Source organism: Schistocerca gregaria, chromosome 1 (assembly GCF_023897955.1).
Source record: "Schistocerca gregaria isolate iqSchGreg1 chromosome 1, iqSchGreg1.2, whole genome shotgun sequence".
In the NCBI taxonomy this organism is placed as follows: domain Eukaryota; kingdom Metazoa; phylum Arthropoda; class Insecta; order Orthoptera; family Acrididae; genus Schistocerca; species Schistocerca gregaria.
In genome coordinates this window covers 92,862,943-92,935,031 of record NC_064920.1, presented here as the reverse complement: position 1 = coordinate 92,935,031, position 72,089 = coordinate 92,862,943, and positions in this window count along the sequence as shown.

The window sequence follows — 72,089 nt, the reverse complement described above, 5'->3', positions numbered from 1 at the left end:
GATACAGGAGCTGCAGTTTCACTGATCAATCAAGACACTTACAAACTGCTGCGCACCCCTCCGTAGCGTGCCGCAAATGTTAAATTAAGTAGTTATTCAGGACAAAAGGTCCCTGCGTTAGGACAGTGCAGCCTTCTTGCAACATAAAAAGGACAAACAAAACTTGTGTCATTTTACGTCCTTCGTTCTTCTTCTGGAGTGAACTTGTTTGGTTTCGATTTGTTTCAGTTGTTTAACTTGTCTATCGTAAATCAGGTCCTATCGGTGAACCAGACTGTGTCTTCAGGCAGTGTTTCTCGTCTATGTGAAGAATTTGCAGACATTTTTGCACCGGGCCTCGGTTGCGATAAGAACTGTAAAGCACATTTGGAACTGAAACTAAACGCCAAACCGAAATTTTTTCTGAGCGCGCAATGTTCCCCACGCATTGCGTCATGAGGTCGCAAAAACATTACATGATTTGGAATCACAAGGTGAAATTGAACGTCTGCAGGCTTCTCTCTGGGCTTCACCCTTAGTAATATTGCCAAAACTTTCCGGAAAGTTGATACTTGGTGTGGGCTTCAAGGCAACAGTGAATCCGCAACTAGTGATTGCAACTTTTCCTTTTCCCCACCCGGAAGATCTTTTTGACAAACTGTGCCCGGGTAAATATTTTTCGAAGTTGGAACTAGCAGATGCGTACTTGCAAATACCGGTGGACGAAGAATCCCAGCGCGTTTTGGCGGTTAACACGCATATTGGGTTGTATAATTCAAAGGACTGCCATTCGGGTGTGCATCCGCCCCTTCATTGTTTCAGCAATATCTACAAACTGTTTGTGCGTCGGTCCCTACTGCAGCAAATTATCTGGACGATATTCTGATTTCCGGAAAGACGGACGAAGAACATTTGACCAATCTCCGAACATTATTTCAGGTCTTGGGACAAAATGGTCTTCGCTTGCGATGGAAAAATGTGTGTTTTTTGCTCGGGACTTGTCATACTTGGGACATGTACTCAAAGCCCAAGGCATACATCCCAGTCCCACGCACCCTCGTGCCATACAAATCTTGCCTTTGCCGCAGAATTTGAAGCAGCTACAGAGTGTGCTGGGAAAAATAAATTACTATAACAAATATGTTCCGCATGCCTCTTCCATTTCAGCTCCGCTTCATCGCTTACGCCGTAAAGGTGTTCCGTTCGTCTGGGCGACGGAATGCGAACGTGCCTTTCGCCAGTTGAAATCGGCGTTGCTTTCTAATACTTGCCTTACGCCATTCGATCCCCAGACGTCCTCTTGTTGATAGTGGATGCATCGGATTTCGGGATCGGTGCTGTGCTTGCGCACGTACATGGATCGCACGATCGCCCTTTTGCCTTTGCGCCCAAATTGCTCTAGTCTGCTCAAAGAAATTATTCACAGATCGAGAAAGAAGCACTGGTTCTCGTATTTGGTGTTACAAAGTTTCATGATTTCTTGTATGGTCGTCACTTTACCATCATCACAGACCTCAAATCTTTGACATCGCTTTTTCATCCGACTAAGCCTGTTCCTCCACGTACAGCGCAGAAATTCATTCGCTGGTCTATTTTCCACTCGCAGTACCGCTACGATATCTTGTATCGGTCCACTGCTAAGCACGGAAACGCCGATGCGTTGTCCCGCTTGCCTGTTGCTGAGGATAGGGCATTCGATTCCTCCGAACTTGCTTGCATGTTCATTGATGCTGAAACCGATGACGTGGTCGAAACGTTTCCGATTGATTTTCGTCGTGTAGCTACAGCCACAGCAACCGACCCTCTCCTTGCTCCGGTTCTGCGTTTTGTTGCTACGCAATGGCCCTTGACAAAGTCACGGATCTGGGACCCGTTAATTCGCCGATTTTTTGTTCACAAGGAGAGACGTTTTGTACAACGTGGTGTTTTTCTGTTGCGTTCTGATAATGATCAGTCCAGGGTCTTGGTACCACGTTCGTTACAGTCCTCTGTCTTACAACTTCTCCACCAAGGACATTGGGGTATAGTGGGAACGAAACAACTTGTTCGTGAGCACTGTACTTGGTTCGGAATCGATGCCGCGATTATGAATATGTGCTCTTCTTGCATGGTGTGTGCTCAACAACAATCAGCACCACCGCGGAAATTCTTTGCATGGCCAAAAGCCACATCCCCTTGGCAACGCTTACACATCGATTTTGCTGGTCCATTCTGGAATGTTCGAGGGTTGGTTGCGGTAGATTCATTCAGAAATTTTCCTTTTGTTGTCCGGATGTCTTCCACGACGTCATTTGCCACTATCCAAGCGTTATCCGCTATCTTTTGCATTGAAGGTCTTCCACAGACTATTGTTTCCCACAATGGCCCACAGTTCATATCCGCAGAATTTCAGCCATTCTGAAAGGCCAGTGGTATTGAACATCTGACGTCCGCGCCGTTTTCGCCACAGTCAAACGGGGCCGCTGAACGATTGGTTAGGACTTTCAAGTTCCTGTGCAGCGGCAGACAGCTGCTTTTGCTCCAAGCGACGTTGTCTACTATCGCCACTATCGAGGTTCATGGCGTTGGCACGAAGAGCGCATTCTTCGCGATATGTATCTGGTTTTGGGGGCCTCTGGTGAGGTGCGTCGGCATCTCAATCAGCTCCACCTCTGTCGTCGCACGGGATCTGCCGCTCGCCGTCTGCTTTAGGCGACGGTGCCGTCCGGTCAGGTCCCCGGGGACCCATCTACTGGCTCGCCTCAGCCCCAGGCGTTACCGACGCTGCCTTCCATTTTGCCCCATGGCAACGCGCCGCCGCCACCGCCGCCGCCGCCGCCGCCGCCTGTGCTCCCGCCGGCGACGCTCGCAGTGGACGCGTCGCTGCAACCGCCGGGCGCCTCGTTGGGCCACGCGCCGCCGATCGCTTCCCGTGACTAGTTGACCTCCGACATGTAACTCTTGCCCGCTCCGTACCGTATGTCGTCTTCGCCCGTCGGGTGCCCCGGCCCGATGGAGGTCGACCCTTCGGCCCCTCCTGTCTCCCTAAGGGCGCATACACCGCATGTTTGCGTGCACCTTGGAACAGGTTTTCAGGCGTTTCCTAGCTCACCGAGGTCCGAGGGGCAGGGTGTGGGTGGCAGAGCCTCGCCTGTTGTTAGGCTCCCCACCTCGTCGCATACGTCAACATGCGGTCCTCCCTACGGCGGGCGGAAGCCCTATTCCGCCGATTTGCGGGGGAGGAATGTGGTGTCATCGCCAGACACCACACTTGCTAGGTGGTAGCCTTTAAATCGGCCGCGGTCCGTTAGCATACGACGGACCCGCGAGTCGCCACTGTTAGTGATTGCATACCGAGCGCCGCCACACGGCAGGTCTAGAGAGACTTCCTGTCACTCGCCCCAGTTGCACAGCCGACTTTGCTAGCGATGGTTCACTGACTTCTACGCTCTCATTTGCCGAGACGATAGTTAGCATAGCCTTCAGCTACGTTATTTGCTACGCCGGTATCTGTACTATTGATATTGTGAATCATGTACCATAAAGAGCGACGTTCTCCATTAATGGATTACAGTTAAGTATTCCACCAGCTACATCCGTTTTTGTCAGTTCTAATTCCCTTGTCATGTTCCAGATCTCACGCCAGCCTGCGTGAGCTAAAACGCGTCATTTCGGCCTCCTTCAGTTATACGGGTTGGCTCTCCTGCCAACCACAACACTGACCACCTATAGTTCCACTGCTTCTGTGTAGAGCGCACTTTAAAGTGTAACAGATGTACGAGTTAACTGGAATTTTCTTCATGAAAAACCCTGAAAGAGATGATTTAGCATCCCTTATTTACACTTTTTTTTTTCGTCACTTTAGTTTCGTTACTTCCGAATCTGCATGTTATAATCCAAATAGCAACTAGTGATATTCTGAAAATTGACCTTATGACCACGTGTTATCAAGTCACATTCCTATTGCGCCATTCGCTCCCGCTCACAGAGTTGCTGTAATTGGATCTCAGAGTTTGGGACGAGCTGGTGGAATACCATTGACCACTCCGCACAATCCTTAGGTTGAACATAGAGCAGATATTTTTTTGTTGTTGACTCCTCCGGACTCACACAGTTGACGTCTATGGACTTTTGCCGGTACATAGGATATTCCCACAGTTCAGGAGTTTGATTGGTCATTAAATTGTTCATCTGCCAGCCTCAGCCCCAAGTATGATGCAGGCATAAAACGGGATCCTCCTTTTACGACAGACTACGAATGTAAAAAGATTTCATTGCCGCAGTGAGTCTTCCAAGCCCTAAACCATAAAAGGAGAATAACCACCAAGCAAGCAAAGCGCACAATTTAAATTGTAGGTTTCTGTATATATTCTCCTGCACTGGACCTGTAGAACTATTCATAATAAAGGAACTGCTTAAGTGAATCGCCAACAAGCCAATATTACTGGACAAACACAGGCTTTTTCAAGTCAGTTTCGACAGTAATATATATAAAAATCTTCAGGAGGGACACGAGAAAGGGATCTATACATTCATTCTCCGGATATCTGTAGAGTTTTTCAGCTGGAGTACACGACTGGACTCACTTTAAATTAATTAATGGCGTCTATCATATCAACCAGCATGTATTCTGAAAAAGTTATTCATGTAAAACTCAAATATCACTTTTCTCCAATGACATCCTAAGGCCATTATGAGGACCAGCGTGTCGATGCGGTGTCTACTGCCTTCAGAAAGGAGCTCAAAAGCACAACAGCTGGTGCTTGTTCGTAACGAAAGTACGACTCCACAGTTATGAAACGAACCTTGTCTTTGAACTCGGTTATTTATTGGTAAGAAGGAAGCAACATGGTTTCTTTGATATTTATGTTCGGGAGCGGCCGAGAAAAATGTGCTGCTGATCTTGTAGTTTATAATGCAATTAATTATGTAATGAAGTAATTGTAATCTCGGAATGTTTTCGTGCCTGACATTTATCTATAACGAAGCACTGTTCGAGTCGATCGGAGGCCAATCGGGGCACATTAAAGGAAAACATCGAAGCAACCCAACGGCACACTGTTAAGTTTCTTACCGCTTCGATAAAATTGCGACTACTATGGACATGTTCTGTAAACTCAACTGGAAATTCCTGCAGACAAGACGACGATATTATAGTGAATCACAGTGTAAAAAATATTGTCAACTAGCATTATGGGCTGAAGGCAAAAAAAGTCTACTGCCGCAAGCGTGCATTTTGCGTAAGAGCCGCAAACACAAGACAAGAGAAATCAGTGATCGTATGGAAAAAGAGACAGTCGTTTTTTCCTCGCTCTTTCTGTGAGTGGAACAGGAAAGAGAATGACTAGTAATAGTGCAAGAGACCTTATGCAATGCACCATATGGCAGCTCACGCAACATTTATGTACATGCAGATGTAGAATGAAAGACTATCAGGAAACGCTGCATGAAAATCCAATTAGTTCACAATGAGGTATCCGATATTGAGTATCTAGGAATGTACTACAGATTAAACTGTTTAACACACCTAATGAAGCATTTTGAACTGTCATTCTATTAGATACTAAAAGGGGAGGTAGCTTATGGCAAATATTCCATAGTTGTATGCAGACTGTAGACATGGAAGTAGGTGTACACAGATCCTTCAGCAGTATTTAAGTCCTGTGTTCTGCCATCAGTGGAAAGTGATGTACGTACTTTAACATCTCCTTGGCTTTTGCGTGTCTTTTCAAATTTCTTGAGTCACGATTTACTGAATTTAAAACTTAAAAATAGTTTTATAATTCTCTTGAGAGTCGGATAGGGACCTTTCTTTGAAGGAAAGACGGAACATAAGGATTTAATATCCACTCGACATTTACTTCATTAGAGACGGAGCAAAAACTCTCAATGATTCAAGGGTGGGGAAGGAAATCGACCATGCCCTTTCAAAGGAACCATCCTGGCTACTGCCTGGAGTGATTTACGGAAATCACGGAAAACCTGCATCTGGATGGCCAGAAGCGGATTTGATACATCGTCATCCAGAGTGCAAGTCGAGTTTTCAAACCAATACGCCATCTCTCTCGACCCTTCTTTAACATGACAAACTTTTTAAATATTTGTGTGAAGTTGAATGTTATGACATCTTCTGTACTTCTATATTCTAACTTAATCTGATAGTTTTCTTAGTACCTTTCTTTCATTGATTTCCAACTCCTCCATCACCATTTTCATATTGAGATCTAAGTGGATTACCACAGAATAGTATCTAAGAGTAGAGCTTAAGGGCAATGATTTTATCTTCGGTTAAGTGGTACACTACTCTCATTGTGGCAGCTCATGACTGAACTGATTACTTTTCCTGTACAATTTGTTTCATCACTTCTGCTAAATACTTGAATTTATTGGTTCAATTAATTTGGCCACCTTCTATTATCATGTACTTAGTAAATTTCTCAATTTCTGACATAAACGGGGTCTTCTAGAACGACATCTGTAAAACGTTTATGATAAATTTTTCACAGCTGTGGATCTTGAGGAGAATAAACGTCGTCTACTTAAGAGATCGATGAGTTCTTCAGTATTTATCCACCTAGAAAGCATAACAGATAAAAAGTAATATTATTGAAGGTAATGTAACGTAATTATGCAGACGAAAAGATTCTGTGCTATGCACATTACATGAAAATATGTTTACTTCCCACACTCAAAAATTAGTCAGTTGTCACTCTTAAGTAACGGTGCCAAAAAGTCCTTCTTAATTCTCGCTGAAGAACAACAAATTTAATGTGTATTGCTTAATGGAGAGAAAATTCTAATTAGATTAATGGATAAATAGTTTATCATGGCTCATCTTTATGACGTATTCAGACCGGTAGGAGAAACATTCGTGCACGGTATCTACAGATTTCAGCATATTGGAATGCTAGCAGATACTGGGACATTCTGCAAACTAATTCTTCCACTGCCATGGAGACAATGTACCAAGAGTTTTCGACTAATAGTACGTGCCAATCATCTCAGGTTATAACAGTAGTCGTGGAATAGTCAACGGGAGATGAAAAGAAAGAAGAGGCTCTCTTCACATGTGCATAGCGAATCGTATTCCTCTGCATAGCTACTGTAGCCTACGTCCATCTTAATCTACTTACTGTAATAAAACATCGTTGTATATCTTCAATTTGGCCCCTCTCCCTCCAGCCCAACACATGTACAACCTCTCATGTTCAATGATATTTTGATGCCTCGGGAAGAGTCCAGTCAACAGACGCGTTAATTTAGCCAGCTTATACCATGTATTTTCTTCCATTACATTAAGTCAGGACCGCACCATTACTTAATATATCTATCTATTCATTTGCATACAAGACCCGCTCAAACAAATACCTTCAGAAAAGAATATTTAAATTTATATTGGACGTTAAGATCTTTTTAACAAAGCTTCACCTGATTTGGCCATTCCGCATTATATATCATCCGTTTTACATCATCAGTAAGTTTTCTGCCCAAATAAGGAAACTCATCACTTAACTTTACTGCCTCATTTTCCAACAATTTCTTCACCATCGCTCAGTTTAATTTGAGCTACCTGAATACATATCAAAGTGCCACATTAAAAAGACATACAGAGGCCAGAATTTTGTGGTAACTTCTTAGTTGCCGAATATATGATGAAATAATGTGCCTGGTTAACGTAAAATCATGTTACGATATTATCATCAAAAACTAGGCAAAATCCAACTGCTGAAAACAAGGAATCGGCTGTGTGGTAAGACTAGCAATAACAGTACTCGGCAAAATTACTTGTCGATAAGAGATAACGTGAAGATGACTAAGACAGCTTGAAGTAGATCATACATCAGGGTAGCTCAGCGTGGATATTCAATTAAACTCATGAGAGGACATTTTGGAGATAATGGTTTATGAATGTCGAATTGCAACGCTTGCAGCAATTAACATTGGTATTACTGTGAAATCTCTTTTACCTTGTTAATATCGTACTATTGTCGTGAAATGAGTAATTGTATGATTTTAGATTCCGAGGCAGCGTCGAATTTTCAGGATCCTTCAATGTTTATCAAAAAGTGAGATATATGTTAGTATTTACTGGGGCTCAAAAACATATTACCATTAGACAGTTACATTTCGTATTAGTTGCATGACAACTAAAATTATTGAAATTTGTACAAACTGTATTATATACTCTACATAATTTGTTAATGCAAACAAGTAGGTGAAGTTCGGTTCAGAGGTGAGTTCGAACTAGGAAGTTATTATCTCCTACTAGCCAATGGTTCAGGTGACGGTGAGACAGCTGTTAAAATGCACAATTATAAGTGCTGACTGCATGAACGCCATGTTAATAACAATCAGTGTTTTTTTTACGAATGAGACTTTCACTCTGCAGTGGAGCGTTCGCTGATACGAAACTTCCTGGCAGATTAAAACTGTGTGCCGGATCGAGATTCGAACTCGGGACCGTTGCCTTCACGTTTCATATGAGCGTACAGTCCGCTGCAGAGTGAAAATCTCATTCTGGAAACATCCCCAAGGCTGTGGCTAAGCCATGTATCCACAACATTCTTTCTTTCAGGAGTGCTAGTCCTGCAAGGTTCGCAGGAGAGCTTCTGTAACGGTTGGAAGATAGGAGACGAGGTACTGGCGGAAGTAAAGCTGTGAGGAGGTGGCATGAGTCGTGTTGTGGTAGCTCAGGTGGTAGAGCACTTGCCCGGGAAAGTTAAAGGTCCGGAATTCGAATCCTGGTTTGGCACACAATTTTAATCTGCCAGTGAGTTTCAGTGTTTCTTTAACTTTTATAAATTTTGAAGATATAAGCAACTAATTGGTAGTGGAATGAATGGGTAAATCTTTGGAGGAAATTTGCTAGCAAATACTGAGTAATATCATGTTAATGATACCAGACAAGGCTGATACAATAGTAGGAAATAAGTCATCGAAAGAAATTCATTAAACATGGTGAATGATTCAACTGACCTGAACGATGCCTCATCTTATGACATATTTAGTTACATCTGTATTGGGTGGTAATGCAGCAGATGACATTGAAAAAGGTTCCACAACACTAAATAATTTGCTGCAGTATTTCGTGACAATGGTTACTGATCCATTTAACTTACATTCCCAGAATCATTATAACTTGGGGACAATATACCGTCCTAAAAATAAGTTAATTCGTTGTGAAGTAATACATTGCTTAACGTTCGGGATGAAAGCGGTTCACGTCTCTTTGAGCTCATCCACACGTGGGTTTTCTGCTGTTCTCTATGTCGAGTAAGGAAAATGCCAGAATGGGTCCTTTATAAAGGAGATCCCACTTCGAAAACTTCTTCCGTCTGTGACGAACTCGTCGCTTACAGGACGCTCCAGAATCTTCCTTCTACTTAAAAATTTATTTACTAACTGAAACCTATTAAAAGAAGATTAAGCATTAACTTTCCGTGAATGACGAGTCTATTAGAGATGGAGCAGGATCTCAAACTGGGAAGTGTTGGGGAAGGAATATGGTTGTGTGTTCTACAAAAAAACTAAACTGATATTTGGTATAAGGCATTTAGAAAATTAAAGAAACAATTAATTTCAGTGGCTACTTTCGTACATAAACTCTGTCCTTCTGAATGCAATTCCAGTGTCTCTAATCAGCAAATTTGACTCTCTTTCTCTCTATCTGGATTCATTGTTTAACTTTCCTCTCATCTAATGTGCACAGGCAGGTAAAATATTTTCGTGATATTTATTAAACTGCACTATAAACTGTAGCCTCAAGATGCGTATCTGTACTTCGTAGCCAATGTTATTGCTTTACGAAACAGATAAAAGTGTTTCAAGAGTCTAATGTAAAGTAGACGTGTAAACGTGTACTTGTATCCTAGAGATAATTATTCGTGCTAGGTTAAAGCTGATTGAAATGGGGGATTAGAGTTTCTCCAGTAACATCGCCGTTAATTTGTTGCAGAAGTGTTAAAACCGACGCAGGGCAAGTATATGCTTGAATATAGGTTAAATTACACTGATTTCCGTGGTAATAAAAGCATCCTACAGTTATTACAAGCACGTGAATAAAAATAGGTTAAATTTCATTTAAATATGTGCTGCAGTGGCAGCTGTTCAGCCAAGCCTCAAATATTTTTAATACTTTGCTGTTCAGAATTACACGTTAAAGACCACTCTTTAGTGATAGATGTAATAAACTGTGATGAGTAATAGTGTCACTATCACATCCTGGAAACAGGAAAGCAATCAGTTTTACTCACGTAGGACGTATCGCTAAACCGAACTGCTTCAAAGTTTAGTAAAAAACTTGAGATTTTGTGTGGGTTTCCTATGGTGGTCCAGCCTCGTTCTTTAAGACGTTCTTAAAGACCAGTTCTCTAAGACCAGTCACTTACAGGGAACAGAGGAAGTTTCCTTTTTGTCGACAATCTGACATTGGCAAGTCAAGGGAAATCATCGAAAGACTTTTAAACCGCCCTGACAAAATCACTGAGACAGTTGAGTGTTTTGTTCCTTTAAGAACCAAATGGGTGCGTTTTGGCTTAAGCTGAATAACGGGCGTTGCAAAAGTAGCGTCGCATGGCGAGGGATATAATCAGTAAATACACCTCGTAAAAACATCTGGAGCCAATATTGATTGTACTCTGAAGAACAAGCAGTGTGGGAGGAATACTAGAATGAATGAGGAAGCCATAAATAACATTCGACACAAGATCACTAGAAGCCCGTGGACCTGTCGACCACAAACACTGAGAATGACGGCGCCAGGAAAATGTTGGTGCTCTAGACTACGTGGGCTCATTCTGGTATAAATCCATCCAAGCAAAGAAAGTTGACAAGGAAGCAAACGAAATGTGTAGGCTTATTACGGCATGCTTGAAACCTACGACACTTGTAAAACTGCACCAGCTTGCAGGAATTGTGCCACCACACATTCGTTGGTAAGTGGCTGCCAGCGCGAAGAGTACATATCAGTCTCATCAGGATTCCCATCCTTTAGATTGGTCCATTCCAGCAGCTCCAAAGGTGAGGCCTACAAGAAATTTGATCAACATTACTTCAGTTCTGAAAACAGCAGAAGCTACAGCAGAGGAACTACTGCGAATTTCTACACTTGAGAATATCTGTACGTGACCTCTCCTTTCGGAAAATCTCCGACTTCGGCTTTAACTGAACTTGTTCATGTGGCTGTGTCGCTGATCCCGGCGCAGCTTCGAGTCCTCTCTCGGGCACGGGTGTGTGTGTTTGTTAGGTTAAGTAGTGTGTAAGCTTAGGGACTGAGGAACTTAGCAGTTAAGTGCCATAAGATTTCACACACATCGGTTATGTGGAGATCACAGAAATAGGTTGTATAAGTAAGATCCAGGGGAAGCTCCATAACTGGCACCACGGAGCACACACACATCGGTTATGTGGAGATCACAGAACTAGGTTGTATAAGTAAGATCCAGGGGAAACTCCATAACTGGCACCACGGAGCACCTACTAGATCGTCAACAGTGTGCAGCCGCTTTGCACAAAAGAAGACTGTCTGCTTGTGACTCCCAACGTGAATAAAGGTGCTACATTTTGCTCAGTTATAGGAAAACTTGAATATTCTTACTTTATTTTAATTTTAATAGTAATACAGATGTATAATAAATTTGTATTTTATTTGTTTCTGATAAAAATGATCACAAATAGTAATAACAAATAATAATAATTAATATTAAAAAAATAATCCACACAAATTATAAAAGTACAGATCCTATGTATGTATGAATGTATGTATGTGTGTGGGTGTACTTGTGTGCATCTTGTGTGGGGGGGTTGGGAAGGGCTAGAACCTTCCATCTATCAAAAGAACGGGTTTGGAATTGGTAATGAGAGCACTTACAGACTTGCAACACATTTCACCCGTAATTTCTAGCCCTTACATTTCTCGCTGATGAACGTCAAAAATAATGAAAAGAAAAAAATTATCGCTTGTTTCATTTTCACTATTTTTACAGTAAAATTGCGTAACGCTTTAATTATCTTCTTTACTGCCAACTGTATTGATGAAAAATTTTGTAGACACGTATACCTCTGAATACACCAGAAAAATTACATGACTGTAAGACAAACAGTTCAATAGATATGACGTCTTGAACACTGAGATGGATGAAAGACCAGCACATCAGGCAGTATGTTGGCATTCATTACTTCCTTGCTAATAACTGTATTCGTAACACTTTTCGCAGACACTATCCACGTAATCCTCTCAATGTACTCCCAAAATGTATCACTGTACGACACATAGTTGGAGAGACATTACGTCAGATCCTAAGATGCGTAAAAACTGCCGTGTCATGCATGTCGTTTGAAGTTATTGCGTCTTTACTAATAACTCTATTCGCAACACATTTCACAGACAGGATCCACGTAAGCCGCTGACTTTACCTAAAAAATTTTAACATTGCACGACACATAGTTTAGGAGATATGGAGTAAAATACTGAGATGTGTGGAAAACAGACGCATCATGAAAGACATTTTACTTTACTTTCCTTAACTACTAACACTATTCATGTCCTAAAGCTAGTTTTGTTCTATTGTGGTTGTGAACGTAGTTTGATAACTGCTGTAGGAGGGGACTTCTGTAAGTTACACATCATTATGGCAGGGCAGGAATCTTTTATTTTACGCAACAGTAGATGAAGACGAAATGGGAGATACGATACTGTGTGGAGAGATTGACAGAGCACTGAAAGACCTGAGTCGAAACAAGGCCCCCGTAGTAGACAACATTCCATTGGAACTACTGACGGCCTTGGGAGAGCCAGTCGTGACAAAACTCTACCATTGGCTGAGCAAGATGTTTGAAACAGGCGAAATACCGTCAGACTTCAAGAAGAATATAATAATTCCAATCCCAAAGAAAGCAGGTGTTGACAGATGCGAAAATTACCGAACAGTCAGTTTAATAAGCCACAGCTGCAATATACTAACACGAATTCTTTACAGACGAATAGAAAAACTAGTAGAAGCCGACCTCGGGGAAGATCAGTTTGGATTCCGTAGAAATGCTGGAACACGTGAGGCAAAACTGACCCTACGACTTATCTTAGAAGAAAGATTAAGGAAAGGCAAACCTACGTTTCTAGCATTTGTAGCCTTAGAGAAAGCTTTTGACAATGTTGACTGGAATACTCTAAAGGTGGCAGGGGTAAAATACAGGGAGCGAAAGGCTATTTACAATTTGTACAGAAATCAGATGGCAGTTATAAGAGTCGAGGGGCATGAAAGGGAAGCAGTGGTTGGGAAGGGAGTGAGACCGGGTTGCAGTCTCTCCTCGATGTTATTCAATCTGTATATTGAGCAAGCAGTAAAGGAAACAAAACAAAAATTCGGAGTAGGTATTAAAATCCACGGAGAAGGAATAAAAACTTTGAGGTTCGCCGATGACATTGTAATTCTGTCGGGGACAGCAAAGGACTTGGAAGAGCAGTTCAATGGAATGGACAGTGTCTTGAAAGGAGGGTATAAGATGAACATCAACAAAAGCAAAACGAGGATAATGGAATGTAGTCGAATTAAGTCGGGTGATGCTGAGGGAATTAGATTACGAAATGAGACACTTAAAGTTATAAAGGAAATTTGCTATTTGGGGAGCAAAATAACTGATAGAGGATATAAAATGTAGACTGGCAATGGCAAGGAAAGCGTTTCTGAAGAAGAGAAATTTGTTAACATCGAGTATAGATTTAAGTGTCAGGAAGACTTTTCTGAAAGTATTTGTATGGATCGTAGCCATGTATGGCAGTGAAACATGGACGATAAATAGTTTGGACAAGAAGAGAATAGAAAGCTTTCGAAATGTGGTGCTACAGAAGAATGCTGAAGATTAGATGTGTAGATCAATAACTAATGAGGAAGTATTGAATAGGATCGTGGAGAAGAGAAGTTTGTGGCACAACTTGACCAGAAGAAGGGATCGGTTGGTAGGACATGTTCTGAGGCATCAAGGGATCACCTATTTAGTATCGGAGGGCAGCATGGGGGGTAAAAATCGTAGAGGGAGACCAAGAGACTAAGCAGATTCAGAAGGATGTAGGTTGCAGTAGGTACTGGGAGATGAAGCAACTTGCACAGGATAGAGTAGCATGGAGAGCTGCATCAAACCAGTCTCAGGACTGAAGACCACAACAAAAACAAGGCCCATTTTCTTTAAATACTGCAGTACCATATTGGGCATATTTGTACATGCGTGAAGTGCCCATTATACAGAGACAGCGCGTTACAAAGTTTTATTGGTGAAAAGTGCTGACGAAAAACATTGTTTGGTGACCACGGAATCCTTGCGATGCCCTTTAAACCCTTGTCATGTGTCCACAACGTCTGTCAAAACTTTATTTACGCCTCAGACAGGATATTACAAGCATATTTTATTACTTCAATAGAACCAATTTGTACCTCTGAATCTTGGTAACAATTAATGATATCGAAAAATGCTTCAAATTTTCCCGAGAATGTCGCCTGAGGAACATACGGCCAAATTGGCTATGATCTGCCATTCCTGGAATGGCATCAGGGCAAACCCTCTTTAAAATAACAATATAATGATGTTGCTATTTGGGCTACGACAACTACACAGAGAAAATTTGGTGAGGGGATTTCACCGAAGAAAATATGCCTTTATCAAACGCTTTAATATTACTTCGGTTATCATTAACTTGTCTACGGCATTCACTGGCTGAAACTGAGTATTTCACAAGTGTGTATCGAATTAAATGTGCGATAGTAACTTTCTTTTTCTGATTAGAATATAAGAATTCCAAATGCCAAACAATTATTTCATATGTATTGATTTCCTCTTGAAGTAAATATAATGCAGGATGAATGTTGTTTGGTCAGAATGTTTGAGTCAGGACTTGCACCAACAATAATTGAATAAAACTTCTCGTTTTCCCTCATTTCCTAGATGGTGCCGCTGACAATTTAGGGACAACTAGCAAAAATTCATTCTCGGTATCGTGTGACATAAAGTGCATTTGTAAACGCTTTCTAGCTCTTGTCGGTCCTAATGTATTTTGCAAGAACTGGATCAAAGTGACTTAAGGGCTTTAATATTATGAGGAAATTTCATTATTTGGATCTCTATTTTTGAACTGAACTTCTGAAGCACAAGAATATTTGATCAAGAAATAATTCCGCATCAAGTCACATGAGTGTATCCATGTAATTTGGCTATTCTATGGCCCAACAAAAGAAAAAGATTACTGCTACCTCTTTATTGCCGAGAATCAGCATGGCCATTCTACATCTTTAATGTCATTTCATTTCATCAGTTTCACGATTCTTCTAGGAGAACTTTTTACAAATATAAATGCTTTATGTTGTGTTTATTCATGAATGAAAAGTATTTCCTATATACTCGTTTTTCGTGTATAATCACCTTGTAAATAATCTGAAGTTCCTTACCTTTTATTGTTTTCGTGCACGTTTGTTGGGGAATTGTTTAAGTAGCGTTTCGAACAAAATTGAAGAAAACTAGTCTCGAACTCATCACACGGTAGTTTCAGTGGACGATGTCTAAAAGAAAATATTGTGCATTCAAGATTAAAGAGGAAATATAACGGCATGGAACTGGCCTGCTTGACACATAAAGTTAAAGTGAAACTATGAACTAGATTGGTTATACCGGAGCTGGAGTAATTTTCTGTTATTTATAGCATGATATACAAATAAGTTTACATTAGCAGGTTTTTTCTTGCTAACGTAGCTCCCTTGGGGATCCGAACCGTTGGGACTCTCTTGACGCTTGGGCTCTGGAGATTTGACCCCCTCCTGACCCCTCTCTCTGCTAGTGTCCCTCGCAGAAGCAGTGTCAGCGTCATCTTATTCTCTGGAAAGTAGGATTCTACGTCCTGTAATTCTAATTGATGATGCGGAATGCAAAATTACTTGAAATACTGTTCATAGATATACTTATGTGTTATCCCCTTACAACAGAACTAGTTCGGAAGACATTCTTCTGGCAACTGGCGACTATGCCTAGATCTCGGACTTCCAAACGTGAAACGTTGTAGTTGTCCATAAGTCTCGTTACCTTAAACATTGTTTATTTGTTTACTGATACGACTGCTCTCTCGCGTCGTGGCATTGTTACAAGATACACTTTATGACCAGTATGATTCTACTAATACCTGAACAGCAAAAACAGTCTTTTATTAGTATGTATGTATTTTCAAAAATCACCTGCTTCGGGCCAGAATGGATGTGGTTACCACACATATCACGAATCGAAGTAACTATCTTTCTCACACCTAGCCACAGCACCTCACCCCGCTGTCTACTGACAACGCCAGATGGTCCAGCAGCTACTTCAGATAGAGTGGGAACTGAAATCCTACTCCCTGCTATGCGTTCTGAAATACTACCCGAGCTTACTGAATGCTACTGATATATGCAAACGCGACAGAAAATGTAAATCTGGAGCTAAGGAAATAAACTGTGATTAGGAAATGAGGAGTTAACTACTTTATTGTGAAGTAAATACACAAAATTTCGTATAATTCCCATTGTCGCCTGAATGACGGAGTAGAATGAATACCATCTCAAAAAGTTGTCACAGAGATAAGGGTGCTATCTGCGCAGAGTACTACGTATTTACCTCCTCGGAAAAAAGTTTATTCCACTAATTATACCTTGTTACTTACTGCAGTTACGATTGTGAACAAATTTTCCAAACATTAAACAGTTGTATATAGAGATTTATATTTCACGCTAATATTTCTTGACACCTGAACCAACAACTGAAATTCCCATTATCGAGTATTTACTATCACGATCTGACACCTCCATTGTAGCTTGTGACAGCTGAAGCTGCTGTGAATTTTAACTTCATGTATTGTGACTTAAGTCATGGTACATTTCCAACTTCAAATGCTCACAACTGCGATTTATTTAAAATAGAATTTTACTTTCAATCGGTACTAAATTAGACACCATGGCAGACCAACAGAGAGCCGGGATGCGTGGTTCGACATGTTATGAGCTATTGGGTGATGTTTGTTCACGTCAGTGGAGCCCGCGCGCGCCGACAGATGGCGCTTAGATCAACAGATCCAGCTGTTAGACGGACAAGCGGAAAAGCAAACTACGCAGCGAACGGTGAAGCGACACACAGTGTACGGGTAGAGTAAACTCTGCTGCAGGCAACCGAAAACCCGCGTCGGTGGTGTTGTTATTCGATGAAGAAATTACGTCGAGCTGCAATTGGACTGATGGCGGTTTTCGGTGCCTACACGGTGAGTACTGTTTGACAGCTGTATGTGCTTTAGGTAAGGCAGATAAACGTTCTTTGGAAAAGAACGAAAGCTGCTGAATGCAAGTTGAGATATATGCAGATTAGCACTTAGGGGTGAGGAAACTGGAAGACTGTTATTGGTTTTCCTGTTCATTATAATAGTTCTAGTTTAGCCAAGTTGGAGCATTGTCGTTCATCATCAGTCTTCTGACTGTCTTGATGCTGACCACGAATTTCTCTCATGTGACAACCTCTTTATCGCAGGGTAGCACTTGCAACATGCGTCCTCAATTACTTGCTGGATCTATTCCACCCTCAGTCTTCCTCTACAGTTTTTCCTCACTACAGCTCCCTCTCGTACCATGTAAGTCATTCCCTGATGTCTTAACAGATGTCCTATCATCCTGTCCCTTATATTCGTCAGTGTTTTCCACATATTCCTTTCCCATTCTGCGCAGAACGTCCTTACTCCTTACCTTATAAGTTCATCCAACTTTCAAAATTCGCCTGTACCACCACATCTTAACTGCTTCAAGTCTCTTCTGCTTTGGTTTTCTCACAGTGCTCCAAATGTACTTTCTTAGAAATTTGTTCCTCAAATTAATATCTATGTTTAATACTAGTGGACTTCTTTTGGCCAGAAATGTCCTTTTCGCCAGCGCTAGTCTGCTTTTGATGTCCTCCTTGCTCCATCCGTCATTGATTATTTTGGTGCCTAGGTAGCATGATTCCTTATCTTCATCTACTTCGTGGTGTTAAGCTTCTCGCTGTTCTCATTTCTGCATTTCTGTTACTTTTCATAACTTTCGTTTTTCTCCGATTTACTCTCAATCCACATTCGGTACTCGCCAGACTGATCATTCCATACTGCAGATCACTCAGGATAGCATTGTCGCCAGTGTATCGTACGACTGATATCCTTTCACCTTGAATTTAATTCCGCTTCCGAACCTTTACTACATCTTTTCCTAACACACTTTTTAATCCTAGTACATCGTTCTTGGTCGTCCGCTGTTATTATTCACTGTTGGCTCTTGTACGCATAATATATTACCCTTCTCTCCATATAGCGTACTTCTATTTTTCTCAGAATTTCATTTGGCACCATTTTACACTGTCGAACACTTTTTCCACGTCAACAAATCCTATGAACGTGTATTGATTCTTCTTAGTCTTGCCACCATTACCAACTGCAACGTCAAAATTGCCTCTCTGGTACCTTTACCTTTCATAAAGCCAAACTAATCTGCATCTGACAAACCCTTAATTTAGTTTTCCATTCTTCTGTATATTATTCTTGTAATCATTTTGGATGTATGAGCTGTTAAGCTGACTGCCCGATAGCTCTCGCACTTTTCAAGTTTTGCAGTCTTCGGAATTGGGTGGATGATATTTTTCCGAATATCAGATGGTATCGGCTCTCTCCTCTGCAGTGCAGTCTTAATTTTACCACCCTTGCTTTTAATTTCACCGAAGGTTGTTTTGAATATTCTATATGCTGAGTTAGTCCTTCCGACAATCATTGCTTTTTAGATTTCTTCACATTTTTCATGCAGCCATTTCGTCCTACCTTCTCTGCTCTTCCTATTTATTTCATTTTTTAGGGATTAGTATTACTGTATTCGTGAATTTCCCTAAACATTTTTGTGCTTCCTTCTTTCATCGATCAGCTGAATTATTTCTTCTGTTACCTCTGGTCTTCGCATTTACTTTCTTTATACCTATGTTTTTCTTTCCAACCTCTGTCACTGCTCTTTTTAGACATGTCCATTCCTCTTCAACTACCCTGAAAACTGAACTATTCCTTATTAATGTATTTACAGCCTTAGATATCTTCAAGCGTATCTCATCATTCCGTAGTATTTCTGTATCCAACGTCTTTGCGTACTGATTCTTCTTGACTAATTTATTGATCTTCACCCTAGTGTTCATCAATAATACATTGTTATCTGCGTCTGCATCTACCGCTATGTACGCCTTACAATCCACTATCTGATTTGGGAACCTCTGTCTGACGATGATGTAATCTAACTGGAAAACTTCCCGTATCACACGGTCTTTTCAAATATACCTCCTCGTCTTGTGATTATTGAACACAGTATTCGTTATTACCAGCTGAAATTTATTATAGAACTCAGTTAGTCTTTCTCCTCTCTCATTCCTTGTCCCAATCCCATATTCTCGTGCCATCTATTAATCTACTCCTTCCACTACAACGGCTCAAGACATAATTGGAACCATTTCTCACGTGCTTTACAGAAATTTCGTCGGGGGACATCTAGAGACATTGAAACATAATACGTGTTGACTCTTCTGTAAGTTCTGACAATACACCAAAGAAGAACTTTGTTTGTATGGGAGCAATGGTTCCCTCTCACAACAATGAAAATTAGAATTTGAGGAACTACAACAAAATTATAGTAACCAACAATCGTGCTATTGTCATTGTCTATATGTGTTGCAAAAAATTATGTAAATAGAAATGTGAAGTTATTTGTCAGTGGTAAAAGAGCTACATATACAAATTGATAGAGGTATTATAGCAGAAAGAACGTAGCGCTTTTTTACGTGACACAAATGTCATAGGTACTCCGTTTCTCCACTAGGAGCCCATAATGGTTTGACGCTGGATTTTCGTTAGGCCAACGTTCACAGTTGTTATGTCTGCTTCAGATGCAGTCAATTGACACTGGAATCCGTTTTGCAAAATAATTACGTCATACTGCCAGGGAGAGTAAGTCCATTACCGCTAGCAGTGTCCAAATTCCTACATAAATAATTACAAAACTGTTATTTTATTTTATGTTTCCAACACAGTTTCATGTTACTGATTGCTGATTTAACTCTAGGCGAGTTAACTGACAAGAATCTCATTTATGGGAAGGCCTAAGTGAATCGTCAAGGAGCAGGGCGCTAGTATGCTGATCGACTTACAGAGATGAGGTTATCAGATCACATCAGATTTCAATGACTTGATGGTTCCCGTTGCAAAACAAGATCCCATGGAACAGAGACGCAGAAACCTGTTGGACATAGCAGCGTGCGAACTTTTCAGTTTGAGGACGCTGTGGCACAACGAACTGTGGCTACCCAAGCACCAACACACGATCTATAGCCAAGAAAGTAAATACCTCCAGTGCCAATGTGTTAGAAGCCCTTCCCAATGAGAGAGGCGTGTAGACAAATCTCAGAAGGTAAAAAATCTAAGAACTGATGACCTACCCCAGCACGTGGAACACTGCCTGTGATATCTACTTCAAATTGTAGGCAGCGTCGAATTCTTAACGAGTATTTGTTTACGGATGTGATTGCATTCAGAAGACAAGGACTGTTCAGAGGCAACAATCGCCAGTGTGGGAGATGGAAAATTATAAAGTATCTCATGTGTTCCGCTATCAACATAGATTCACCACGAATGTATGGCGTGGTACTGTTCTCGACCATCTGACTGAGCTGCATCTCCTGTCTATCATGTTCGGGCTGAGGAAACTTTTCTCCTTTAAGTACTACTGGAAAGAAGTGTGTAAATGATTTCCAGTATGATGGGACGTCTCCCATTTTGCCATATAAGTTAGACAATATTTATATAATCCAGAATGAGATTTTCAATCTGCAGCGGAGTGTGCGCTCATATGAAACTTCCTGCCGGATTAAAACTGTGTGCCGGATGGAGACTCCAAGTTGGGACCTTTGCCATTCGTGGCCAAGTCCTCTACCAACTGAGCTATTCAAGCACGACTCACGACCCGCCGTCACAGCTTTAATTCCGTCAGTACCTCGTCTCCCACCTTCCAAACTTCACAGAAACTCCTCTGTGAACGTTGCAGAACTAGCACTCCTGGAAGAAAGGATATTGGGGAGACATGGCTTAGCCACAGCCTGGGGGATGTTTCCATAATGAGATTTTCACTCTGCAGCGGAGTGTGCGCTAATAGGAAACTTCCTGGCAGATTAAAACTGTTTGTCAGACCGTGACTCGAACTCGGGTACTTTAGTTAGATAATGTTTTCCAGAATTTTTTGATTCAGAGGTGGGGACCAGTACCATGGCTACCACGTTCTCTCGACCTCACTCTCAATGGGTTCCTTATGTTTGGAGGAGATGAAGTCTGGTATAAAAGCAACTGGTAGATATTCCAGAGGAAATGTAAGCTAGTGGCATCACCAGTAACATCTCTAAATCAACATTCACGACACGGAGGTTTTACGTTTCTGGTGAATGCATACTTAATACTGTCGTTTTAATCCTCCCGCTATTGATTACACAGAATCCGTACTTTGTCAATGGTACATTTTCTGTTCGAGTATCTTCTAGTAGTAAACTTATCTCGCGTTTGATGGTATAATTTTATACGACGTTACGTCAGTTGTATCCTGAAAAAAAAAAGACCTTGCGTGGAGTATGAAATAAACTTTAAACCAAAAGAGTTGTTCAATTAAAGTAGATGGATTTCTACATCTACAGTGACATCGATATCGGATGGATTTCAGTAAATAGCTGGTATTTTTAAGTGGAAAATAAATGTAGTACAGATGAGATATTTCGGAAATCCGTATTCGTTCGTTACCACAACTTAGGTGGCATGTATGATTTGTTAACACTGTTATTAGAAATGTTGGCTCTATTTTAACACATTAACCTCTTTGGGACGTGGGTTCCCTTGTTCGTACCTTATTTACCCACCATCTCCTAGATACCATAAAAGAGAAAGCGGGATGGAGTCATGGTTGGTAGTGACAATTTATAAATAAGACAGTTTACTGACATTAGACCTTTTAAGGAAATTGACAGTAACAAATTGTGGTCAAGCCACCAGATAAAGCTTTGCAAATACAGTTAGAAACCCAACCTGTTCAGTCCCTTCAGAAAATAGTTATAAAAAACTTGATGTGCCAGGGATTTATAGAAACCTTGAGCACAGCAGTTATTAAATACTTCTCATAGCATCTTCACCAAACTCCCTAAAACCAGTTATTACATTAAGATGGCCACACTTAAAACTTTCTTCACTAAAATACATTTATAAACTTAAAGAATCACCTGTAAAAGGTCAATTACAAACTTTGCCGGGCGCTAATACCCCTCGCTTTATTTTCCCTTATTCAGGAAACAGTATTACTGACAAACTTCAGAAATTGACTCTCCCTTAGAGGACTTCTTTTAAAATACATATAAAGAAAACAGTTACGAATAAAGGGACTTAATGACACTTCAATACTAGTGCCAAGGGAAGATCCAATTACATTACATGAGATAACCACTTACATAAGGAACTACAACAGAAAGACTTATCTTCAAAAACGAATGTTCACGTGCTCAACGTATTAATAAAGGATTACTACAAAGAGATGCGGAAGGAACTCAACAGATGCTATGCAGTTTAAAGTTACGCCAAATGCCAGTCGCTAATATTTAAGGGTACACGTTCTTATCAGAACGGGTTACACACAATATATATTTACATATCTACCAGCTTCACCCGCCTTGGCGGAAGGAAGATAAATACTACACTTTAAAGGCGGTATGTGAACAACTGACGGTAGTCGCCAGATTCTTAAGCACGGCCAGCTCTAAACCTCGGATGACATTTCACTCCACGCCAAGGGGCTGGGGCAGTCAAAGGTTTTTGCGCGAATCACAAAGACAATCCAGTAACTCTGAATCAGAAACACTCAGCAGAACCTTTGACTCGATATATGGGTAAGCGTGTAAAGGAACACGTTACACTACTGACAAATTCGCAACTTAGACCTTAAGCATTTTGCACATGGGCTACTCTATTAATAGAGTGCAGGCTTTACGAACGCCAACGTAAGATCATTTGATTACAAGAAACACAGAGCACTAGGAAACCTTCCGAGAAGCTTTGAGATGAGGGCCAACATTTAACTAGGCCAATAAACTCTTCCACACCATCTTAAATATCGACTATGGAAGTCTGACCATAATAATAAAATTTAAATGCCTCTGATTGTGTCAGTCAACAAAATACGATTACGACCACTTACTATTATCAGGTACATAATACGAAGGAGCGGGTTCCACAGCTTCACCGTTTCACTTCAAATTTTGTTCCCAGTGAAGTCACAGAACATTTATATCCAAGCTGTCCATGTAGCCAAAACGCCCGACGAACTTCACACCACAACATATAACGGTCATCACGCTAGTTCGGCAGAAGTTGACACTCGTCTCGTAGCGAATGTCACGAGGATTACCCGCCGAAGGCTAACAACCAAATCGCTTCGCCCGCCAACCCGGAAGATAAGACACGTGAAAAACAAAGAAAACTTAGCTCAACCACATCTGATCTCAACGATACATGAACAAAACAACAGTGGCACCAGCTCGCCACGGCTCACTCTTCGTGTAATTTGACATCGCAGAGACATCATAATTTAAAAATAAGTTTATCGTAAACAATTAGAACTGTCGATAAGTAGCAGACAGTGAAATCCATTTATGGCGTACTCAGATGAGTAGGTAAAACGACGGTTTTAGACTTTTCTTAATTAATACCTATGAAACGTATAGCCGGTCGGAGTGGCCGTGCGGTTTTAGGCGCTACAGTCTGGAACCGAGAGACCGCTACGCTCGCAGGTTCGAATCCCGGCATTTATATGTGTGATATCCTTAGGCTAGTTAGATTTAATTAGTTCTAAGTTCTAGGAGACTGATGACCTCAAAAGTTAAGTCGCATAGTGCTCAGAGCCATTTGAAACGTATATTATATACATTTGCAAATAGACTGGCAGCATTCCTTAATGAAATTTTCATACAGTTCTGGTGTTCCTCCAGGATCATAAACGTAGCTGAAATGATACTCTATTTGACTGATTGACTGAGGTCTGTTTTCATATCCGTTCAAACTTTCTCTGTTACGAGTGCATATATTGCAGCGACACGTTGCACTGCAATCTACGGCCACGTGTCTCACTCCCAGTTTCATCAGCGTTGCAGTATTTCCGATGAGACCGGTCACTGTGCCTGCAGCCAATTTCCACAACAATATACCTGCTATGTCATCGTCACGGTTGCAAAAGCGTAATCGGTGACTGAAGCAGCAATCAACGGTACATGTCACTCTGTTCCATTTCGCTCTATTGCTAGGTGAGCCGCCCCTAGTGTAGACATAGGAATGACCAATGACACGTGACAGTAACATGTGGCGAATGACCGAACCGTTCGGCAAAGCATGTAATCATTGTAGTGTGTAGTAGAACGGAAGTGATTCGACGACTACATGACACGGTGGCGCACTGGGACACCAGTTTAATTCGGAAATGAATCGCAGCGAGCTCAGCGACACAATACACGTAACTGCCGACCTCAAATGCATTGCATTTCCAAGGTTGTATTGACGATGTGATATTCCTTCGTTTGAATTCCGTGGATTAATGGTACCGTATGTATCGTGAATGGCATATCACCTTTCACTGCAGATGAAAAATGCAAACGCCCCACTTTTCTGTACGAACGCATTGAGATATGAAACGGTTGACTGACGTAACGCAGCGGTAAGGCATTCTGGAGGTATTGGTTCAAATCCCCGTCCAGCTAACCGAATTTAGATTTCACTGAGGATGTCTGAAATGGTTTTACACAAATGCCCTAGTGTTTCTTTTGAAACAGATGCGGCTTGTTTTCTACTCCACACTTTAAAGAGATTGCGCTGTGTCTATAATGACCTCACCGCCGATGTGACCTTCAACCATGAACCTCTTATTCCAAGCTATAATCCTACATGCAAAGTTTTCCTTACTCTACTTTCCCTACTGAATGGTACCAATTGATTAGGATCCTACGGAAAACTAAAAATGCACTGAGCTGACAAAAATCATGGGATACCTCCTAATATCATGTCGCACCTATGTTCCCCCGGCGTTGTGCAGCAACACGATGTGGCATTGCCCTTCATCAAGTTGTTGGAAGCCCACTACAGTAATATTGTGCCATGCTACGTGTATAGTCATCCACAAAAGGAAAAGTATTGGCGGTGCAGGATTTTGTGCCCTAACTGACCTCTCGACTATGTCCAATAAATGTTTGATCGGATTACCGCTGGGCGATCTGGGTGGCCGAATCATTCTATCTAATTGTTCAGAATGTTCCTCAAACTAATCGCCCAGTGACGCAGCGCATTGTCGTCCATAAAAATTCCACTGTTGTTTGGGGATAAGTAGCCGAACGTAGCCATTGCCAGCCAGTAATCGATTCAGATACGTAAGAGGACCCAGTACATTCCATGTAAACACATCCAAAACTGTTATGGAACTAACACCAGCCTGCGTAGCGCCTTATTGACAACTTGTGTCCACGGCTTCATGGGATCTGCGCCACGGTTGGACCCTGCCATCAGCTCTTACCGAGCGAAATCGGGACTCGACGGACCAGGCCACAGCACATAGGGTATGACGTCACGAACCCAGGAGAGGCTCTGCAGACGACGTCGCGCTGTTAGTAAAGGTACTCGTGGCGGTCCTTTGCTCCAATAGACCTTTACTCCAAGCTACGCCACACTGTCCTAACGGATACGTACGTCGTACTTTGATTTCTCCGGTTATTTCACGGAATGTTGCTTCTCTGTTAGCACTGACATCTCTACGCAAAAGCCGCTGCTTTCGGTCGTTAAGTGAGTGGTCGTCGCCCATCTCGTTGTCCGTGGAAAAAGGCAACGCCTGAAATTAGGTATTCTCCGCACACTCTCGACATCGTGGACCTTCCAGTATTGAATTCCCTAACGGTTTCCGAAACGAAATGTCTTACGCATCTAGATCCAAGCACTCTCTACGTACAAAGTCTGTGTTAATTCCCGTCATGCGGCCATAGACATATCGAAACCTTTTTACATGAATCACCGGAGTACAAATGACAGCTCCGCTAATCCACTGTACTTTCATACCTTGTATACGTGATACTATCACCATCTGTTTATGTGGATAACGTTCTCCTACGACTTTTGTCACCTCAGTTTATTAGTCCTATTACTATTTAGAAAAGGCGGTGATTCCTTGTCACTGCTGGCAGTTAATCGATTCTGTGAGTTATGTGTGAGTGACTTAGAAGCTTTCATCAGCAGACCGTTCGATATATCGGTAGCGCGCACATGTACAGCCATATTACTAGCCTTCTAAAATCTCCCAAGGGCAGTTGCTGGGTGCCTCTCTAAGAGATTCCAGGTGCAATAAAAATTTGATTTTCAGGATTTCATACATCTGTCCAGCGAATTTAAAAGTGTAGATTTCTTTTACATTCAGCTCATTAACTAGTATAACTTCGTGGAATTGATTTAACAAGTAACTAGATTATTAAAGTTAGAAACTGCATATATATCTTGAGGCAGTCTAACTCAGGCCAGCATAGGTCGTTGACTTGCAATCGTCAATGCTTGGGGCGCAGCGCTGAGTCTACGGCACTGGGCACTCGTTTTAGTTTGCGCCATCCGACATTAACGTTGTTTCTTCGTACTCCTTAGTCTATGACCCTAAATGGATGGTTTCGAACGCCATCGCGTTATTTCGCCAGTAACAGCAACGAGACTAAAGAGGGAACAATATCATGACGACTATCCTGAAGATAGCAAAAGCAGACGAATGCCAGTACCATTATATCATTAGTTTGCATAGCATGTGCATACAGTCTGTGTCAAGACACTTCTACATAAGAACGGAAAAGGTTGTGTTAATAACCATCAGTTCGTCAAAATGGCAAAGTGAAAGGCATCAGAGCGGCCGGTTGATAAGTGAGGTGTCTCATAAGAAAAAACTAAAGCATATTCTTGCAATTTTTCGGCGGTAGACACCGTAACATGGAGCAAAATGTTCAAAATTCTCTAACAAAAACCTTTTTGTAGTACAGAAAAAAAATGGATTACACTACTAGCCATTAAATTTGCTGCACCAAGAAGAAATGGAGATGATAAACGGGTATTCATTGGACAAATATATTATACTAGAACTGTCGGTTAAATTTCGCGTTTGTAGCACGTCATCTTCATGGTGTAAGAATTTTAATGGGCAGTAGTGTATATGCTATACACGAGAGGCGTTGAACAAAAAGCGGAACACATTTTTTCTCGACGAACTTGGGTGGAACAAATAAGAAATTCGTTGCGGAAAATTGTGGAATATTTCTGATTTAGTTTCTATTGTTTCACAAAATTCTAACAGGCGGGAGCGCTATACGTTGCCTTCAAAATGGTGTCTGTAACGGAGCTGCGTTACAGGCAGTAAGCTGTAATAAAGTTCCTCTTTGAGGAAAACCAGACCATCGCAAATATTCTTAGGCCATTGCAGAATGTCTGGAGCAACCTGATAGTGAACAAAAGCGTGTGGGTCCTTGGGCGAGACGGCGTGTGCAAATCTTTCAGACCTCCCTCGTGACGGCCGGCCGCACAAAGCTGTGACTCCAGAAATCTGGGAACGTGTGGACACTCTCAATCGAGGTGACCGACCGATCGCACTCTGGCACATCACTGAAACTTCCTGGCAGACTAAAACTGTGTGCCTGACCGGGACTCTTACTCGGGACCTTTGCCTTTTGTTGGCAAGTGGTAGAGCACTGCCCGCGAAAGGCAAAGGTCCCGAGTTCGAGTCTCGGTCCGGCACACGGTTTTAATCAGTCTGGAACTTCCATATCAGTGCACACTCCGCTGCAGAGTGAAAAACTCATTCGGGAAACATCCCCCAGGCAGTGGCTAAGACAGGTCTCGGCAATTTCCCTTCTTTCAGGAGTGCTAGTTCTGCAAGGTTCGCAGGAGAGCTTCTGAATGGTTTGGAAGGTAGCTGACGATATACTGGTAGAAGTAAAACTCTGAGGGCGGTGAACGAGTCGTACTGCGGTAGCTCAGTTGGTAGAGCAGTTACCCGCGAGAGGCAAAGGTCCTGAGTTCGAGTCTCGGTCTAGCAAACAGTTTTAATCGGCCAGTGAGTTTTATATCAGCGCATACACAGCTTCAGAGTGAAAATCTCATTCAGACACATCGCTACTCAGCTGAGCGTCTCTGTTTGTGGGGCTGACAAACTAATCCGCCAGTTGGGGTACCATACTTGGGGAGCTACTTGTGCGTTACGAGGACGATCGTGACTATTTATTGTGGAACATCGTCACAGCCGATGAAACATGAGTTTAGACGAGGGTCACTCCAAGACAAATACATACTGTTTTTGTAAAAATACAGTTTTCGGTCTGCATGTGTGGAAGTTTTACAGTGTGTTGATACATCCTTCCTGCTTGTTTTCAAACTTAGTTCAACGTGTTCCTGTAAGTGGCGCTGTCACACCATGTCTTCAAGGTGGCTGCTACACTTGACGTTCGTCAGAAGCAATATGGTGTCATAGAATTCCTGTGCTGTGAAAACGAGACAGCGGGAACATCCACAAGAGGTTTAAAAAAGGTGTATGGAGATGCTGCTGTCGATCGCAGTACAGTTAGTCGATGGGCAAGCGGGTTACGTCATGAAAGCGGGCACGGCAATATTGAGGATTGTCCTCGCAGCGGCAGGCCTCGTACTGCACACACTCCAGACAATGTGCAGAGAGTTAACGAATTGGTGACTGCTTAAAGACGCATCACAGTGAACGAATTGTCACGCTACGTTGGGATAGGCGAAGGAAGTCCTTGCGGAATACTGGAAGTGTTAGCGATAAAACAAGGTTTGTGCCTGGTGGGTTCCCAGGATGTTTACAGTGGCTCACAAAGAAACAAGAAAAACCGTATGCGGCGAACTTTTGGAGCAGTACGAGAATGTTGGAGATGAATTTCTTGGAAGAATTGTGACAGGTGATGAAACATGGCTCCATCATTTTTCTCCAGAGACGAAGAGGCAATTACTGGAGTGGTATCATGCAAATCCACCCAAGAACAAGTATTCAAATCCACACCTTCTCCTGGAAAAGTTATGGCTATCGTTTTTCCGATTGTGAAGGGCTCTTGCTTGTGGACATCATGGCAAGTGGAACCACCATAAACTCTGATGCGTATGTGATGACACGCCGGCCGCGGTGGACGAGCGGTTCTAGGCGCTTCGGAACCGCGCGAAAGCAACGGTCGCAGGTTCGAATCCTGCCTCGGGCATGGATGTGTGTGATGTCCATAGGTTAGTTAGGACTAAGTTCTAGGGGACTGATGACCTCCAATGTTAAGTCCCATAGTGCTCAGACGACACTGAAGAAACTTCAAGCTCGACTGAGTCGTGTTCGAGCATATCGGCAAAAGCAGGATGTTTTGCTGTTGCACGACAATGCACGTCCACCTGTCAGTAAAAACATCCATGGAAGTGATCACAAAACCCGGATGGACAACACTGAAACATCCGCCTTTCTGTGCTGACCTGGCTCCATGTGACTATCATCTCTTTGGGAAATTGAAAGACTCTCTTCGTGGAGCTAGGTTTGAAGATGACTCCCTTGTGCACGCTGCTAAACAGAAGCTTCTACAGATTGGTCCAGAATTTTACCGTGCAGGTGTAGAGGCACTGGTTCCAAGATAGCGTAAATCTTTTGAGAGGGATGGAAATTATGTGGAGAAATGCAGATATTGTTCCTAAACGATATATCAAGCACACTGTAAAACTTTAAAACATGTAGAATAAAAGATGGATTAAAAAAAGATAGTGTATATTTCCTTTGGAGTGACCCTCGTACTTCGAACTGGAAACAGAACGGCAAACAATAGAATGGTGCCACACCGCTTCTCCTCAGAAGAAAACTTGAAAGCTGCACCCCCGCACAGTTAAGGCATGGCGAGACACTTCTGAGACTCTAAAGGGTAATTCTCTTTGATATTCTTACTCATAGTGCCACGAACACCACTGAATTGTGCTACCCTCAGGAAATCGTTGAAACGACTTTAGAGTGTTCGTCGCCACAACAATGCAATCGATTTTCTCCTTCTCCATGACAACGCAAGGCCTCACTCAAGTCTGAGCACCCGAGGGGAGCTTACAAAACTTCATTGTGCTGTTCTTCCTCATCCTCCCTACAGCCCGGATCTCGGATCTTCCGGCTTCCACTTGCTTCACCCAATGAAGTATCCACTCCGTTGAATTAAGTGGAGGGTACTGATGCAGCAAGACCTTGGATTCGACGTTGACCAGTAGGGTATACAATGTGGCTATACAGCTTCTCCCATTAAGGTGGCCTGAGACCGTCACATTTTCGGATATTATATTGAAATGTAGGGTTTTGTAGCCAAAGAGTAGGTAATAATACAGCATATTGGAATCGTGAATAAAACAAACCTGCTTTTATATTTAGATTATTTATGGGACGCAACTCGTAGTTACGAGCGACAGCTTCTAAAGTATGTAAGTATTTTTCTTGTATCCTGAGAATTCATAAGGTCTACATGGACTCTACGGATCTACCAGCTTTCAGAAAAAAAATTGTCACATTACTTATGGACGCCTCGTACAATGACAATGAGTAATTTATAAAAATGGAAAACCAAAAGCGATGTGCTCGAATGAAAAGTGTGTGAGGCACGGAAGCAGCGATTTCCTTGTGCTGTTCACGTTGTGCGTGCAACTGCATGTGCGTGGAAGAGGCAATGACGAAAATAAAAGGAAACTTCAGAAATACTACTGAAATTTAATGTTGAAGAATATCAGTGTTAACATTCGCCAGAAGTTTGCTAAAGGTAAAAGTGCAGAAGAAATACACGCCCTTTTCAATGAAATTAAAAGTCGAATGAGTGGAGAATATTTAATGTGAAGGATTATAATTGATGAGTGCTAAAATGAGGTTTCCGAAAAACCAGAGGGAGACTGGAATACATACAGCTTACATTTAAGTATACTGAGCAGAACAATCGATGACAGAAGCTTCCAAAGAGGTCCGCAGGACCACTATGATCACGAAAAACATTAAAGATGACCTCTTTTTGAATCTGAAAAGATTAGTATACGATCCAGAGATCAATATATTTAACTTAACATCAAAATATGTAACCCAAAATTTTAAACGCGTTTCTCTCGAACCGTATTTTTCAATTGACGATAAACTTCAGAACGGTCCACACAAATCTGATCGAAATTATATGCCAGAATTCTGAATTAAATTCACCCTACGTTGCAATTCTACAGTATCCTTAAAAATATACTTTCGGTGCACGCTTGTGTCTCGATCTCTGGACGAGAAACATTACATTTGTTTCATCACGAGACTATTTTGTTGGAAATTAATATTTCCGGTTATTCTGTATATGTTGTTAGAAACTATATTGGAAGTGAGTTTTACAAAATTATTTTGTTACAGGTCCAGTAGGAGGCCTACAGCGAACACAGAAGCGCATGGGTGCACGCACTTACACACACACACACACACACACACACACACACACACACTCACAACAATGTTACGGATGATATGGCTGAAAGAGGTCCTTCCACGTAGTGCAGTGGTTACAGGAAGCGTCCAATGTGGCCACAAAACGAGTTCTTAAAGACAAAAGTGTAAAAAATAAAACATGATCGGATTTAGCATTTTTTCATCTTACGTGCAAAAAAATCACTAAAATTACCTATTTTTCATACTTGCAAGGAGGACTACCCCCTCAATGTGATTTTTTACGTATTTAGTAGCAGAACTCGCTCTTTTTAAATAGTATTCTGCTGTTTTGCATTCATAGAGCTCGCAATCCCATAATTCCGATACTGCTACCTCTCACGCGTTACGAGTCTGGTACGGAAATTGGCGGTTTTGGCAATATTGGTTGGGCCTACCACACCACCGAGGAAATTACGCACAGACCACCGCCAGCAATTTAAATGAAATTTAGCTAGCCGTGTAAATGAGACCCGCTGTTACCTAAAAGGATACTTGGCCGTGTTCATTAGATTTACAAGAGCGATTTTAATGGGTACGAGCCTTCGTCTGTGGCAAGATCAGAATCACACCTACATACGTAAAGGACACACTGCTATGATTTTGTACTTGAAAAGATACAGCATACAAACTGCTTTCAGAATATTTCTAATTAACTGTTGTAATTATTACGCAAATATCTGACAATTATGAAACACATCCACAATGAATCCATTACCAATTCACAGACAAAAGAAGTTGCAAGTGCATGAAATCGAATTGGTTTTACCAGTTGGAGAGGTATTGCAATTCTCGCGATGCCAGGCATAGTATCTAGTGTCGTTAGTCTAAAAGGGATACAAGAAATGGGGACTGTTGATTGCGAGAAGTACAACAAGGATATTGAAGAGGGCGTCATGCTGTAAACATTTATTCTACATACAAATGCACAGAATTCGTCCAATGTACCTAATCTTAGTTGATTAAAAGAAACAGTATTCATTAAGATTGATTGTGGAATAATGAAAGCCTTTATCGACTTTCTGACCAACTCAATGATCTTCACAGAAATCTGCAACTCAGCCCGTGTTGCTGCATAGGAACAGAACATGCAGACATCCATTTCTTTAGCATTCTGACAAGCACCAGATGAAATATGTCACCATTCCTGTTTCGTACACAGTCCAGGGTGATCGCCGCCCATGTTCGGCATCAACGTAGCACGTGGTGCTACTGGTAGTAGAGGATATACACTACTGGCCATTAAAATTGCTACACCACGAAGATGACGTGATACAGATGCGAAATTTAACCGACAGGAAGATGATGCTGTGATATGTAAATGATTAGCTTTCCAGAGCATTCACACAAGGTTGGCTCCGGTGGCAACACCTACAACGTGTTGAAATGAGGAAAGTTTCCAACCGATGTCTCACACACATACAGCAGTTGACCAGGGTTGTCTGGTGAAACGTTGCTGTGATGCCTCGTGTAATGAGGAGAAATGCGTAGCATCACGTTTCCAACTTTGATAAAGGTCGGATTGTTGCCTATCGCCATTGCGGTTTATCGTATCACGACATTGCTGCTCGTGTTGATCGACATCCAATGACTGTTGGCAGAATATGGATCCTGTGGGTTCAGGAGGGTAATACGGAACGCTGTGCTGGACCCCAGAGGCCTCGTATCACTAGCAGTCGAGATGACAGGCATCTCATCCGCATGGCTGTAAAGGATAGTGCAGCGACGTCTCCATCCTTGAGTCAACAGATAGGGACGTTTTCAAGACCAAAACCATCAGTACGAACAGCTGGACGACGTTTGCAGCAGCATGGGCTATAAGCTCGGAAACCATGGCTGCGGTTACCCTTGACGCTGCATCAAACATAGGAGCGATAGTATACTCAACGACGAACCTGGGTGCTCGAATGGCAAAACGTCATTTTTCCGATGAATCCTGGTTCTGTTTACAGCATCATGATTGTCGCATTCTGGTTTGGCGACATCGCGGTGAACGCACATTGGAATCGTGTATTGGTCATCGGCATACTGGCGTATCACCCGGCGTAATGGTACGGGGTGCCATTGGATACACGTCTCGATCACCTCTTGTTCGCATTGACGGCACTTTGAACAGTGGACGTTACATTCCAGATGTGTTACGACCCGTGGCTCTACCCTTTATTTCAGCAGGATGCGGAGACGTGTGCAGGCGAATAGATGAGCAACTGGTGAGCGACTGACTTTTCACATGAACCGAGGGTGTAGCAACACGGTCTCCCCTATGATCGCTCAAGGAACGTCGCTGTGACTGAACTTTGCAGAACACGTGCGGTTCGTAGAGCCATACTGACATATTTTCGTCGCCGACAAAGGCGGGAATCTGCACCCCCGTACCCCAACTGCACGTCCTCTAAGTGGTGACAGGTGGCCCTTTCACATAAATCGTGTTTTTAGCTCTATTGGACAGATGACCGTCGGCGTGTACGGCGTCAAACTTATACCTGCTACATCTGGTTCGTGATTTCGTTGGTACGGTAGCGTCAGTCAGTAGGACAATGGTACACGTCACACAGGACACAGTATACGTGCGTTGTTTGAAGAGTACCAGAATAAGTTAAGTGGAGGCTTGCTATCTTTTTCCGAAAAAAGCATATTGTTTGAGAATTTTTATCTCTGGTTGTGTTATAGATATCAATGTCAAAGTTGTTCAAAATGTTTACTCATATTTCCTCTACAAACTGGAATTTTTTCGACTGGAAATGTCGAAGAGCTAAGGCGGATGTGCCGTCAGAACGATACAAAATTTCGAAGTAGACCTCAACGCGCGGTATGTCACAGGTCAGCCGGCTCGTCTGATATCAAGATTGAGTTGACGAATTAAGTGAGCTTATTTAGGATCTGTACCTCGCTTTTTATCGAGTTTCGGACTCCATCGGCCAAGTAAAAATATTTATAGTTGATGGATCGGAATAAAAGTTGTACAATTCCTAGAAAGTTTAGTTAGCTTCTCAGAAACGAAGAATAATGCCAATCCGTTAAGTAGATTTGAAGTTACCATACCGGGCTATAAAAAAAATACATTTAAGGAGAAAAGCGTTTGAAGTTTTCACTACATATAAAGGCAATATTATGCAACGTATGTTCAGTCTGCTGTTCTGGGTCCATAAACTACTCCTTCCTCTTCCTCGCTGCGGGCGTTCTGGATCAGGGCCATCCTGCGCTGCTCCAGAGCCGCTCGTGGTTTTCGACCGCTTGAATTCGGTGGTAGATAGAATGCCTGGCGGACTGTGTCGAATAGAGTCCAAGGGTCACGTCCATCGTTGTCATGGTCTTCAAAATTTCTGAATACGCTTCTTGAAGCTGCTCACTGCCAGGAAAGTCGCAATCTCCGCAGTTCTCGCACCACAATGCAAATGCTTGGGTGTTAACTTCCAAACACACGCGTTAAAACTTCAATTTTAAATTTGTGTGTTTCCCCCAAGTACCGGTACAATAACACGTCCTCCGAAATAAAAAACTGGTGCTTGAAAAAGGCCGATTTCAGTCAGGTGCATTTTATTGTTCACCTGCGAATAACAAACATTTCCGTTTCGTATCCGGAAATAGTTTGGGCAAGAAGAGAATAGAAGCTTTGGAAATATGGTGCTGCAGCAGAATGCTGAAGATTAGATGGGTAGATCACATAACTAATGAGGAAGTATTGAATAAGATTGGGGAGAACAGAAGTTTGTGGCACAACTTGACCAGAAGAAGGGATCGGTTGGTGGGACATGTTCTGAGGCATCAAGGGATCACCAATTCAGTATTGGAGGGCTGTGTGGAGGGTAAAAATCGTAGAGGGAGACCAGGAGATGAATACACTAAGCAGATTCAGAAGGATGTAGGTTGCACTAGGTACTGGGAGATGAAGAAGCTTGCACAGGGTAGAGTAGCATGGAGAGCTGCATCAAACCAGTCTCAGGACTGAAGACCACAACAACAACAACATCCGGAAAAACCGTTTCAGGAGTGGATCCTAAACACTTTTATGGATCCAAAAATGCAATTTTAGAATATCTATGTTATGAACCAAATGATAGTAAACCTCACCTTAACCTCACTTCCCCGGCCATCAAAATACCCAGATATAAACCCAATCCAGAATCTGTGAGACTACCTCGATTGCAAAGTTAGCGGGGTCCGCGCTCCAAAATAATGGTTATCGAGGCTTTTGACATACGAAGACATTAATTTGACTGGACAGTGCATTCATCATTGGCGTTATAGTGGGAAAAGCTGTTGACAATTCCAGTAAAGGTGTAGGTTGGAATGAGCCTCCTGGGATTGAGGATCTGGAATTTTCTGACCACAATGATCTTTTTTGCAAACAATACAACGAAGTTGCGCACTAACTACTTAGCATGGGTAAGACAATCTTTATACAGAAGCTTTGTGTATTACTGTTAAATGATTCAGTTGGCCTAAATAAGAACCGCAGACGGTCTGTTAGATATAGTGACATGCCTGGCGAAAACTTGACACTATGCGAGGGCAGAAGTCTTAATGCAGGACTTAACGAGGGTAACTTCGGTGAGACCCATCACAAGAGATAGTTGGCTATAGAACGGCTGGAAGTCAGTAATTTGCTTTCGATTGGAATAGTTGTCAGCGCTCCTATAGGCAGTAGATGGTAGCTTACATCAGGCGAAACACAGATAGCGCCTGCCACAACCAGGCCTCTAACCACAAACTCTGTAGACCAACATCCCCACACAGTTACCCAGGTCGAAGACTAATGTGTACCTTGCATGTGCTTGGTCACTCCCGTTACAGTCTACCTACCAGTTTGTCATATGTCTCTGATTAGGAATGACTAAAATTCCTGTAAACGGCACTGAAGATACATTACTACAGAGACTGCTACAATTAATAGAAAAAAGTAACGTATTTCCCGCTTGTTCTACTCAGCCTGTCTTTGTCTTCAACTGCGCTAGCTACATAATGTCATCAACTAGTTTAACGACTTCACTGCCCTTTTATGCTGTTTCAATTTAATGGTGGTTTTATACATTATTTTAAGAAGGTGCAAACCTAAAACATCAATTCCCTCTCTAAAATAATTAATAGTCAATTCACATCTTTGTGTGTGTTCTTAGGTCCCAATACTATTTCACTGTATACCTTTACAAGTATGTTGAAGATATATTTGAAAAATTGACTACGTAACGGGCCTGGTCGCACCGACAGTTGCCAATACAGTCGTCAAGGTAGTACTTGTCTATTAGATACCCGCATCTGCTACATTGCTGCCCAGATGCACTGATGACAAGACACTAAATTCAAAATGAACTATGCACAATGTAGTTTGGTCCAAGTGTCCCAAAGAACAAGAAAGGATAAGGGAAAGATTCCTTCAGGTCTCGTATAAGCCGTTTCTCTGTTCACTATGGAATGTTTGTAGAATGAAGAAAGCTACAGACCCACCCAGAAGATTTGCTTATTTAGAGGTTGATGACGTATAAACCACCAAAAAAGATGCTGCCTGAAGAAGAAGTCAAGGGAGAGAGTATCGTGGTCCTGAAATTACAGCAAGGAGATGCCTTACGGGACTAGGAGAGAGAGACGTATGGTGTAGCTGAAATTTAATAGTATGTGTCTTGTAACAGCAAACATTTTAATAAAATTTTCCGGTGAGGTTTCTTTTCTTCAGTGCCAACTTTTTTGTCCTAAATGTTAACCAATCTCAATGGAAGTTTTGCAGAAAGTAGTCTTCACACGCCTACATAGCTCCGTAAATTAATATTATCGAAAAAGTAGTTTGTTCATTTTATAATCCCATTTATGCACCGATAATTAAAAAAGATTTAAGTTCAAAACTGAAGGCAAATTACTAACATTTCCGATATAATGAACGCAAAGAACTGCCGAACAACGTCTTCTGTATGTATCTAAGAATTTAGAATGTGGAAACCCAGATCAGGGTAACAAAAGCTGCTTTTGAAAACTACCGACATTAATCATATCAAAAATCATTTCTCAAGAACCAGTAATGTTCTGGACCTCAACCCTAGGTACTGTTACATATTTAGGTGGCAAGCATGATCCAGAAATTCGGGTGAAATAGGTAAAGTAGAAGAATAGTTGAATATTTGAGTGGTGACTCCCTTTAAGGTGAACTTTGAAGCTCAATCTATTTACCTTTCCTGTTCGATCATGGAGATTACCAACAACTGTAAGGAGTCAGTTGAAAGTCATCGACCATGTTCAATTAACTGACAGCGTTATTGCAAATTAGGGATCCAGAGAGATCCTCTACAACTGCAGAGATTAGGATTGGTGGTGCAGAACCCCTTTGGCCGAACGGTATTTACAAATATTACTACTTTCTACAGGTTGTCCACAACTTGCTACAAGTTAACATTGTCTAAGAATAAGGAACGAATTCTTACGACTCACAGAGTCTTAAAAGTACAGTGAAATTAATTTAAGTGTTTTAATGAGTGCGAGAATGTATAAAATCTCTCCGCTGTATGGCTCGGTGTTAAAAGTAGATGTGAGCGACTGCAGCGACGAAGCAAGGAATTTTGCTGACCTATGTGCTTACTAGTGTGGACGTTTTAGAAATTTGAGGAGAGGGAGAGCCACTATTGGCTGCCATTAAGGATAGATTTCTTTCGTAAAGCATTTTAATTAAATGTAACGAGATTTTACGGTTAAGATGTCTTTGAAGAATAGATCTCAAGTGATTTGAATTTAAAAATGAAGTCTATTTCTTTTATGTATGCTAGCTGGATATGAGGTATCTTTGGAGACTTTGTGTAGTTTTCTTAAAAACTGGCCTTCAAAGCCCATCGGTACCGACCAGTCGCCGTGTCATCCTCAGACCTTCGGAGTACCCAGATACAGATATAGAGTAGCATGTGGTCACCAAACCACTCTCCCATCAGTTGTCAGGTTTCCTGACCAGTGTCACTACTTCTCAAACAAGTACATCCTCAATCGAACTCACAAGGGATGAGTGCACCCCATTTGCTAACAGCACTCTGCAGACCCTGACAGTGACGCCTCCAAGTTTTCTTACAGCTGACCGTGAACTTCAGGAGCTGTGGGAGACAGAGCTACGAGATTGACGGAGACTGCTGCTGTATCTACAACCATACTCTTCACTTTTTGTGAGCTTAAAATAGAACTAGCACAGTGTTGGTTCTGTCAGTGTTCAGATTAATAACTCAATTCAGATGTTCCATCAGCTGAAGGACTTTAAAAAATCTTACCAAGCATAATAATTAGCTGGTTGATGTCTCCCTGTCACATATAACAATAAATTAAAAAATCAATTAACAAACAACTAAATGAATAATAATAAAGTGTATTAAAGCTGTCTTGCACTGTGACAGGATTAGCAACGCTAAGAATAGAGAATATTATTATAATTGTTGATGTATTGCAGTAGTTATATCGTTCGCTGATCACTCTATTGTATTTCGTTACATGAATATCTTCTGCACGCCTAGCCAGTAGCGAGTCCATTACGGTCAGCTTCCTGACGCAACTCACCTCCAAAGAGGCCAGTACAAAACTGAATATTTTACTCTCACTGCTGGTACCAATCTGCTTTGACACAATGGCATATGGCATGTCAACATTCATAAATTTGCGTTATATGTATATATCATCATCTGGGTTGGATGTTCTGCATTACATACAAACAATTGTTCCATTCCCTTACAACTCTGATAAATGTTTTCATATCATGGTAGTACACAAAAGTCTTGCACAGGCTTAACTAGGAACCTAGAACAGACGTAATGTTATAGCAAAAACAGGATCAATAATATCCATGGTTGATAAAAAAAGTATCATCTTACAAGATGTTAAACATGGCTGCAACAGCAACTGTTGAAATTACTCACGATGAAGGATGACAGCCAAACAGTTGCATCTTACATAGAAACAACAAATAAAACTCTTGGTACAAATGGTTAGTCATGGATCCATTAATTATTTACTTTCCCATAGCACTACAATATTTAGCTCATTACTGATACACAGAGTTTTACACAAATTTCTTGCAAGTTTTTCTTAATTGGTACACAGATATCAAATATGACTAGCTAGTTCAAAACCCACCTGCAGCCTTTCTGTACTTTTTCTACTGAAGAATTCCTGTTTGTCTTCAGAATAACCTAGAACATCAAGCATAAAATGCATCATCACTAAACGGATAAGAAAATTTCGGAACTTTATTTCCACCTCAAATTAGCAGTCTGTCGTCAAGCTTTTTCCACATATACTCATACACATACTCTTAAATACACATGAAAGCTACAAATTTGAAATAGTAATGATCGACACCTTTCACCCCTTTTCTCCATGCTCTTTGTACAACTTGTTCTTTCCCCCCTCTCCTGCTTACCTCCATCTATGGTCCACACTAAATTCTTTTATGAAGATTCGAGAGGTTTGCAGACTACAATAATCATTCTAATTTACTTAGCTTGTAATGTTCGCTCCAGTTCTTCTTGTGTAGCGGTCTGATTCTTCACGCCGAAAATCTCTCATATTAGGTCCTCACGGTTGGATTGAACGACATAAATCTGGACATTCGTTTTTGTTTTTATGTAAATATATTTCCTCACATGTTAGTATATCATACAATCTTTTGATTTTTTACATGAACAAAGTCGAAAATACATTGTTCGTGCAAAAATACGTCCGATCACATCAGAGACATGCGTACGACTCCCTCTCTCTGCGGAAAATAACAATATTCCAAAGGGTTTGCAAAATGAATTTTTATTAGTTTTCGATACATTATTAATTTCGATTATTATTTCATAAATGAATCCAGAAATAAATATAGAAAACAGTACAGGATTGCATGATTAATAATAGCAATTTTATGTGTACCAATTATTCTTAATTTCAAGTTGCTTGAAATATAACATACTCTGTATAAAATAATATTTAAGTTTTCAGAAAAGCAACTGAGATTATAAAGATCTCTCCAACATTAGAAAAAAAATACTGGTATCGGCAACTACTCTTGAGGAAAGGTAATCCTAGAGGGGCATGTCCCATTACAAATTCCTATTCACCATGGTTTCAATACTTTCTCAACTTGTTTACGTATTCTACCATCGTTATTTCGTTTCCCAAACGTCCTCAGGTTTCTCCAGAATTTCTCATTCAGTCATTACACACAGTGTTTACATGGGTTGACAGATATGCAAATATCAAAATCCTATAGAAAAAATTCACAAAACAGTATAAATAATGCAAAATACTAATTTCAGACAAGTTGTCCTTCTCTAGAACATCTATTCCCTGAATCTCTTGGTGTTACTTATATGATGTGTTCCCTATGGCTTCTTACATTTCAAAGTCTTGGCTGCTTCTGCGTTTGGATGCATCGTATGTTTGATCCAACATTTTGCTGCTTGCAAAGAAGAAACTTAGTTGTGAGTGATTGCCATTTCCTTAATTGATCATGTGATCCTATTAATTCCTTTCAACCTATTCTAAACGACTTCCTGCTGTTAGTTTTCACACACCTCTCATCAGCCTTTCTGTTTCCGAAAACTTATTTCACCTTATAACCCTATATTAACGTAGAGGAAGCTGGTAGCTGTACACTCCTCTGTATCTTATCTCGTGGATGCTGATGTTTAAGTACCAATATCGATTGTATATGTGTCCAATCGTTTGGCAAGTCAATTACGATATCATCAAACACAAACTTATTTCAGTCCTGGAATTTGTGACACAACTGAAATAACATTACACGCTCAGATTGATTGGAGGTTTGATGATATGGAGACAAATAAATTGTCTTTGTTCTTCTATAATGTTAAGCATGCTGGCCAGCTAATGACCTGAATGGAGAAGCGTTATGTGATGTTACTTTATTAACATGACCCCATTTATGCAGAAAATTATTCAGAAATGCTCATAAAACAGACTGTGCCATAATCGTTCTCTAGTGCATGAGTGATAAAAACTTAGAAGGCAGTTAAGCCACAATAGAAACATGAGAATGACTCTGACATCTTCCTAGAAGAGGAACAAGTAAATCAACGGCAGTAAGCTCTCTCAGTCTCGATGGAATAGCTGGAAATAAAAGTTTATGATGAGGGACTGTTGGTGGTTTACCAGTCTGACAAGTGTTACATGAAGGCAATATCTTGCAGATGTTTTTCTCCAAACTCAGAAAGCAGGAAGTATTCCGAATTTTGTGGAACAGTTTTCTTGCCCAAAATGTGTGTAACTCAAACGAGTGGGCTAAATCAGTTTTTTGATTAATTCCTCAGGAATGCAAGTAATGCTATGTGAATTATCTGCTTGTCTCTTGGTATGTTAGAATAATCTTAAACCAAGTAAAACGGCAGGACTTCAATGTCGTCTTCATCTTTCACCTTCTCCTTCTCATCTTTCCATGATGTATCTTTTCCCTGCTCCTGCAAAATATTCTCAAGTGAACTGTTAGAGAAATGATCAAATGCTACCATTTTAAAATCCATGACAATGAAATGATTTTCATCACAATCATCCTGAATCCCGTGATTCAACCCCAGGGGAACTCTTGAAAGCGCATCAGCAATGATATTATCTTTCACAAGAATGTACGCAATGGACATCTCTTGCCAATACAGTTGCCACCTGCCTAAGTCAGCTTTGTACTCATCAGAAATTGTAATGCTCAGTGATCGTTACAGACATTGGTCACTCGCTCAAACAAAAACATCTCTATATAAAAAGAAACCGATACGACAGAACTTCAAGCTGAGTCGTTAAGTAGTTGTGTTCACAGTAACTGTGTACAGTTTCCAAAACAACATTATGAGACTTCATAACTCCACCTATCTCAAATTCCTGGAAGAGCTCAGTATTAAGAACTATCTTAGAACTATCTGAGCTTAGACAAAAGTATTTTTTCAGATAATGATGTGAAAGGACAGGAGTGTCTGAAGAACTTATCCCACATACTCGAAGTTCGTTTGTGCTTGGGCGTGCCAATATCAGAGAATTTTCCTATCCATCAGTGCACGAAGTTGAGATGTAATCAAAATATTCAATCTATAAATATTTTATAAATCTAATTAATCCCAAGAACGCACTAATCCGCTTCTTCACTCTTGAGACAGGTGAGTCTCAAATTACCTAAATTTTCTCAGGAAAAGATTGGCTCTCTGGTTCAGTCACAACGTGTTCAAGGAATTTTATCCGAGCCCTAGTAAATACTGCGTTTTCTAGAATTACAGTGACAACATACGTGAGGTTTGACATAACAATAGGCAGTACAGTAGGAGCTTTAAGTAGTATTGATTATGCCTCACACTATAGTGGCTAGCTAGCTTGTTTTCACATAAGTTGTATGTCCACCTGCGAGCTTGTGAAATTTGTCAGTTGTGTTAAAAGTTAAATGACAGAGGCCACATTATTAATTCTGTATTTTTGCTCATATTAGACTGTGAATTTTTGTGTTACTGAGTGCTTCATGTTAATAAATCCGCAGAGTTGTGATCGCTGTCAGTGATATGTAATTATGACTGGTATCCACCCTTTAAACAGCGACTAGGTACCTTTCAAACCTAGAGTTTATTAACAATGTTACATGTGTTTTTTCTACAGCAACTTTGCTGATAAATTAACGAAAAAGTTAAATGTGGGAACTTAGAAAGGGACACGATACGGAGAACTTGAAACGCTATAATATCTCCAGATTGAGCCAGTCCATTACAGTAGATAAAGAAGAACAGTAGAAATTAGCTTTAGCTACATAGCACTTCTGTGTTTGAAAGAATTTTGATAATTATGTAGTGATTATTGGTATTTTAAATTGCGTAATGGTATAATTTGTTGATAAGATAATTCTCTCTCAATAGAATTCAAATGCATGAGACGTGTAATGTGAACTCACTGTGATTGCCCAACCCCAAAATAACAAAAGCAGCAGTAATCAAAAATATTGCAATCATGTAGTTAATTTGAAGTATATAAAAAATACGAAGAGCAAACAGAATTCCACTGTACAAAATATGCAGTACACGATAATAATTCAAATATTGAAAGCAGAATGTAGATTTTCACAGTTATTGTGAATGCGAATGAAAACCGGGAACCAAATAAAATTAGCCTATAGGATATATAGAAAATTCAGCAGCAGCTAACAGAGTTTGGAGTCCCGATGATTTATTTTCTGTGAATTAATCAAAATTACCAGTATGCCAGATATGTCGAACAGTCTGTCACTCAGATACCTGTGCAGTGATAAGCCAAACAATTTCTTTTACTCAGCATTGTTCTGTAAAACTGCAATAAGACTTAAGGCCTCTCCTCCTAACCAGCCTTATAAACTTTCAATACTGATTGTATACATCCGTAAAACAGTTCTGTGTTTTACTTCTTGCAAACTGGACATAGACCATGCACAGGCAAACCTACTGCACACATTGCAACATGGAGAGAGCTGTCCGCAGCTCGTGGTCGTGCGGTAGCGTTCTCGCTTCCCGCGCCCGGGTTCCCAGGTTCGGTTCCCAGCGGGGTCAGGGATTTCCTCTGCCTCATGAAGACTCGGTGTTGTGTGATGTCCTTAGGTTAGTTAAGTTTAAGTAGCTCTAAGTTCTAGAGGACTGATGACCATAGATGTTAAGTCCCATAGCGCTCATAGACTTTTGGAAAGAGCTGGATACAAAACAGGTACACACACACACACACACACACACACACACACCTCAAAATCGAACCCCAGTGTTCATACTCTAGTAAATGCAAAGCGCAGACAGATTTCTTGAAACCATTCCGGACGTCTTGTACTCTCCTATATTAAAGAATGCACTTATTATCTCAGCCATCGAATTCTTTACAGACGAATTGAAAAACTGGTAGACCCTGACATCTGGGAAGATCAGTTTGGAATCCGTAGAAATGTTGGAACACGTGAGGCAATACTGACCCTACGACTTATCTTAGAAGAAAGATTAAGGAAAGGCAAACTTACGTTTCTAGCATTTGTAGACTTAGAGAAAGCTTTTGACAATGTTGACTGGAATACCCTCTTTCCAGTTGTGAAGGTGGCAGGGGTAAAATACAGGGAGCGATAGGCTATTTAAAATTTGTACAGAAAGCAAATGGCAGTTATAAGAGTCGAGGGACTTGAAAGGTGTGCAGTGGTTGGGAAGGGAGTGAGACAGGGTTGTAGCCTTTCCCCGATGCTATTCAATCTGTATATTGAGCAAGCAGTAAAGGAAACAAAATAGAAGTTTTCGAAATGTGGTGCTACAGAAGAATGCTGAAGATAAGATGGGTAGATCACATAACTAATGAGGAGGTATTGAAATCCATGGAGAAGAAATAAAAATTTAGAGGTTCGTCGATGACATTGTAATTCTGTCAGAGACAACAAAGGACTTCGAAGAGCAGTTGAGCGGAATGGACAGTGCCTTGAAAGGAGGATATAAGATGAACATAAACAAAAGCATAACGTGGATAATGGAATGTAGTCGAATTAAGTCGGGTGATGCTGAGGGAATTACATTAGGAAATAAGACAATTAAAGTAGTAAAGGAGTTTTGCTATTTGGGGAGCATAATAACTGAAGATGGTCGAAGTAGAGAGGATATCAAATGTAGACTGGCAATGGCAAGGAAAGCGGGAAAGCGTTTCTGAAGAAGAGAAATTTGTTAATATCGAGTATAGATTTAAGTGTCAGGATGTCGTTTCCAAAAGTATTTGTATGGAGTACAGCCATGTATGGAAGTGAAACATGGACGATAAATAGTTTGGACAAGAAGAGAATAGAAGTTTTCGAAATGTGGTGCTACAGAAGAATGCTGAAGATAAGATGGGTAGATCACATAACTAATGAGGAGGTATTGAATAGAATTGGGGAGAGGAGGAGTTTGTGGCACAACTTGACTAGAAGAAGGAGTCGGTTGGTATGACATGTTCTGAGGCATCAAGAGATCACCAATTTAGTACTGGAGGACAGCGTGGAGGGTAAAAATCGTAGAGGGCGAGCAAGAGATGAATACACTAAGCAGATTCAGAAGGATGTAGGCTGCAGTAGGTACTGGGAGATGAAGAAGCTTGCACAGGATAGAGTAACATGGAGAGAAAGCTTTTGACAATGTTGACTGGAATACCCTCTTTCCAGTTGTGAAGGTGGCAGGGGTAAAATACAGGGAGCGATAGGCTATTTAAAATTTGTACAGAAAGCAAATGGCAGTTATAAGAGTCGAGGGACTTGAAAGGTGTGCAGTGGTTGGGAAGGGAGTGAGACAGGGTTGTAGCCTTTCCCCGATGCTATTCAATCTGTATATTGAGCAAGCAGTAAAGGAAACAAAATAGAAGTTTTCGAAATGTGGTGCTACAGAAGAATGCTGAAGATAAGATGGGTAGATCACATAACTAATGAGGAGGTATTGAAATCCATGGAGAAGAAATAAAAATTTAGAGGTTCGTCGATGACATTGTAATTCTGTCAGAGACAACAAAGGACTTCGAAGAGCAGTTGAGCGGAATGGACAGTGCCTTGAAAGGAGGATATAAGATGAACATAAACAAAAGCATAACGTGGATAATGGAATGTAGTCGAATTAAGTCGGGTGATGCTGAGGGAATTACATTAGGAAATAAGACAATTAAAGTAGTAAAGGAGGTATTGAATAGAATTGGGGAGAGGAGGAGTTTGTGGCACAACTTGACTAGAAGAAGGAGTCGGTTGGTATGACATGTTCTGAGGCATCAAGAGATCACCAATTTAGTACTGGAGGACAGCGTGGAGGGTAAAAATCGTAGAGGGCGAGCAAGAGATGAATACACTAAGCAGATTCAGAAGGATGTAGGCTGCAGTAGGTACTGGGAGATGAAGAAGCTTGCACAGGATAGAGTAACATGGAGAGCTGCATCAAACCAGTCTCAGGACTGAAGACCACAACAACAACAACATCTCAGGCAGCCTCAGCCAACAGATTTCCAAGTGTATCTATGAATGCGTCTGATATGAACATTCCACTCTGCATCTGCATCTACATTATACTCAGGAAGCCACATTATGGTGTGTGGCGGAAGGTACTTTTGTACCACCAATTAAGCCTTCCAAACCCGTTCCGCGCGAGAGTAGCACATGGGAAGAATGATTGTCTGTAAGTCTCTGTATTGATTCTTATTTCTCGAATTGTGAATGTTGGTCTTAAAACTTCGAAAATAAAACTGGATTGGATTTAAGGACGCCACTACTGTACGACTGAAGGAAAGGCACAACGAGTTGGCATTTTCAGTAGTAAATGGGATAAAGACGCATTCACTACGTTTCAGAGCAAAATAAAGATGTAATTCTAGTATTAATTAAGTGATTTTCATTCAATGTGCATAAAAAATTTCAACTGATTCTTCACCATGATTTTCGTGAAGTATAGTTGACACTCTATGAAATGGAGAACATTAACACTTTCATATTACATAACTGTTTTAAGTATTTCAGTAAAACTTAACCCAAATTATAAATCTTAATATTGAATGAGACTTTTCACAGCAAATTTGGTACTCATGTTTTCAGGCTGAGGACCAGTCCTCTACATCTAGATACGCTACAAACATATATTGTGAATGAAAATCAATGACAATTAACGATATTTGTATTTTTTCAAATTTTTTGTAGTGCTCACACTTTCACTCAATGTGACCATTACTAATAATGAATTGGTGTTGCTAAGGTCATGCAACTATTTTCATATTCTGTACCTTACTTATACATCGGTACATATTTAACAAAGGTGTTGTTAATAAATATTACACATTTAAGGAAACTTTTTTTAGGTTTTTTGGTAATAGGCACCCCCCTCCTACCTTCGTATTAGGTGTTATGAAAAATGCGTTGGTAAGACTTGGATTAAATATGAACACCGAATGCAGCAAGATACCGAAAATAATCGAAACAATGAAAGTTCCAGCAAACAGGAGCTACAACACCACAGTAATGTCAATCAGGATCGTAACTGGAAACACCGGGAAGAAAAAATAATAGTTAGGTTGTTAATCAGTATGTGAATGAACAAAACTTATACTCTGAGGAGAATTATCTGTCATAGCACCATGGACGAAGAAGAAATAGGTCAGTGGAAACATGGAATCATGATCAGAAGATAGAATCCCATCATGAATCGGAGAACAGAGTGTGGTTTCGAATAAGACCTGATTTGAAACAGTGCAGCCCCAGGGTCAGAACGTGTTATGAACGTTGTCTCGTATAGCAATGCACATAACCCGAGAGACGATTTACTGCTGATGGACGAAATAATTATCGATTGTGTCTTATGCCTATTATAACAGTTCAAATCTGTGTATTTAACTTAGAATGTATTTCCGAATTGGGTACTCAACTGAATGCTGTTCATAGAGATTTCGTCAGAAATTTTTCAGTAATTACTGTAGGATTTATTGGTGTTGTCGGAAACAAAAAGTAGACCAATAAGAGAGCAGATATTCATATATTTTTCAACTTTCCCATTGACGGCAGAGAATTTGAACATATCTTATTCAAATTCAATCGTTAAGAGCTGGTTTCTTGTTTGTCACTGGCTCCCATATAAAATATAACCTACGTGTGAGATGTGAGTTGTATTTTGCAAACAGTAGATTAATAATAATTCATGATAAAAGAGAAGAGATGATATTACGTATTTTTCTTGAAATATGTTTACGATCTGAAGGTATATGTATATTATACCGTTACATGGTGTTTCCAAGAACACAGTGTTAATGAAATGCTGTAACTGAAAATTATGTTTAAGAATTATGGACCTCTTTTAAGCAGATTTTTCATACTCAGCAAACAAAATGTGAAGCTCTTGATTGAGAAATTAAAAGAATACTGGAATGACGAATGACTGTGCCGTCAGATACCGACTATTTTACGCACGTAGCTTACAAGAAAGATTGATCATTCAGATTAGTTTTGAATGCATGTAGCGCTAACAACGTACACTGCCTCAACGAAATCAGACATAAAACTTAGAAGAGTAGTCAAATCGGTCAAATACTTAACAAGTTTCGACCTAACAAGCTGCTTTACTGGCAGAAGCAAATTGACGAAGCTAGCGGAAAATACATTGCCTTCTTGTGTGAAGGCACATGTCATCAGTTCAAAGTAATTCCATAAAATCTCAATGCATCTTCACCAGATTTTATACACTTGCCAGAACGAAAAATATATTTTGAAAATTTCTGCAAGATGTGATCTTTTATGGTGACGAGATTTTTGCATTGAAGAACGATTTTGAAAGAACTCCTAGGTACAGTGAAAGAAGCATTTAGAAAATCAAATGTTATCATCGATTTGGATAAAACTAGACTGTGGGAGAAATAAATAAAATGCTTGGGACACATTATAACACCGGACGGAAACTTGTCAGATATACATGAATCGGAAGCAATAGAATGTTTGCAATGCGCAAATATCAGAAAACCCTTTTTGCATTCTGTGGATACTGGGTTCCCCGAAGATATCTGTGTACCAGCACGTACATGATTAAAGATATTGAAGGTAGGGACAATGTGTATTAGGTAGGAGGGAAACAATATGTCTTCAATCTTATCAAGTCAACATTATATCAAGCTAAATAATCACACCGGATTTATCAGCGGAATGTGTCATGTGGACTGACAGCAGTGATTATGCCATAGGTACTGAGATGAACCAAATTTATAAAATAATGGCCAAATAGAACATAGTACAATCGCATTCCGAAGCTAGAATTTAGATATGTGGGAGAGGACGTTTGCAGTTCCTGAGTGTCAAGCTACAACAATTGTCTCTGGATCACAGAACATACCTCTTACATACTTGGAAGAAAAGCGGTTGTCTTGACAGATCAACAGACGTTCATCGCTTTCAAAGGGCTGTCACTTTAAGTACAACTGTCTTACACACTGTGCATTCAGTTTGAGTGAATTTAATTACGAAATTCGCTAATTGCACAGTTCATGACGATATTGTTCCCTACACTTTATCACGACTTATTGCTGATGTAGGAATGGCAAACGTTGCACATCCATTTAAGAGAGATATTCAGATGAATTCCATCAAGGCCGTTGTGGGAGAGAAGTTTATCAAGGAACTACTACACAATAAATCAGAAAAAAACACGCAGAGGCAGTATAAGGAAAGTACAAACGCTATATGACAACCAAGGCGAATACAACTCTTCTGCAATGAAGATGAAGCAATATTACTCAAAACAGTAAAATATTTTGTACCAACGATCGTCATAATGGAGATAATGTGTACCACAGCATTCAATATATTTTCTTATTAAATATGTACGTGTTGATAATGCATATTTTCGCCTCAGTAAATGCACTAGAAAACCGCAACAATATTGTACTGAAATATCTAAGAACATGAGGAAAACAGCTGTGCAATAGTAACTTTGTAAACTGTATCAGAAGATGAAAGTTTGAATTGAGCACCAAAAAGGATGTACATATATTACAACACCTGCAGACCTGGAGGTCCTTTCAACCGATCTCAGTGAACTATTGACAAGATCTAAAGACAATTTTGTGCAAATAATGGCATTACTGTGACATTTTCAAAGTTAAGACCACACGGAAAGTAGGGTTAAGTTGATTTGGTATTTTTTCAGGAGAGCAGTTTTAAAGTGTAAAAAGTTACAGTTTGACTGATTATTAAAATATGCTTTTATAATTTATACAGTACATTCAGTGACCTTTTATTTACTATCCCTTAAAAGTGGCAAAAATGTTATTATCAACTGTTGGATTTTTATCTAAATGTCTATTTTTAATTTCTTTGGGCAATGCACTAATTAGGTTGTAAAAGTCAGAATGTAATGAGATATTGGGATGATACTTCACTATCAAACTTCCCTGCAACCACTTTGACAAACATCTATTTGTCTTTGTACAGGATCTTCATGACTCGTCAGGTTTTAGGAAGAACACTGTTTATCAATATTCTGTTTTTAGTTTCATTGAACTCGTATCAATTATAATGACTGATAAACTCAAATTTTTTATCTTTAAATCACCTAGTGTACAGCTACCAACAATTGTTCAATAAATGGTTACAACACATACATTGAAAATATAGTTAGTAGAATGTAATTTCAGTTATCAACATAAAACACAGTTGTTATAACCCACAGTCTTCATTCCTCACTTTCTACGTAATGCAAACAAATAACACAAAACATGTTTGTAAATTCACTGCTGGAAAGGAATATTTATGTATTACTCTTGGGCCTCTGTGTCATAGATAACCTTCAGTTCTTGCACATCACGGTACTTTCCCTTCGTGATAGCTAGCATTCCTGAAATATTGGATCTGTTTCGTCCTATTAGCACGGTATCTCAATATTTTTGGTATAATAAAGCACGACCTGCTTTTTCACACATTGATGTGGTCTAGTTTCATTTAATTACTGTGGCTAAAGTCTTACCAGCCTGTCTTCGACCGATGGTGAAAGGAACTAAAACTCTCTTTCTGCAAGTTCTGGTTCCTCTTCCATTCGTCCAGCAGGAGCAGTAACAACTGATGTGATCCAAAATCCGTGGTAGGTGTCACGATGTATGATTAGCCTTGGATGGTGACGTATTACCTTCATATCCTTAATAATTCGCGATGGGGATGGACAATTTGGTCGGTATCTGGGTAGCAAGAAATCATTCCAGTCACCTAGTACTGCATGTACCTCTTCGAGGGAAAGCGAATGAGGTATTAAATTTTTTATTACATTTTTACGATAAGTTTCATGTGATACAGACAAGTAGAATGTGGCTCTTCAAACATCTTGAATATTGTCTTGATTGTGAGTTCTTCAGGCAAATACAGTTTCTGTGTTTTATTTATGCTGTAATGACTGGACCATCCTTTAAATGACTTTATGTGAGTGCACATGTTTTGCTCTGTTTTTGTTGAAAGTTTATGCACTTGGTTCCGTGTTACCCTCGTTTATCATCTGACGCCATACCTTCATTTCTTAAGAAATTCCAGATAGTTTCTAATGTTTTCTTTGAAATACCATGCAGTGATGTAAAGGGCCTTTGACAAACAAACAATTGCCACACTATTGTCTCTCATTATTCTGACCTTATAGTGAAATGTATAATAACTCGATGTAGCTATTGTCTCATCTCTGGGAAGAGTTCGGCGTTGTAAACTATCAACAGAAATCAGTCTTGTCAGGTGACAACTTTGCTCATACCAGTCCTTCAGCACAATGAAATTAGATATTAATGCAGACTTCTCTGCATCAGTTAGCAAATTAAGTAAATTCTTCTTGCAGATCCAATGCTCTCCTATTTCATGTGCCATTTTTATTAGATTTTTAGATACCTCTAATTGTCTACCATTGCTCTGTCTTTCTCTACACTTGCCACCGCAGTTTGGATATGCCATCACCAGCTGAATGACCGACCTCCGATGCATCTTACACGAAATTAAATTCTATCTACCACACCACAAAGCGCTGAAGCAATTGTCAATGTTTCTCTGGGTTAGCACAAATCACAGCACGAAAACCAGTTCCACCACAGCACAAAGCAATAAAGCTAGTAGCTTAGACAATACATAAAAATAATCAACAATGACATTTCATTTAATAATGTCACCTACGAGACTTCCATAAAAGCAGACAAAAAATCTATACAGAAATCGGCACCTGCTTCACGCTTTCTGTCCGTGTATTGGACGGACTAGGCCCTTTTTTCCGTGTATACCATATTTTAATCTGGCTACAACTCCGAAACTATATCCATCATATTCAGTTAAGTTCATCCTAATGAAAGTACATCTGATGATTTTAATGATGATACCACTAACCATTTTCGTGAGATTTCAACTTAACCCCTACTTTCCGTGCGGTCTTCAAATATGTATTCCTTACCCTTTGTGAGAACGTATCAGTCATACGTTTCAAGAAGTTGGGAGATTTTTTTCTGATTGTGATCGCACCACAATGTATTCTCTGGGCTAAGAGCCCACAGTTTGGATCAAAATATTCGGAAAGATAGCAATATATAAATTTGACAATGGCAGGACACGTTGTAACTTATTGGTGCATTTTGCAGCTTTTGACAATATGACGCTCCAGTTCGAGAACGACCATAGTGCAGCTACTGTATAGAATTGATTTTGTAACTAAACGCTCTTGCAACTCCTCTGTTCCTTGAAGTTTACGAAAAAATATGCCCTTCGGTAACATAAACAACAGGAGGTACATAAAAGACCTGCGAATAGAGAGGAAATCAAATTTCGCTGGTGAAGCGCAAAAAGCAAATTTATATTTTCTAGTATCGGCTTGCTTGCTACCAAGGGCTCGATTGGAATAACTCAGAATTTAGCCTGGTAGGTTTAGGTAGTTCTTAGTGTACTTATAAGCTGTGGTTAGTTTTTTTTATATATTTTTCTGGGGAAGTCAATGCACTGCACACTACAGAACTAGGCGTTGTGGCTTTCTTTTTCTTAGAAGACTTATGACAGAACAAATTAATCAGTTTTTGCTGAACAAAGTAAAACAGTTTTGAAATGAACACACCGCCGTTGGACACTATTGTTGAGTATTTAATTATGACAAAAGTATCGGCTTTTTAAACCATTTTCAAGTGATTGATTTTATGTCAAAATAACAAATATTGCATGACATCAAGCTCAAAATTGGCCATAACTTAAGAAAACTATTCACTCCTACATGTTTGGCATTTCATGAGGAGAAAATATTTTTCTTAATTTGTGGCCAATTTTGAGCTTGATATCCTGCAATATATGTTAATGACATAAACTAAGTCGCTTGAAAATAGCATAAAAGGCGGAAACCTGATTTGCAAATAAACAAACACGTACAGTCAAATGGCGGTGTATTCTTTGAAAGATAACCACCATTGTTGCTAGTCATTCAGTTAAGCAATATGTACTGTACCTCGCTATTCCAGTAATACTGGAAGCGACGAATCTTGAGATTTTGAATAAATCTGTATTATGGTGAATACTAGATAGCCAAATTTAGCCATGGATTCTACTGAGCATACCGTAGGCGGATTACGCATTGCAGTGGAAGAAAGTTGCTCACTTAATTCAGTCAATAGATCAATTAGCTGAACTTTGGAAAAAAAAATTCCGCTTAATTCTTTAGCCATGTTCATTGTGTTCAACAACGTAAGCGATATTTCGAAGGTGCAAACAGAGATGTTTACAGAAATGTCAGAAACTTCAGAAACCCAGAACGACGTGTCAATGAAACACGACGCTGTCGCCTTAGAAATGGCTACAATTTCACAAAAGCAGGATGCTATATCGGCTGAGATTTCACAAATGGAACATGCACTGTATCCAGAACTTTTGGAAAAACAGTATGATTCGTCAAAAGAAATGTCTGCATGTGCAGAGGTACCCGACGTAGCGCAGAAAGTAACAAACGATTTTACTGAAATAAAACGAGCGCAATACTCGCTTTCAAAAACTGTTCGGCAGCCATTGACCATCGTAAAAAATATCGCTGCGAAGCAAGAAAAATGCATGGATGAAGTACTTGCTTCTTAGAAGTCCTAAAAGGACACGAGAATTTCAGAAACGATGAATCCCAAGAGGCCATTGGAAAAATCAAAAACGGGGACACTGTGGAACAGGATTTTTCTCCATGCCAGGCACAGACTGAACTCAGAAATTTTACGAAAAACTTAATAAAGTATACCCGCTGTGGCATGCCACGGACAGTGAAGAAATGAAAAATAAGGAAAAGAATTTAGAGGAGGTAAAAGAGAAAGTGCATGACAACCAATCAGTGCATTTTTCAACAGAGAATTATAGTTACGAATCGATAGTGAATACGCCACAGTTGTTATTGCACAATTTGCCTAGCAGTATGGGGTCTGGATCACATTTTTCCACTGTGTTACTGGAAGAGAATCTGTTGCGATGTAGATAATTTGCTGTATTGTTGCCAGACTAAAAGACTACTCACAATGTTATATTTATTCGAGTATTCAATTGAAAAATGCCACAAACATTGTCAGCTTCGCAGACCAGGGGGACATCGTATTGTTGTACACAGATGCAGGAGAATTCTGTACCCATATGATGAAATCTAAAACACTTTTCTGTCCAAAAACTGTTCTGCTGGAGTGTAGGAAATAGTCTATAAAGGAGCTTCGCAACTGGTGCTGTTCCAAGCCCATCACTGTAGTTTGTGAAAATATTTTGATAAGTGCATAAATAAGGCACTGGGATGGTCCCACGTACCAACATGACATGTTAAAGATATTGTAGGCGAACTTGCCAATACATGTCTGGGATAGCTGATAAATGATAGGAATCGAACGTTGAGGAGTTTATGTCAATATTGGATTGTATGGAATTAATCCTAGAGAACGCGACATCATGTTGTAATTATCAGGTTGGCGCGTAAGGTGGTAGCTTTTTACTGTACGTTTCATAAACACAAGACATACACATATCAGAAATTCAAGTCAAAATAGTATATTCTGCTTCAGTATTTACAAATGTCAGCAATCGCTATAGAATATTTTGACTCCGAGACTAGAAATCACGTAGTTTTGAGGCGAACAAATCGTCAAGCCATGTTCGGAGCGTATTTTCATCCGGAATGGACGTTTATTCATGGTTGTTCGGTAGAGAATCGAAAAGTTGTAAATCTGGGGGTGCAAGATCATACAAATAAGGTCGGTGCGAAATAACTTCCAAAGCTAACGACTATATAATGTGTTTCGTCGGTCTAGCAGAATGCAGGCACGTGTTACCGTGGATCAGATCACCTCATGCAGCCATCCTGGTCATTGTTTTGGATAGCGTCTGCAAGATGTCTCACTTGTTAGGAATAAAGGATGGTTGGGGTCCTGGAAAGAAATTCTTAGTACACCAAACCGGCACTGTTCCACCAGGTGCATAACATTATTTCCTGTGGTCTTTGCAGATGGAGTTGGGCTCAACTATTTATTTCTTTTCCTTAGCGTAAAGACACAATTTCTCGTCGCCAGTAACGATATCGGATAGGAATGGGCCGTGTTGTTCAGCAGCCAACTGATGATGAGGAAGCAGATATGCACATAAGTCCATCCAGTGATATTTGCAATTTTCGCTTAGAGAGTGCGGTACGCACAGACCCCATTTTCGGACTTCTCCTATGGCATGCAAATGTCCCACGAAGTTGGAATGATCACAGTACATCACTTTTCCAGTTCTTGGGTACACTAACGAGGATCCTTGACGATTAATACGCTTAATCGAACTTCATAAAATCCCGAAGTTCTTTATGAACGTGGAGAGCAACTAATATCAAACCGATCGTCCTCAAAACGGGAAAACATTTTCTTGTCGCGCTCTCCCCTACAGTGTAATCCTAATCAATGGTTCAATGTTTCTGGCTACCCCCACTGCTCTCACACCTCTACTGAACTCGAAGAGAGGAATATCTCGAAAATACTCCGACGTTTTTCAATCGACACTCCATTTTCTAGCGTCCACAGATCCACTCAGTCTAATGACATTATGTAAACTTAAATAGCACCATAGAACTACAAAGCAAAAAATTACAGTTGATAAGTGAAACTATGGCACCCTGAACGTATGAAACAACATTGAATATCTCTCCATCATCTTCCACAATAGCTTCAAATTTCTTACTCAAACTTTTGAATTTATTCCTGTAAAATTATAATTGCTTGTTGCTCTCTTGCTTGTTCTTAAGAAACGTGGAATATAAAATCAAGTAACATGCAGTGCTATTGCACTGCCATTTAAAATGTGGAGCTGTCGCTCTTTTCCTCTCGTCTCTCTCCTCACGCTCAGACAGCTTGGCGTGGCGATGGGGGAAATGTGAAGTAAGGCTTAGCACTTTTGGCACTGTGGACCACGCATGATCCATGAGCCAAAATCTTGGACACTTCTGGCATACGATCTTCACGTAGGTGCACTCATAGCAAACTGACTTCCCACGTTCCACACTGGCAGGTGCCAAAACCATGCCTATATTAAAAGGTAAGTGGCATCGATATATGTACGCTCGTAAAACACACACGCACACGCACAAGACATCTCATATGAAATCAGAAACACACACTTGGCGTGAACATACAACTCATTGTATGTTCTTGTTGGATGTCTTCAGTAAGAAGGCTTGTTCGAAAACACTCTTCGCGCTACATTACAATGAGCAAGCCTTTTCGTCTTTGAATAACTACTGCATTCTACATCCTTTTTAATTTACATGCTGAACTCATGTCTTGCTCCCTTGTAGAATTTTTATCCCCTCCCCCTTCCCGCCCCTGAGAAACATATACACTATGTGGTCAAAAGTATCCGTACACCCACAGAAACATACGTTTTTCGTATTAGGTGCATTGTGCTGCCAACTACTGCCAAGAACTCCATATCAGCGGCCTCAGTCAGACATCGAGAGACAGCAGAATGGGGCGCTCCGCGGTACTCACTGACTTCGAATGTGCTCACGTGACTGAGTGGCACTTGTGTCATACGCGACATTTCCTCACACCTAAGCATCCCTAGGTCCACTTTCTCCGATGGGATAGGGAAATGGAAACGTGAAGGGACACGTACAGCACAAAAGCGTAGGCATCGTCTGTTGGCTGACAGAGACAGCCGACAGTAGTAGAGGGACGTAACGTGTAATTGGCAGACATCTACCCAGAGCATCACACAGGAATTCTAGACTGCATCAGGGTCTACTGCCAGTACCATGACAGTTAGGTGGGAGGTAAGAAAACCTGGGTCGAGCGGCTGCACATAAACCACAAATCACGCCCATTAATGCCAAACGACGCTTCGTTTGGTGTAAGGAGCGTAAACATTATAACAGTGGTAAAACGTTCTGTGGACTGGCGAATCACGGTACACAATATTCCGATGCGATGGCAGGGTGTAGGTGTGCCTAATGCCCGGTGAACGTCATCTGCCAGCGTGTGTAGTGCCAACAGCAAAATTCTGAGTCGGTGGTATTAAGGTGTGTTCGTATTTTTCATGGAGGGACTTGAACCCCTTGTTGTTTTGCGTGGCACTATCAAAGCACACGTCTACATTGATCTATTATGCACCTTCTTGCTTTCCACTGTTGAAGACAGTTCGGGGTTGGCGATTGCACTTTTAAACACGATCGAGCACCTATTCACAATGCAAAGCCTGTGGCGGAATGATTGAACGACAATAGCATCCTTGTAGTGGACTGGCCTGCACAGAGACCTGACCTGAATCCTATAGAACATCTTTGGGATCTTTTGGAAAGCCCACTTCGTGCCAGGCCTCACCGACCGACATCGATAATTGTCCTCAGTGTAGCGCTCCTTGAAGAATCGGCTGCATTTTTCATTCCAGCACCTGACTGAACGTATGCCTGCGGGAGTGGAAGCTGTCATCAAGGCTAAGGGTGGGTCAACACAGTACTGAATTCCATCATTACCGCTGCAGGGCGCCACGAACTTGTAAGTCAGTTTCAGTCAGTTATTCGGACACTTTTGACCCCATAGTGTATGTGTGAATGACCTTTTTTCGGTTATGAATCGAAATATGTCAAAATTACATCGCAACCTGACAGAAAAGAATTGTGAAAGTATCTGCATATGTCTGTGTACTGACAGTTTGTTTTGTGATAAAGTTTATATGACGTTTTCAGTCGCCTATAAATTTGATAATGAAAATTTATTTCTCTTGTGGTCTGTGTTGTTGAGGAATATAAAATACGAAATCAAACTGTATGCAGTGAAAGTGCACTGCAATTTACATAATCCTCATTTGTAGTTTCCCCCTCTTGTGCCTCCTCATCCTCAGTAAGCGTGTTGTGGTGGTGGCGGACATTTGCAGGCAGATTGATAGCTATGGCACATGAGACAGGACATAGCTCACCAGCCGAATTCTTGACCACCCATGGCTTAAAAGAGGATCGTCGTCCTGTGATAAACTCCACTTGCCTCATTTGACTGAAGCCTCTAATGAATACCCGTAAACACGTTTGGCGCTACCTACCGACGTGATCGTGTTTATAGCTTAAGTAGCGAACCACCTCGTTCAAATGGTTCAAATGGCTCTGAGCACTATGGGACCAAACTGCTGTGGTCATCAGTCCCCTAGAACTTAGAACTACTTAAACCTAACTAACCTAAGGACATCACACACACCCATGCCCGAGTCAGGATTCGAACCTGTGATCGTAGCAGTCGCACGGTTCCGGACTGCGCGCCTAGAACCGCGAGACCACCGCGGCGGGCAACCACCTCGTCTTCGCATGCGTAGCAATAAGGATCTATTGCCAGACAGCTAGTTAGGCGTAGGGATACTAAGTTATACAGTATGAATCAAAAGTCCACTGACTAACTTTCAGTGATTGTTCAGAGATTCCTTCTGCGTATTTTGGTACGAATGACCCAACTGTCCAGCGGTTCGTTACAGGATAATAATGTAATTACCACTTATTCCGTTTATTTCCGCAGTCACTAGTGTTTCTGTGAAAATACCTTCCTAAGAGTAAGATACCTGTGATGTACAGTATCCAAAACTTACAACACACAACACAGAATAATCTCACAATCCTCAGACGAAACATTTAGAGTGTTATCACAGTGTGTTCAGCCCATTCTGTCGATGTACATTGCATCCCGAGACAAATGGATATAGATATTGTTTGAAATGTCGTCCACCATAATTACTTCGCAGCGTACAGCGATACACCATCCACTGTTATGCACGATCAAGCATTCCTGGAATTTGGTGTACTATGAGGGCGTTCAATAGGTATTCTGAAAGGAAGTTGGTTTGATTCAGGATTCCAATACACCATATCATTCCCCGCTCTTTTGGCTAAAAAATCCAATTTTTCACTATGATCTCTGTTAAATGTAACAGCCTTACGGCGGTGGGGTGGAGGGGGGCGCGCTGTATGCCCGTGTGTAACCACTCTACACGTCGAACTCGGAGGCCCCATGTTACTGCATGTACTTTTGTCAATGGAGTGTAACCGTCATAGGACCAAACAGACAGGAACCGGAAGGCGTGAGGTCTGGGCTTTAGGCTGGAGTAGTAAGAATTGTTCAATGAAGTTGTGTGTGCTGCTCCCTGTTGTGCAAAACTGTTTGAGGCCGTTGTTTTTCATGTAGAAAGAAAGGTTCGTTTGAATTTTTATGGCGACGAACGCGCTTAAGTTGTTTCTTCAATTTGTTGAGGGTAGCGCAGTATACTTCGGAGTTCATATTTGTGCAACGAGGGAGGACATCGAACAGAATAACCCTTTGGTAGTTCCATTACCTTACGGCCTGACGGGGTGGTTTTGAACATTTTCTACCGAGATGAGGTAATGTGACCCTGTGGTGTCACCGCCAGACACCACACTTGCTAGGCGGTAGCATTTAAATCGGCCGCGGTCCGGTAGTATACGTCGGACCCTCGTGTCGCCACTATCAGTGATTGCAGACCGAGCGCCGCCACACGGCAGGTCTAGAGAGACTTCCTAGCACTCGAGCCCAGTTTTACAACCGACTTTGCTAGCGATGGTTCACTGACTTCTACGCTGTTATTTGCCGAGACGATAGTTAGCATAGCCTTCAGCTACGTTATTTGCTACGACCTAGCAAGGCGCCAGTATCCGTATTATTCATAATGTAAATCATGTACCGTCAAGAGCGACATTCGCCGTTAATGAATTAAAGTTAAGTATTCCACCAGCTACGTCCTTTTTTCTCAATTCTAATTCCCTTGTCATGTTCCAGACCTCACGCCAGCCTGCGTGAGCTGAGACGCGTCCATTCTGGAATGCTCGATGGTTGGTTGGGGTAGATTCATTCAGTAATTTTCCTTTTGTTGTCCGGATGTCTTCCACGGCGTCATCTGCCACCATCCAAGCGTTATCTGCTATCTTTTGGACGGAAGGTCTTCCACTGACTATTGTTTCCGACAATGGCCCACAATTCATGTCCGCAGAACTTCTGTCATTCTGCAAGGCCAATGGTATTCAACATCTGACGTCCGCACCGTTTTCGCCACAGTCAAATGGTGCCGCTGAACGTTTGGTCAGGACTTTCAAGTATCAGATGTTGAAGTTAAAAGAGTCGCATTCTCGGGTGGACGCGTTATTGCTCTTTTTGTCATCCTATCGCTCTCAGCCCCAAGATGGTCGCTCGCCGACTGAGTTACTCCACGGTCATCATCGAACCTTGATATCTTTGCTACATCCGCCGCATTAGGTTCCTGTGCAGTGGCAGACACCTGCTTTTGTTCCAGGCGGCGTTGTCTACTATCGCCACTATCGAGATTCACGGCGTTGGCTCGAAGGGCGCATTCTTCGCTGCCTCGGCCGTTCTATGTATATCTGGTTTTTGGGTCCTCTGGTGAGGTGCGTCGGCATCTCAATCAGCTCTGTCGTTGCACGGGATCTGCCGCTCGCCGTCTGCTTTCAGCGACGGTGCCGTCCGGTCAGCGTCCCGGGGACCCATCTACTGGCTCGCCTCAGCCCCAGGTGTTACCGACGGTGCCTTCCATTTTGCCCGATGGCGCCGCGCCGCCGCCTGTTCTCCCGCCGGCTACGCCCGCAGTGGACGCGTCGCTGCAACCGCCGGGCGCCTCCCTGGGTCACGCGCCGCCGATCGCTTCCCGTGACCAGTTGTCCTCCGACATGGAACTCTTGCCCGCTTCGGGCCATGTGTCGTCTTCGCCCGTCAGGTGCCCGGCCCGATGGAGGTCGACCCTTCGGCCCGTCCTGTCTCTCTACGGGTGCACACACCGCATGTTGGCGTGCACCATGGAGCACGTTTTCAGGCGTTTCCTAGCTCCCCGCGGGGTGCGGGTGGCACAGCCTCGCCTGATATTAGGCTACCCACCTCGTCGCATACGTCAACATGGGGTCCTCCCCACGGCGGGCGGAAGTCTTATGCCACAACCGTACGCCGATTTGCGGGGGAGGAATGTGGTGCCACCGCCAGACACCACACTTGCTAGGTGGTAGCATTTAAATCGGCTGCGGTCCGGTAGTATACGTCGGACCCGCGTGTAGCCACTATCAGTGATTGCACGGCAGGTCTAGAGAGACGTCCTAGTACTCGCCCCAGCTCTACAACCGAATTTGCTAGCGATGGTTTGCTGAATTCTACGCTTTCATTTTCCGAGACGATAGTTAGCATAGCCTTCAGCTACGTTACTTGCTACGACCTAGCAAGGCGCCAGTATCCATACTATTGATATTGTAAATCATGTACCGTCAAGAGCGACGTTCGCCGTTAATGGATTAAAGTTAAGTATTCCACCAGCTACGTCCGTTTTTCTCAATTCTAACTCCCTTGTCATGTTCCAGACCTCACGCCAGCCTGCGTGAGCTGAGACGTGTGCATTTCGGCCTCCTTTAGACAAACACGGTTGGTTCTCCTGCCAACCACAACATGACCCCATTCCATGGACTGTCGTTTGTTTCCGATTCGAATTGAAGAAGCTACGTTTCATCTGGTGAGTCGGTGTTCGACAAAAGATTCTCACGATCAGCCTCATGAAGTGTGCAAGCAATTCCGCTCAGATGGTCATCGTTGCCGTCTTTGGTCTTTTGTAAGGTTCCAGCACTAGCAACAGAGACGTCGAGCTGAACAGCGAGGTGTTTGAGTGCGATCCATTGGTCACCTCGAATGTAAGTGTGCGCACGTTCCAACACTGCAGGAGTCGGAGCTGTTTGCGCGCAGCTGGCATGATGAAGATCGGACAGGTTTGTAAGAACTTGTTCCGATGATGAACGACACCTCGCCGACTCACCTTGCTTTTGGTCAGTTACTTCTGTTCGTACACGTTCTGCATGCGCCTGTGACTATCTGCAATACTCTGATTTTCTCCTAAAGAAATTCAATGGCAGCCGTCTGTTTGGAATTTTCCTGTGATAAATCCACAATTTTGAAAGCTACATACAGTGTAGAATACACTTCAGTATTAATCGTTGCAAGCTGAGGGATGAAATCATATAGAATAACCAACCCTTTCAGAGTCCCAGAACCCTGTCGCTGTGACCCTACTGGCTGAGGGTGCAGCTTAGAATTTTTTCTTCGGAGGTTGGGTGGTGTGGCGCCACTCCATGGTCAGCCATTTTGTTTCCAGTTCGAAGTGAAGAATTCATGTTTCATCGCCTGTGATGATCAGCCCTTTAACGTGCAAGAAATTTCGCACTGATGTTTCTACGTTGTTGTTCACAGTCTTCTTTTAGGCGACAAGGAACCCAGTGGGAGCATACTTTTGTGTACCTCCACATGGCGGAGGGGTGTCTTGGCACTACCTAAAGAGACATTCAGCTGTGCAGTGAAGTGATTGATTGTGATTCGTCGGTAACCTCGAATGATAGTGTCCACACGATCCTACATTGCAGGAGTTAGAGCTGTGTGTGGCTGGTCGGCATGTGGGAAAACGGATAGGTTTGTGTGACGTTGCTCCGAGGACGACAGACGCCTCGCGCAATTTCGCTCTTTGCAATTGTTCGCTGCCAGATCTGTGTAGACATTCTTCATGCTCCTATGAATATCTGCGATGCACCGATTTTCCTTCAAAAGAAGCTCTTTGACAGCTTTCTCCTTGGAACGCACTGTAGTGGCCACTTCTGCCACCGAATGTAACAGCAACATCAAATATAGCGGGAAGAGGTAGAAGGTACCATATTAAGCCTCGCCTGAGCTTTCCAAGTGATGTGTTGTTTCCAACTACAGTGTCCCCATTCCTCTCGATCTGCTTCACTGGGTCCCACTATGCTGAGGACACCACTGTCTGCAAAATGGCTTGGCATGGAGCAGCGGCCACAGTGACCTGTGCACCCACTGCTGTGTGTAAGCCTTGAACGGCAGTCGAATTGCGTCATCATCAGGATGCCAGCAGCTGACTCTGTTGTCTGTGACCCTGTCGACTCAGCCCCGCTCGGAGTGAACCGCAGGCTTCCAGCTGCGTACTTCAGCTGCTGTGGCTAAGATAACGGTGACAAAAAGTGTCCATGATCCGGAGTCCGAATTTGTGGCCTTTTCCTCTGGATGCCTCCATGGTCTACATCTACATCTACATTCATACTCCGCAAGCCACCCAACGGTGTGTGGCGGAGGGCACTTTACGTGCCACTGTCATTACCTTCATTTTCTGTTCCAGTGGCGTATGGTTCGCGGGAAGAAAGACTGTCTGAAAGCCTCCGTGCGCGCTCGAATCTCTCTAATTTTACATTCGTGATCTCCATGGGAGCTATAAGTAGGGGGAAGCAGTATATTCGATACCTCATCCAGAAACGCACCCTCTCGAAACCTGGACACCAAGCTACACCGCGATGGAGTGTCTGTCACTTGAGTTTGCTAAACATCTCCTTAACGCTATCACGGTTACCAATTAACCCTGTGACGAAACGCGCCGCTCTTCTTTGGATCTTCTCTATCTCCTCTGTCAATCCGATCTGGTACGGATCTCACACTAATGAGCAATACTCAAGTATAGGTAGAACTAGTCTTTTGTAAGCCACCTCCTTTGTTGATGGACTACATTTTCTAAGTACTCTCCCAATGAATCTCAACCTGGTACCCGTCTTACGAACAACTGATATTATATGATCATTCCATTTCAAATCGTTCCGAATGCATACTCCCAGATATTTAACAGAAGTTTCTGCTACCAGTGTTTATTCCGATATCATATAATCATACAATAAAGGATCCTTCTTTCTATGTATTCGCAATACATTACATTTGTCTATGTTAAGGGTCAGTTGCCACTCCCTACACCAAGTGCCTATCCGCTGCAGATTTTCCTGCACATCGCTACAATTTTCTAATGCTGCAACGTATCTGTATACTACAGCATCATCCGCGAAAAGCCGCATGGAACTTCCGACACTATCTACTAGGTCATTTATATATATATATATATATATATATATATATATATATATATATATATATATATATATATTGTGAAAAGCAATGGTCCCATAACACTCCCCTGTGGCACGCTAGAGGTTACTTTAACGTCTCTAAACATCTCTCCATTGATAAGAACATGACGTGTTCTGTTTGCTAAAATCTCTTAAATCCAGTCACACAGCTGGTCTGATATTCCGTAGGCTCTTACTTTTTTTATCAGGCGACAGTGCGGAACTGTATCGAACGCCTTCCGGAAGTCAAGGAAGATAGCATCTACCTGGGAGCCGGTATCTAATATTTTCTGGGGCTCATAAACAAATAAAGCGAGATGGGTCTCGCACGATCGCTGTTTCCGGAATCCATGTTGATTCCTACAGAGTAGATTCTGGGTTTCCAAAAACGACATGATACTCGAGCAAAAAACATGTTCTAAATTTCTACAACAGATCGACGTCAGAGATGTAGGTCTATAGTTTTGCGCATCTGCTCGACGACCCTTTTTGAAGACTGGGACTACCTGTGCTCTTTTCCAATCACTTGGAACCTTCCGTTCCTCTAGAGACTTGTGGTACACGGCTGTTAGAAGGGGGCAAGTTCTTTCGTGCACTCTCTGTTGAATCGAATTGGTGTGTTGGAAGCCAGGACAACTGCCCACGGTAGTGAGCCGTGGAGTGGCCCACCGCTAAAGGCCCTGTGTCGGCCTCAGGGGGTCGTACCAGCAACCCAGCGTGAACTGGCACCCCATCTTCTGCTGCGTTTACCTGGTGTTGTGACATGTCCCGCCAACCAGGAGAGCTGCCACACTTGAGAGAATCTCGTTAGAAATCCGCACCTCTTTATAAACAACTGCGCTCCTGTGTTTTGCCATACGCACTGCTTTGCGTCACATACTCTTAACACGCCAGGTTAGCCAGTGGGACCCTTCTTCCTGTGATTTGCGACATATACTCTTTCAGCAATTCGATGGCCCTGTGGCCTCTATTCTGCTTGGAAACTGTTGGTATGCGTAACTCACTGGAATCCGGCCTGCATCTGGCTGTAACTTGTCCTCAGAATATTGCACAAAACTAACTTTCCCTGTCCTCAACGGTGGTGCTTCTACAGCACTATAGGATCTGAAACAGAAATATTTCTCGATGCTGCACAACAAATTCTGTCTTTTTTTTCAACCAAAATGAGGTAAGAAAAAAGTGCTGCATTACTTGTTCAACACCCCTTGTTCTTCCGCGACTGCCATAATCCTAGCAACTGGCTCTTTGCAAGACGTGATCTTAAGTCTCGTAGCCTAGAATCCTCACACACCCACAGGAAAGGAAGCCTGTTGAAGTCACAATTGGTGGCCAAAGTGGGAAGGGAACAGGAAAACTAAGAGCGATTTACTGTTGTCCAAACTAAACGATCCACTGGACACACTGGGTTCGTTATACCAAATGAAAGGCAGCTGTAAATTCAGACTTTCATTCCGGATAAGTACCACAGATAAGTGTTTTGCGTCTTCACGACTCGTGAAAGTAATAATGAGAAAGTGAGCATTTATTTCGTGTATCGACCATCTTCCTTCTCTATAGTTCCACAGCTATTGTCTGGTCTCTGAGGTTATATGTATGAGATCGACTGGTGCGGGGTGCATACTTTTCCTTGATTGTTCTGAGGTGTAGTGTCGACATTGTTAATTGTTTCAGAAGTGTCTCCGAGCTTTTCCTCAACTAAGGATCAGCGTTCTGCTGTTTATGGTGCTGGTGGCTCTGGTTCTCTGGAACTTTCAGGCGAGTCTCTCCTTGAGAAATCATGGTTCTTCCCGCTTTTTCGCATTGGGCGATTCGAGCAGTCAGGCGCCGTGAGCTTCCACTGGCCGTCTTCAAACCAGGGACGTAATCCTAACGCCAATACGGTGAAACCCGTTGTCCCTCTGGAACATGAACTGACGGAAGAAAATCCATATACCAAAAAATAATTAATGTAGAGTAAATAAATTTCTGGAATTCATTTGTCTATGTTAAATTCTTAAATGATTAACATATCAAGACTACAGGTTAATTAGCCACTGCAAATATGAAATGCTGGTACATTGGTAACTGGTGTAGCCACTAGAATGTTAAATGCAAACGTGTGAAAGTGGATGTATTGTGTTATACAGGTGCCGGATGTCAGTTTGTGGGATGGAGTTCCCTACCTGATCCATTTCATCAGTCAGTACAGGACGATTATTGCTGTTTATAGATGACGCTGGAGTTGTAGTCCGATGATGTCGCGTATTTGCTCACTTAGAGATCTGGTAATCGAGCTGGCCACGGCTACATGTCAACACACTATACTGTCGCTACGGCGTAACATGTGGAGAAACGCTCTTTTCGGGTTTTCCAAATGTTTCTCCATGAACCCGTTAGGGCGCACCGTACACGCAAAAAGAACCAACCGATTTGCTGCATTTAGCTAATCTGGACGAACTGTGTATTATTCAAAAATTGTCGGTGTAGGCCTACTGCAGGATGGTTACAATAAGAGGATGGTTCTGGTGCGTATACAAATGGTCTGTTGCATAAGCGCCATACTCAAATAGAATCCGATGTATGATCAACAGCAAAATACCCGATTTTATGCGCGGTGTTTTCGAACATGTTGTTAGCGCATGCTGTATCATGTCTGCCAATGTACAGAATTATTACATGCGTATAACTACTTTCGGAATTTGTAACATAGTTTCTTCATGATTTCATTGCGTATTGAGATTAATTTTGACAGTTGTTCTGTTCCATTTGTCACAAAAGAAAATTATTCTCCAAGTAAGGCACTGTGATGCTAGATACCGCTTCTAGAGGTATTTCATTGTGTGTATCAACAAGCACGCATTTTAATAGATGTTGGTATTTACATTTTAAACAGGGTTTTGTGCATTAGTACACTTTAATTTTTATCGTGTTTTAAACTCAAAGCACGAAAGTTGGAAATTATTTTATTCCATTGTTATTGGCTATTCCTCAGTTTTATGCCAAGGACACCTATTGTAGTTCCTTTGATTGTTAATCTATTCTTTCTGATGAACTGAAATAGGTAGTCCTCACTGCTGGTATAAACCTTATGAACGTATTCCAGCTTAAATAAATTTTTGACCGCTCAGCTCCTCTTCCGCCTGAAAATATGTAAAGTAAATTGTACATTTTACGTAATGTTATACATTCATTTGAAAATATACCTCGCTAAAAATAGAAACTTTTGTGTAACATACGTTATCTAAGCAATCTCATGCGTCGTATGCAGAAGTTTACGTTACGCAGAAACTGCGGCACAGCGGTAGGAACCAGTACCTAAAATTTCTGTCTGTTTCTGTCGTCAGGCTCTAAACCAGGGAGATCAAAGTGATGCCAGCAATCAAACATCAGTAGAAAATTCCATGCATTTAAAGCAGCACGACTCTTTGAGGGCGTAAAGCACGTGAACCTTCGAAGAGGGAATCGAAACTATTGCACTGCCCTACCAATACCCAGATAGAGTGGCAGTGCTTCGACACACGGAAGTGAAAGTGACGTTCAGTGACGAAGGAAATCTGTATTGAGGGACACAATACCGATTTATACGGACGTATGATACGAGGTTGCATGTCTGCACAGTGCTTTTTTCACTCTGACGTAGAGTGATAGGATACCTCCTAATATATTAAAATTGTGCCCCATGTCGTTACCACTTCTTGAAGGCTATATGATTCAGGCGTGGGGCATTCTTTCGGAATTTACAGGGATCATGTCTTTGTCTGACAGTTCTGATATAGGATTTCTAAAACGAATTCTGGGCGGGTTCCATAGAATAACATACGCTCAAAGTACTTTCCGATATTCACTCAATCTGAAGTAGTGAGATGGAAGTCTTTTTGCTGTTAGATGCAAATTGTTTAAGTGAGACAGAAATAAATTTTTCATTTCCTACCTTATCTCTGTTTATCATTCTCCATCTTCTGCTGTATTCTGCTGCTAAGGATTAGCTCGTCTTTGAGCAACCATCAGTTCTGTGCTGTGTCGGCCTCCGTTTCCGTGCGATGTGTAAGTGTGTTTACTTATGAGCGTTGATAAAATGAGATAATCGGAAACTGATTTTACGAACGTGGAATTATTAGTAGAGATGAGAGCCTATTTGACTTTTTTTACTGCCTTTATAGTTATTTCATATCTTGAAACACGTCTCACAGATACCTTTTGACTTTTGTGTATTCCATTGCTAGCTCGTACTGTATTGCTTCTACTTAAGTTTCACGTAGATACCTCTCTCCCTACAATCAATAAATAAATGCCAACACTGTCAGAGAAATATGTATCACGAAGTGAAAAACGTGAAAATTAGATGAAAATTAATGTAATTTCGGGGTAAACTGTGGTGCTACAAACAAACGAGAATGTTATGGAATTTCGCCTTCCTTACTGCAGTCCTTTTCGGGAACCAAGTGACCTGAAGGTGCAGCTCCGGCAGCTATCACAGTGGCAGTGAAACTCTCTTTTTGCCGTTTATATCATCCCCCGCTTTCCTCTGGGTTTACATTTTTACACCTTCTCAGTACCAGAAACCAATCCCTTTTCGCCTGGTTTCCTATTTCCCTTCGTCTGTAGGACTCTTCAGTATCACAAATTCCTTCTACTACTCTCACGTCTACAGTTACCACAGTTAACATTCCTACTGCTATTATATTGTTATCACTCTTATTATTCCTCTACCAAAACGAAACTATTGCGTTGATTATTTTACATAACGCGTAGATATAGCCATTGCCGTTACTATTATCAAAGTCGATTATCTGCCATTGGAAATAATAGCTTGTCAGTCGTAAATGTTAACATCTAGCGTCGTATAATAGCGCAACCTGTGAAAGCGCCTTGATTGTTGGAACAGAAGGTATCATTATTTTAGTCTCTTCTAAAACACGAATGAATGAAATGGAATACTTAAAATAGTACCGTTACGTTTCTTTGTTTAGATGAATCGGACATTGTTCTTGTATCTGTACTGAGTAAGCCGATGGCCATGAACCCTACTTATTTATTAGACTGTACTCTAGGTGTAGAGATAGATCAGTGCCTAATTTGTTATCCTTCTAGGTTCTACAGACAAGGTGATTAACGTTCTCTGAAAGCAGAAAGATTCATGTATTAAGATATGTGTATGAACAGCCAGACTATGGCTATACGGAAGTCATTCCCTATGCCCTGATGCAATCGAGGTTACTATGTGACCTCGACAAGAGCAAGAATGAACTTCTTCGTGAAAGATTTTCTCGAGTTATTCATACCCTACTGTATTACGTGCGTGAAAGAATTTGATAGGAAATTAGCACATGAAAATTGAGTGAAGAGCGAGAGAATCTAATTTCAGCACGGTATACCAAACGCAACATGTTTGGTAGGCATGGAAGTATGAATTAGAGTGAAATCGTCAGTCTGTATCTGAGTCTGCGCTGATATGAAACTTCCTGGCTGATAAAAACTGTATACCAGACCTGGACTCGAACTCGGGACGTTATTCTTCCACGGGCAAACACTTGCCAGCGAAATTCCAAGGTCCTGAGATAGATAGTCTCGGTTCTTATACACTTGTTATTTGTCAGGATGTTTCATATCAGCGCACACTCAAGTGTAGAGTGAAAATTTCATTCTAGAAATATCCCCAGCGCTGTGGCTAACCCATGCCTAAGCTATACCCTTTCTTCCAGGATTACTAGTTTTTCGAGGTTCGCAGGAGAGCGTCTACGAAGTTTGGAAGGTAGGTGACGAGGTACTGACCGAAGTGGAGCTATGGGGAGAGCTCTCACGCCATGCTTGGGTAGCTCCGTCGACTGCGCACTTGTCCGTTAAAGCCAATAGTCCCGAGGTCGAGACTCGGTCTACTACATAATTTTAATTTGCCAGGAACCTTCGAGACTTAAGTATTTACTCGAGTGCTTTATCGTCCACTAGATATTACGAATGAAGGTCTGCAATGACTATCGATGTTTTAGTGCCCAGGGCGTAACAAAAACGTATAAGAAGGTTCTAATCTTACTAATTTTATGTTCTACGCCACTGAGAAAGAGAATAATTATAGTGCGGTTTCGTAGAACACTTGGAATATATCTGAGACTTTCATGCGCCTTTCCCAATAGTGCCTCTGATTTTGTCCGTTTTCTTTTTCATTTTGTAACTGTTCTTAATAATACCACTAAATATTAATATAATGTTGCATCTTCAAAACCCAGGTTGCAGCGAAAGAGTTCTGATTCCAGAAGTAAACATCTCGAAAACTAAGATCAATAGATAATTGTAACAAAAGGTATGTTAATTGGTAGGCAAAAGCTATACAGAAGTTTCAAAAAGCTGTTAACAGACAACACTGTCCGCTGTCCAGTTCGCACAGTGTCAGGGTGCGTTATTAAAATTGCAAGAAGTCTTTGCAATCACATAACATTCTTTTGGAATCTTTCACCCATCGCAGTACGGAGGACGAACAATGAAATTTTCCATCACACCGTGTGAAGCCACAATGGAAATGGGTTCAGATCTCACACAGATCGCCGATTCAGACTCGTCCAGGCTGTCGGGATGATTCCAAGACCCAGTGACTTTCAATGTGCCCCACAAAATGTAGTCACAAGGAGATAGATCGAGCGATTATGGAGGCCAATCCACTTACGCGTCAATAAATTTATAATAATCGAACACGATGACTTTATTCCCAAGGTAATCGTTAAGAAATCGAAACGCCTCCTCGGTATGTTGTGGTCTGGGCCCCGTCTTGTACGAATCTCTCGGTGCCTGATCGATCCTCCAACGATAGCTTATGGCGAAAATTGTTCTATAGCGGCAACGTAACCTTCACTAGTAACCTTTCATGCCGAAAAAAAAGAGTCAATAATACATTTTCCAACGGCTTAGTTAACTCAGGCGGAGGACCAGACAGCAATTCACGGCACTCTCTTGTCCTTGAGGTATGAAACTTCCCGACCGGCGGAAGAATCGGCAATGATCACCGGTATGAGGATGAAGAAGGCAATGGAGACCCCTGCATTAAAGACACGTAACGTGTATCAACAGCACATGTGGCCTATAATTGAAAAAGTGTCATGATGATCTGCTATTGGCAAAAGATACCGGAATTGTCCTCCCATTCGGATCACTGGGAGGCGACTGTGAAGAGCAGGTGACAACGAGAAAAAGATTGAATAATCTGCAGAAGGATATCGTTCTACAAGTCACAATATGGAATGTCACATACTTGAACGAGGTAGGGAAGATAGAGAATTTGGAAAAGGAGATTCAAAGGCGCAATCTGGAAGATTGTGAAGTGAAAGAAGACAAGGATTTCTGGTCAGATGAGTATAGAGTAATATCAGCGGCAGCAGAAAATGGCAAAATTGGAGTAGGATTCGTAATGAGTAGGAAGTTAGCGCAGAGAGTGAGTTACTGAGAACAGCACAGTGATAGGTCTGTTGTGATCAGAATAGACAGCAAACCAACAACGACAGTACCCTGTACTTGCCGACGTCACAGGCTGAAGATGAAGAGATATAGAAAGTATATGAGGATATTAAAAGGCAATACTATACGTAAAAGGAGATGAAAATCTATTAGTCATGGAGGACTGGAACGCAGCTTTAGGGGAAGGAGTAGAAGAAAAAGTTACAGACGTATATGGTCTCGAAAAATGGAATGTGACAGGGTAAGGACTAATTGAGTT